At 33.2% G+C, this 72,089-nt stretch overlaps 1 protein-coding gene across 1 annotated transcript; it reads right to left on the bottom strand.

The window, feature by feature from the left end:
- Positions 1 to 13,387: 13,387 nt before the first annotated feature.
- Positions 13,388 to 67,883, bottom strand: LOC119609512. The gene is made up of 3 exons (XM_037964337.1): positions 67,696 to 67,883; positions 32,059 to 32,339; positions 13,388 to 13,440 (listed from the first exon to the last, which is right to left on the bottom strand). Exons 1-3 carry the CDS (start codon positions 67,752 to 67,754, stop codon positions 13,388 to 13,390), a joined length of 393 nt encoding a protein of 130 aa, XP_037820265.1. The 5' UTR covers positions 67,755 to 67,883.
- Between the last annotated feature and the right edge of the window lie 4,206 nt (positions 67,884 to 72,089).

The following is a 72,089-nucleotide window of genomic DNA, read 5'->3' as shown; positions in this document are numbered from 1 at the left end:
ATAATTATGAGCTCTAAAGACACAATGCAATGGCCGCTATATGAGGTTATAGAATAATAGACCAATTTCAACAAATTTTAACACGCATGGTACTGGACCCAAAAGAAAAATCAAATTATCTTAAAAATTACGACCTATATTTGGTTAATGACTTCATTAACAAAAGTATATAATTCACGCTCCAATACAGTAGTGCATGGTATAAACAGTGCAAGTTTAAAATTCATTATAAAAGTTGCATAATAATAGCATTATCCATTGAATAAAACTACACAAATTTGACTTTAAAACCCTGTGACATATACATATAGAGAAACAAGGAAGTTATTGATTTTTGATATGAAAATGACATATATTTTCCACTGTGGTGTGTAGTGATATTAATGGAAACATGTTATGCAATCGGCCACTCGCAATGACATCCCTATGTTAAATTCAACATTAAGTAACATTCCTAGTGGGTTGAAAATTCACTATTGGTAGTTTTTAGTGGCTGTTGATATCGCCGTTGTCGAAATAGGTTGTCATAATTTCATCCTTTATATGGAAGGATAACATTTTAAAATTATATTTCCGTTTTTAGATTAAGTTGGACTTAATTTGATGCCCATTGACACAAGAATATAAATATGTAATTAAGTAAAGTAAAAAAATGTTTATCCTTGAAAGTTTAGAGTCCTTTAAAAGGGAAAAGGGATCTGAGAATTGAAAACTTAGTATATAGTTTTTTGTCGACGATCTCTACTTATACTCGATTTGGTTTGGTTCAAGTCCAAAAGTAGTGTCCAATATTTTACTCACATTGATGTCCTTATTTATAAAGAAATTAATTTTTTCATTTTAGAGTAATAATTAGGGTATGCAAACGATTAATCGTCCATCGGTTAATCAACGAAATTAACTCAATTCTAAAAAAGCTAAATACTTAATTGACCTGGGACGGCGCTAAGCTGGGACTGGCAAAGAAAAGCGAGCTTCCGGTGCTCTTAAAGTCAACTGTCTACATAAAAGGATGGAGCAGTAAACTGGCTAATGAACGTATACTGGAAATTCTTGGTGGTCAAAATGCTGAGCTGCCCGTGGAAAAATGTGTCGTCTTTTACAGGAAAGAAGAACCTGAGGGAACTTTATTTGTAATAGGTATCGACCAGAAATCTATGGCTAGTCTTGCCAAGAACAAAGGTAGGTCTTACTTCGCCTCTAAATCTGTCATATTCAAAATTGGGAAGATGCCCATTGGAAGGGCTGTTACAACAAGCCTCGAAAAGGACACTAAAATACCTAAGATCACAGCATCAGTAGCAACTACTGATAACGTTAAGGAGTCAAATCCTAAAAGCGACGATGATACCACTAACTCGCCAAAAGAAGGTGCAGCCGCCCTTTCCAAAATTGGGGAGGCGCCGATTGAAAGGGATGTCAAAACCGGCCCCGATAAGGACACTAAAACACCTAAGACGGTACCCAAAGCATCTTTAGCAAGTACTGGTAATTTTGAGGAGTCAAATCCTAAAAGCGAGGAGGAAATCACTCACTCGCCAGAAGACAGAACAGCAGTGCTGTCCGAAATTGGGAAAGTGTCGATTAAAAAGACTGCTCTTCCTATGCCTGATAAGGAGTACCGCAGTGCCATCAATGGTACCCACTGCATCAATAGCCACTTCATGTTACCCGGAGGAGTCAAATCCAACGAGCGGGGATGCGATCACTAACTCACTGGAAGAAATGGATGACAATGATTGAGGTTATCCAAATAAACCTCCATCGGAGCGAGAGGCTACAACGCTCTGATGGCTAACATTAACACGGGTAAGTTACATATAGCTTTAATCCAGGAACCTTGGACGATTCGCAACAAGGTTTCTGGATTAAATCACGTAAATTTCCAACTTTTCTACGCTGATACAGGGTCTCGACCGAGAACATGTATCTAATGTCACAAGAAGTTAAGTTTTCTCCTCTCAACAGGATTATCCACATCGGATGCAACGGTGCTGAAGCAAGGTCGTGGCAACATATACCTTGCATCTGTTTACCTGTCTTTCGATTCTCCGACACTACCACCAACGCCGGAGCTGATGAAACTGGTCGAAGAGGCACAAAGGCAAAATAAGAAAATTGTAATAGGTTGTGATGCAAACTCCCACCATGTATCTTGGGGTAGTATAAACACCAATCGTAGGGATTTCCTTAATACTAAAGACTTGATCACATCGAACTTAGGTAATAAAGCTACCTTCGTCAATAGAATCAGAGAAGAAGTATTAGATATAACTATATGTTCAGAAGAGCTTATAAACAAAATTCAGGATTGGAGAGTTTCGGACGAGCACTCCTTTTCTGACCATCGGTACATAAGATTCAAAATACTACGCCACCAAAGGCGATAAAGTTTCGGAATAAGTCTAAAACTAATTGGACAATGTTCGGTTCCTTACTAAAGAACCGTTTATGTCAGGACAGTTCTCAATGTCGAAATAAAGAGGACATAGACGCCAAATGCTCACAAGTGCCTTGGTTGAATCGTTCGAGGACAGCTGGCCTCTGCGAGAGCGAAGATCTGCCCAGGAGAAACCCTGGGTAACCGGGGAGATCCGGAACCTTGGTAAGACTCTTCGCAAACTATTTAACCGGGAACGGCGTAAAAACATCGCAGTATACTGGGATGAGTGTCGTAGTAAACTTGGTGAATATAAGAAAATTGTTCGTAAAGCCAAACGAGACTCCTGGAAACTTTTCTGTGAACAGGTAGACAGCGTAAATGACGTATCGAAGATAAAAAATTCCTATCCAAAACTCATGTCCAACCGGAATGTAAGGTCGATGATACGGGCAGGAGGCTGGAGGATATGGAGGAGACAATGAAACTCCTAATGGACTCCCATTTTCCACCCGGTATATCGAATAACATAGATGAACCGATATTGGAGGAAGGGGAGGCTAACACGGGAATTGTAATTACATCCGATATGGTCAAAGGGGCAATCAAGAGCTTCGCTCCCTATAAAGCTGCAGGGCCGGATAGCATTTTTCCGGCACTCTTACAGATGGAGGCGGGACTGGCTTCCGTACATCTGTCTAAGATATTCACTGCATGCTTGAAACTTAAAAGCAGTATACCCGACAAAGACCTAAAATTTAAGCAGCATGCTTATGTAAAGGGACGATCGGTGGAAACCGCTTTAAACGAAGTTTTCCACTACATAGATGAATCCTTTGATAGCAAAGTGTATACACTGGCATTGACATCGATACTCTTATCCAATCCCTAGACCAGTTTTATGTTGACCAGGTGCTCCGTAACTGGATCAACCACATGCTAAGGAACAGATGGATAAGCTGCCAGATGTACGATATAACTATCAGAAAAAAGTATTTCGCTGTATACCACAGGGTGGCATTTTGTCACCTTTACTCTGGGTTACCACGATTAATAGCCTCCTAAAGACCCTAACTGAGAAAGGACTTAGACCTGTCTGCTATGCAGACGATGTCGTAATACTTTTAAAGGGAAAGGGTCGAAATTACTTGTGTAGAAGAGCTGAGGAGGATCTGAATACGGCCTTGAGCTGGGTTCAACCGAGAGGCCTAAATGTTAACCCGGCAAAAACGGAAATCTGTCTTTTCACAAGAAAGACAAAAATTTCTACGTATACTGAACCTTGCTTCCTGAGCAAGAAGATACCTGTGACAGACAATGTTAAGTACTTAGGTGTATTCCTCGACCGGAATCAAACTAATACAGGGAGTTCAGCGTACATGCTGCTTGGGTATAAGTGGTGCCATGTGTACTACTTCAACCAAGGCTCTGGAAACGTTGGTAGATATTCCACCCATTGAAACATATTTAAGATATGAGGCAGCGCTTACAGCCGAACGGCTCTTTACTTTAGGCGAACTGGCCAAAAGCGGTTATAAGACACGTCATCAATGTATACTGGACACATTGGAAGGTTATACACAATCATCGGACGTGCCTGATCGTATACCAGACACAGAATATGTCGAAAACTTTGAAACGCTGATCCCAGATAGAATGTCTTGGTCAAGCGGAACAATAGAGCAAATACCATTAGGAATCCGTTGTTACACGGATGGCTCTAAATTGGGGGACAAAGTGGGGCTGGGTTTCTATATTGAAGACCCAGAAACAGAAATATACCACCGTTTACCAAATCATAACACAAGCTTCCAGGCAGAAGTACGAGCAATAACGGAATGCGTAAATTGGATTAGAATAAATATGGCGCCCACAGCGCTTAATATATTTACCGACAGCCAGAAGGCAATTTGTGCGATATCAGGTGATAGAGTTAAATCTAAGACCGTATTGGATTGTAAGAAAGCTTTAACTGAATACTCTCCCAGAGGTAAGGTTCACATCATATGGGTACCAGCCCACTCGGGAGTAGTCGGTAACGAAAGGGCGAATGTAATAGCTTTAAAGGGAAGGGAGCTCGAGGCAGTTAACCTGACAAACGCAAAACCATTCGACGAAACAAAAGCTGATCTAAAAATATGGGTGAGAAAATCCCATAAGGCCTCTTGGAATAATGAAACAGTGAGTAGAACCACGAAGATCCTATGGGGTGACCCTGATGAGAGCAAGACGAAAAATCTCCTCAAAATGAGCAAGTCTGAAGCTAGTATGATGGTACGTATTCTGAGTGGACACACAGGATTACGAGCACATCTCTGCAAAATTGGACGTGCGGATTCAGACGAATGTAGAGCATGTGGAGAGGACAGTGAAACTCTGGAGCACTTTCTTTGCCACTGCCAGGCATTCGTCGAAATTAGACGAAAGTGCGAATGTAATAGATCCAAGTATCTTGGAAGTGATGTTATTCCGGAAATAACATTCCTGACTAACACTGATTGCAAGATTCTTAGGAATTACTTTCAGGAAACTGAGTTTCTGAACACTGAAAAATAATTCTTTCAGTTCTTTTTTTTCCTTAATGATAAGGAGCGCACAACAGGCCCGATAGTGGCCTAGGTGTATTTCATCGGATTTGATGTAGTATACATCCTCCTATCAACCTACCTACCTACCTTATTGACCTGAAAATTCTGATGAAAAATAATAGAATGCAACAACAAATGCACCAAAATTTGTATTTTAATATTTTTTCTTGGTTTTCCCATTTTACACAATCTCTATTTTTGATTGGAAAACATAAATTTACTTTTTACCTGTTTTTTCGAATTTTATTTATGAACAAAAAACAAAATTCCTTAAAAAAAAGGTAGGCAAAAAACTTAGTTGATTCACTGTATACTTACAACATTTTTAAGAAAACGTTTCTATTTCTAGAAACTATTATTTTGTTCTAAGAAAACTGAAACAATTATACATTAAATGTTATGTAATGATTCCAAATGGTTACATTTGATTGGGAACAAGACTACCTTTAACTTCGGCTGTGCTCGTCGTATGGGTGGGTATGGTAAGTTCCCAAATATAAAATAAGGTATATATTGAAATCATAACCAAAGATTTTAACTTAAGTAGTCAAAAATAAAAAAACACGATATAATAGAGGAATAAAAAATAGTATTCGATGAGATGAATGACATGTAGCTAAAGTTAGAAGTAGCTACACTGATCTAAACCCTCCCTCCTTGCTGACAGATAATATATATATAGATTGTCAGCCCAATGAAAACTAAATACGGAATACCCTATTTACCTACCCCATATCTATTTCTTCACTTTTCGTAACAACGAATAACAAAATAAAAATGGCATGTTTCAATTCATTCCAAACAAACAAAAATAAGTATTTATTCAAAGGAGTTATCAATTAATTTAAATAAATAAAATTTAAAATGATAATAAAATTAAATTAAACGAATTAAATAATGTTAATTAAACATTAAGTTCCATATTTTTATACCCACCATCAAAAAAGATGGGGGGTATATTGATTTTGTCATTCCGTTTGTAACACATCGAAATATTGGTCATAGACCCATAAAAGCATATATATTCCAGGTTCTTATTAAATTCTAAGACGATCTAGCCATGTCTGTCCGTCCGTCTGTTGAAATCACAATAGGGCCCACACGAGAGGAGCTAGACAGTTCAAATTTTGCATAAATATTCTCTATTGTTTGGTATTGAAAATGGGCAATATCGGTCCACTTTTTCGGATAGCCCCCATATAAGGGGACATCCAAAAAACGGCTTTAGAAGTACGAGTATAGCGATGAAATTCGACATAAATAAGGATCGGAATTGAGGATCGGTCCATAATTGACCCTACCCCCATATAAGCTCCCCTTCAGAAAATTACTTTAACACTCATTACTGGCCCAAAAATGCGAGTATAGCGATGAAATTCGGTATAAGTAAGTTTCTTACAAACCAAAACCTCTCTACCAATTTTTTTTAGGATCGGCCCATAAATAATCCTACCCCCATATAAGCTTCCCTTCAGAAAATGACTTTAACACTGATTACTGGCCCAAAAATGCGAGTATAGCGATGAAATTCGGTATAAGTAAGTTTCTTACGAACCAAAACCTCTCTACCAATTTTTTTTATGATCGGCCCATAAATGACTGGCCCAAAAATGCGAGTATAGCGATGAAATTCGGTATAAGTAAGTTTCTTACGAACCAAAACCTCTCTACCAATTTTTTTTATGATCGGCCCTAGCCCCCATATAAAGTCCCCTTCAGAAAATTACTTTAACACTCATTACTGGCCTAAAAATTCGAGTATATTGTAAGTTTCTTACGAACTAAAACCTTTTAACCAATTTTTTTTAGGATCGGCCCATAAATGACCCTACCCCTCATATAAGTTTCCCTTCTGAAAATGACTTTAACACTCATTACTGGCCGAAAATGCGAGTATAGCGATGAAATTAGGTATAAGTAAGTTTCTTACAAACCAAACTCACTTTACCAATTTTTTTTTTAAGATCGGCCCATAAATGACCCTACCCCCCATATAAGGTCCCCTTCTGAAAATGACTTTAAAAATGAAAATGACTGGCTAAAAAATACGAATATAGCAATAAAATTTTACACAATTAAGTTCCTCTCGAAATCTGTTTACCAACTTTTACGTGGATAGGTCCATAATTGACCCTACTCCCCCTATTGGTTCCCCTTCAGGAAATGGCGCTCATTACTGGGTTAAAAATACAAGTAAAGCCATGAAATGCGACACACGTAAGTTTCTTATATTAGGTCCCCCTTTGCAAATGGCTATAAAGCTCATTACTAGCTTAAAACAAGTAAGAAATTATAGTCGGGCGTGGCCGACCATATGATACCCTACACCAGTTATGAATATTAAATATGATTTATTTTTCATAATAAAGCATTTATCTTCAATATTCCCTTGTTCCGATACATTTAAGCAATTTATGGATGAAAAACTAATTTTCTGAAAGAGGCTTTATATGGGGGCTAGGGGCAAATATGGACCAAGCCCGATAAAATTTTGTGAATATATTTATATTGACATAATATTTTATTGTGCTGAATTTCATCGCGATATTTGTGTTTATAAGTTAATTTGGGACATTCAAGTAATTTTCTGAAGGGGACTTTGTATGGGAGCTAGGGTCAAATGTGGCCCGATCTTTATGAAATTTGGCAGGGTCATCAAGACTTCTATAAAACTTAGTTGTGCCATACTTTATCGATATATCTGTATATTTAACATAATTATGAGCTCAGAAGCCCTTTTCGGGGGGTTCTGTTGTATGGGGGCTAGGTGAAATAATGGACCGATTTTAACCATTTTCAGGCTTCGTCCTTAGGTCAAATAAAACGTGCGTGCCAAATTTCATCCAATTATCTTGAAAATTGCGACCTGTACCTTGCGCACAAGGTTTACATGGACAGCCAGCCAGCCAGACGGACGGACGGACCAAAATCTCTACACCAAATTTAGGGAGGATCGGTGCATAGTTTATTCAGAAAATTACTAGTACAGCGATGAAAATCGACATAAAAAGTTTATACTTAGGAGCATAATTCTTCATTTCAAAAAAGAGCTCGGTCAATAATTGACTTAAGCCATATTCCAAATATCACCGTGACGTTTATACGGGACCATTCCTTTTACGACATACGGTTTGATGGTAGGTTTGTGAGATTCAGCATAGCCGAATATAACACATTTACTTGTTCTAATTAAATAAAGAACTGGTCACCCTAAAGAATTAAAGTAATCATTTAAACAACAACTAATATTTTACATCAAAATTTAACAAGATATTTTCAAAATTGGTAGATATTTATATCATCTATATGGTGTAAGGTGTATTAAATATAGTGTCAAATAAACGTAATATGAATAGTCAAATATAATGGTTTACAAATTAAATCTCAAAGATTAATTAATGTATATTCATATTACGTTAATTATACCCTACACCACCATAGTGGGGAGGGTATTATACGTTTGTGCTGATGTTTGTAACGCACAAAAATATTGGTCCTACACCCACCTTAAAGTATACCGATCGAATCAGAATCACTTTCTGAGCCGATTAAACCTTGTGCGCAAGGTACAGGTCGCAATTTTCAAGATATTTTGATGAAATTTTCAAGATATTTTGATGTCTTTTTCAGCCCAAGGACGAAGCCTATTGAAAATGGTTAAAATCGGTCCATTATTTCACCTAGCCCCCATACAACCGGGTCTTCGGATTTGCGGTTTTTAGATCACAACTACTATAAATATACTAGTATCTCTTCAGAAATCTGCACATCTGAGTTTTATATAAGCCTAAATAATACTGCCGATTTTTAGCCCCCATACAAACCCCCCTTCTGAAAATTACATAAACGTCCATAATTTACTAATAATCATTAGTACCGTAATAAAATTCAGCAGAACTAACTTCGATATAAAAATAAATAAAATATGAGAAAACAAGTATTTAACACTTTATATTATATATAATTATACCTGTATCGCTTAATACCATAAAAAGGATTAATTACCAATTATACCTGTGATGAAAAGGATTTCAACGCAAAAGGTACTTACATGAGGGTAAAATGGTACCAGAACTTAGTCTTTAATTAATATTCAAACAACGAGAAGGTTGTTTTTGCGGAAAAATGCTAATAGAACCATTCAATTCTCTCAAAGTCAAAGAGAATTGGCTCGTGACGAATTAAGTCGCCAAAATAGATGTGCATATCCATCTTACTCACGAAGAGAATTGGCTCGTGACGATTCCAGTCGCCAAAGTAGACGTGCAGATCCGTTTTATAGTCAAAGAGAACTGGTTCGTGACGATGTTAGCCGTCAAATTAGACGAGCTGATTTATTATACAGAGAAGCTGAACAAGTCCGCAATACAGCAGGGCATCGTATTAGACGCAGTAATCTCTATTATAGATTGCAATAACAAGTTCGTGATACAGCAAGTCATCAAACTAGACGGAGTGATCAGGAATATAGATTACAAGAACAAGCCCGTAATACAGCAGAGCATCAAATTAGACGCAGCGATCAATAATATAGGTTGCAAGAACAAGTCCGCAATACATCTGAGCATTAAACTAGACGCAGCGATCAGGAATACAGATTAGAAGAACAAACCCGCAATACAACTGAACATCATATTAGACGCAGTAATTTGGATTAAGTTCGTAACACTGAAAATCCTTGAAGAAGGCGAGATAACATACATATATTGCCACGTGTTGGAGCAAACAAGGAATACGTTACGGCACTCAAAACACCATGTCTCAAAGACTTAACGTCTATAGAAGAACGGCTGATAACACCTAGACTTCCTTTTATGATAATTGTAGCTCTCGGTTTCGAAAGACAAAGTGTAATAAGAGGTGCAGTATTTTCAATAATCAAAATAATTATAATTCTAGCACTGAGAACAATATTAACGAGTTTGATGTAGAAAATCTTAATACAGGTGGCCAAGAAACATTACTTAATAATATTCCAGTGGAAAATATACCACTACAAAGACTAGTAATGTCACCTGGTGAAGGACAGCGCCCACTTGATATGATAATGGATGAAGATTCGGAAGAACTCGCGTTCGTTACCACATATGGAGGGAAGAAAAGGACATAACCCGTCCATTTCCCCAAATACCATCCGTTATTCAGTTTATTGATAAATATATAAGAACAAATGGTAGCGATCCATGTGTTGCTCAATACATAGATTATCAAAAGCATAATCATAATCGGTATTGTACTGTAGAATATAGGGATGAAAGAATTTGCCGATATGGTATTCCATATCTGACTCTACAGATATCTATGTAACAAGTCTTTTAGACCATTACGTACAACGACCTGATGAGTTGGATTCTCTGTGTTTGGCAGATTTTGCAGCTTTTTATAAGTTTTCACGAACTGCAAGAAATATGCAAAATGAAGATACTTATAATGAGCACGAGGACCAGGAGGAAAACGAGTTATCGGGAAGATTTCTGAGATTAAAAGATAATAGCGGATTCATCAAAAAGAAAACGAAGCCAAATGTTATCAGATACAGACATTATAATGTAAATACTCACCAGGTTGTATTCGTTTAATAAAGCTACAACCTCTTATACCAGAAAATGAGTTGTTAACAATGGTCAGATCATTAAATAATAAGCAAAAGATTTATTTGACCCATTTGTTACATAACATAAAATTGGGACAGATATTTTACGAATTTGTAGGAGGTGGTGATGGAGTCGGTAAAAGTAGATTAATATCTGCAATATATCAGTCAGTTAATTACAGACAAAATTATATACCTGGTAATGACCCAAATGTGATAAAAGTCTTGCTTTGCGCCCCAACAGGAAAGGCAGCATTTGGCCTCCACCTATGCCAAATGCGGTAAAAGTAGATTAATATCTGCAATATATCAGTCAGTTAATTACAGACAAAATTATATACCTGGTAATGACCCAAATGTGATAAAAGTCTTGCTTTGCGCCCCAACAGGAAAGGCGGCATTTGGCATAGGTGGAGCTACACTTCACTCAATGTTTTCACTGCCCATAAATCAATATTCGGCAGACCTTAGACCACTAACTAACGATACAGCCAACACATTGTATTCGAAATTCTTGAACTTAAAGCTCCTAATCATAGATGAAATATCTATGGTAGGATCAAAAATGTAAAGGTATCTCGACACAAGGCTAAAACAAGTGTTTAAATCGACTGCACCGTTTGGAGGGATTTCTGTTTTAGTATTTGGAGATTTAAGGAAACTTCCCCCCGTAGGTGATAGTTGGATATTTTCCGCACCAACAAATGATCCGTATAGTGTATACGGATCTTCACTGTGGGACATGTTTAAATATTTTGAGCTCAACGAAATAATGCGCCAAAGAGAAGATCAAGCATTTGCAAGAGCTCTTAATAATATGGCATGCGGAAAAATGTCTGAAGAAGATATATCTCTTATGAAATCACGAGAAGTGCTTGAATCGCATGTTCCAGATGAAGCAATTCATTTACTATGTACAAATATTGAAGTTCATAACTGGAACACGATTAAACTTAATAGAATAGCTACAGAAGAGATAACATCATATGCCATTGATCAAGTGAAATCAGTGGGATTATCCCGAGAAAATAGGGATCGCATTTTGGAAAATGTCAAATGCTTTAAAACATCCGAGACTCAAGGACTTCGGTATGATTTAAAGCTAAAGACAACTGCAAAGTACATGATTACGGTTAATATCAACACTAGCGATGGCTTGGTTAATGGAGCAACTGGCCAACTTATGCAAATTGACTTTGATAATAATCGAAAACCATTAACATTGTGGATTAAATTTCCTGATGCTTCCATTGGTGTTTTACCTCGATCACAAAGGCGACATCCAACCGAAGCTCTGTGAACACCTATTGAATTGTTAGTACGGTCCTTCCAATATAAACGGAATGAAAATGTCAACATTGACCGTAGGCAGTTTTCAGCTGTACCAGCTGAAGGAATAACTATTCACAAGAGCCAAGGGGCAACATACTCAAGCGTAGCTGTTCATCTTAAATCAGGAATGAAACGTTCTGCTTTATATTTTGCGTGCAGTAGAGCAACAAGTGCAGCGGGACTTTACTTAATTGGAAAGTTCACAACTCATTTAACAAACCTGACTAATAATGACGTAGTGCAAGTGGAGATAAACAACCTTCAAAATAGTAAATAATTCATAACAAATTTTGATTTTCTGATGGATAGAAATTCAATAAATGTGACTTATCATAATGTTCAAAGCTTACATGCACATATTGAAGATGTTCGTGGTGATAAGTTAATGTTGGATTCAGATATCCTTTGTTTTGACGAGACATAGACTTTAAGCCATGAAAATTATGATATTCCTGGTTTTAGCATTTTACCAAGAATGCAAACGTGGAATTATCGTTTACGTGAAAAATTAATTTGCAAATTCTATACAATATTGCGATAGTAAACAAGCTCACATTGCAAATAAAACATTTGAATTTATTATATTTAAGTGCCAGGATATCAACACTACCGTTTTGAATAGAAAAAAAAACTACCCTGCTGGATCTGTAATTAGAGAGTTAAATGAGTTGTTTTCCCAAAGTAACTATTTTAATGAAAAATCCGTTTTTAATTGGAGATTTTAATATTTGCCGAAGAAATAGTTGCAGCGAGTTAGAAAGACAACTCAGGGATAAAGGCTTTAACTCTCTAAATTCGACGAGCACTACAAAAAGTGCAACACAAATTGATTAGTGTTTTTCAAATATAGACGAAAGCACGATTAGTGCTAAAACATATGAAACTATCCATAGTTACCATGACGCAATATGTGTTAGCATATTAAGGTAGATTATAAATAATATTTTCATGTTTTAAAAATTTTGAAAATAAATGTATATATTGACTTATGTAGATTTATAAATAAATAAATAAATACAAAATTTATTAAAATATGTAAAAATTTATTTATTAAATATGTAATTATTTTAAATAGTTGATCTATCTCAATTATTTTAAAGTAAGTAATAATTAATAGTTTTGTCCATAATAATTATATATGTATTTAATTAAAACGATATTTACGATCATGTTATAATATGGATGTGATATACAAAAGCAATTGATTTAATAGAAAATATAAACATATTTCGAATATATTTATGTATTTCAAATTGAATTTACTTTTCTTTCTAATAACTTAGAAACGACAAAGTTCAACAATTGCTTACTTATTTACAGACAACGAATATGTAAAATACCATATTTACTCTCCCTTGGAATAAGCCGTGGCGTGACGGGAGGGCTTAAGTACTTCTTAATTTTTGAAATAATAAATTAAAAACTTAGAACTAATTATTGTTTTTATGTTATATTGTATACATAGTAATTCTGGTTGATAAAACAAAAGAAAATTCAACTTACAATATTAGGTCCCTCGATGTCAGCTGGCGCCAGAAGACTTGAAACTATTCGAAGTGGGGATTAATAGGAATCAACCAATAGTTTATGAGACGGAGTTTTAGTTAAAGTTTGTTGGGTTTAAGTAATTTTGGTAAGAGTGTTTATATACATATGTATATATGAGCAATTATCAAGCTTTTTTAATTCCTTTGAAATTGAACTAAATTTTTAATAACTTTGGTAAGAGTAAAATGTCAAACAAAATTTTTACAAATTATATACACAAGACTTCCAGCCTAAAAATTACAAAATTGTAAAACTCTTGGTCTTCATTTCTAAACGTGATCGGTTTTCGAAGTTTAATTTTTTCACCTTCTTTTTATTTTTTTTTGTCCATAGCTTTAAACTTTTGGACACTATTCGTTATAGTACTAACTAAAGACACTTAGGAGATAAATTCTTTACAACCTTATGTGTAATATCACTTTACGTATTAGAACTTGGATGTTGAAATTTGTCACCAGGTTTTTTCCAATTTTGAATTTTTTACAGTTTTCTGACCGGACGTTGACGTCCCTTAATAAAATACCAAAAATTGGGACAACAGTGATTAGCTGATGTATTTATACACAGTATGGTATATATCTCGTTAATGTTCCCTGAATGGGAGATGGGTACAACAGCTACAAAAGTTGGAAAACTTGAACGTAAATTTTTTAATATATCAGTTTTTAGCGCGGCACATTAGCACTTATATAGGAAATAATTTGAATTATTGCGTAAATTGAGTTTTTTGTTATTTTGAAATATAAAATCGGAGCAGCATGCAAAAATTGTATGAACTTTTTAAAAATTTTGCAAAATTTCATTTTTTTATTTTTGCGATTTTATATATCAAACATCGACTTATACAATCATTTAATGAATAGACATGAAGATAATGATAAACACAATGGTTTGGGATCATAAATGTATTTAAAATGTCCTTGTACGCTACAAAGACGTCACTTTTATCTAAACACATTTTGCCAAGGCACATCATGGATGATGCTCAAAATTCGTCAAAATTATCACCATTTGCAAGTTTTCTTAATACTTTAATGTAAAACTGGGGCGCATCAAACAAGTTAAATAATTGTAGTTTTTGCGGGCCAAATAAAATGTACCTAGCATTAAAAAGCATCACTCTATAAATATTTAATTCCATTCCCTTATAAATCAAGCTCGTAAAATTCAGATATTAACAGTTTTTTTCTTAAATTTTACTAATTCGCGATTTTTCAAAAACTATAAGCAACAAGTTAAAAAATTACTGAAATGAGATTTCTTACTGTGTATTTTTAAAAATTTTGAAAATAAATCTTATGCTATGTATTTAATGCGCTAAATTTGAATTATTTTTACAATTATGTGCAATTTTTTTCAAACATTACATATATAAATACTATTTTTAAGAATTTTTTAAATATTTAAGTGAAAACCGCTATAGCTATTGCGCCCCTCGATCAAAATGATTAACGCGAACGGATTCATCACGTATTGGGGTCTGTTTATATGCACACAAAATATTTTGAATGTGCCATCAAAAAATTTTTTTGATTTTTTTTAACTCTAAAATTAAAAAACTTTGATAATTGCTCATATGGTTATATGTAACAAGTATGTATGGTGTCTTTATGAAATAGGTTTTAAATTTTAGATTAACTCGAAAGTTTTACATTAATTTCCATGTAACCAATTTTTTTAACGAAAATTTTTCAAAAATAGTTATAGATTTAAGATAAAAAAATCATTTAAAAATTAATAAAAAAAAATTACGAAAGTTTCAAAGATTTCTAAATGATAAAATATAAATTTCGGACAAAACTTCTGATATATGAAAGTTTTTATAACATTATTTTAACAGTTCAGGCAATTGATTCCATAATAAAACGCACAACCGAATCTCTATCTGGCCATCCCAATATTTAGAATAGGAGGATTTGTCGGTCCTCCTATTATCTTTCCAGAGAATAATAATAAGTAATTTCAATGTCTTTATGTAACTCTTTGATAGAATTTTGATCATCTTCGGGTTGCACTTTAATAAATTCCAATATTGCGTAATATGTTATTTTAAACAATGCTTCTCCTCCCAAATTAAGAAACAACTAACAGAAAAGAATTTTCTTTTGGAACAACAGCTCAACCATCAGAATGCACTACTGGCTACAAAATTAATATATGTAATTTACAAATTCCTAAACATAAAAATTCATTAATTCCTGTATTACATGAAAACGACAATATTACTCTTACCAATTATCCTATTCAATTATGGTATTCTTCTCGTAAACAAATTCCTTGCAGTCAAATAGAAAAAAATCTTCCTTGTTGAATAACAAAATTTTAAACAAAAATGTTTCTTTTTATACCCACCATCGAAAATTTTGTCATTCCGTTTGTAACACATCGAAATATTGGTCATAGACCCTCAAAAGTATATATATTCTGGGTCCTTATTAAATTCTAAGACAATCTAGCCATGTCTATCCGTCCGTCTGTCTGTCTGTTGAAAGCACGATGCGTCCGAACGAAACGAGCTAGACGATTGAAATTTTCCACAAATATTCTCTATAGGTAAGGTTTGTTTGGATAGCCCCCATACAAGTGGACCTCCGAAAAACAGCTTTAACGCTCATTACTGGCTTAAAAATACGACTATAGTGATAAAATTTAACACACGTAAGTTTCATATGATCAAAAAACTCCCTACCTAATTTTATGTTGATCGGTCCATAATTGACCTTTCCCTTCAAAAAATGAGTTTAACGCTCATTACTGGCTTAAAATATATTTCATAATACTAGTATAATTATGAAATTTGACTTAAGTAAGTCTCTTATGATCCGAAACTTCTCTACCAAATTTTATGTATATCGGTCCATAATTGACCTTACCTCCCATATAAGGTCCCCTTCAGAAAATTACTTTAACGCCCATTACTGGCTTAAAAACAAGAGTATAGTGAAGAAATTCAACAGAAATAAATTTCATATGATCCAAAATCTCCCTATGAAATTTTATGAGGATCGATTCATAATTTACCCTACCCCCCATATAAGGTCCCCTTCGGAAAAAGACTTTAACGCTCTCTACTGGCTTAAAAATACGAGTATAGTGAAGAAATTCGACACACATAAGTTTCAATGAAACCAAAACCTCTCTATCAAACTTTATGTAGATCGGTCCATAATTTACCCTACCCCCCATATAAGGACCCCTTCAAAAAATTACTTAGACGATCATTACTAGCTTAAAAATTCGAGTAAAGCGATGGAATTCGACCGCTCATTACTGGCTTACTGGATCGGTCCATAGTTGACCCTATTCCCATATAAGGTACTCTTAAAAAAATTTGTTCAACGCTCATTACTGGCTTAAAAAAACTAGTATAACTATGAAATTTGACATAAGTAAGCGTCTTATGATCCAAAACCTACCAAATTGTATGAGGATCGGTCCATATTTGACCCTAACCCCCCTTAAAAGTCCCCTTCGGAAAATGACTATAACGCTCATTACTGGCTTAAAAATACGAGTATAGTGATGAAATTCGACACACATAAGTTTCAATGAAGTCAAAATCTCTCTATCAAACTTTATATGGATCGGCCATAATTTACCCTACCTCCAATATAAGATCCCCTTCAAAAAATGAGTTTAACGACTGGCTTAAAAATACGAGTAGAGCGATGAAATTCGACCCAAGTAATTCCTTGCGAACAAAAATCTCTTAACCAAATTTTATGTTGATCGGTCCATAATTGACATTACTGGCTTACGAGTATTGATGACTTAAAAATACGTGAACAGTTATGAAATTTGATACAAAAAACATTTATAGGAACGTAAATCTTCCTACCGAATTTCATGCGGAAATTGTCGGGAAGTGATATTCTATGTAAAGATGTTTTATATAAACCAAAATTGGTCTAAAAAATTTATGAAAAACGGTCAATAATTAACCCTATCTCTCATATAACGTCATCTTCAGTTAATTTGATGAGTAATGTCACCCTGTTGTTTATAGGGGAGCATTCCTTTTAAGGCATAAGGTTTGATGGTGGGTATATGAGATTCAGCACAGCCGAATATAACACTCTCATGTGTTCTTGCTATCTTTTCCTTACAATTGTATTCGTTTAAATAAATTATTTTCCAAGTTTCACTATTTTCCCAATAAACATAATCAAGGCCTATTAGATTTGAATTTAAAGTATTTTCAATACAATATTATGTCAACTACACACTTGAACCAAAAGTCAGTAAAAATATTCGTAAAATATATTAACTACAAATAATCGCCATCACAGTTATAAACCAAATAAGAATTATATTAATTCATTTTAGTACATTTCAAAGCTGGTTTTATTGTTGTGTTCCATATGCTGACATAAAAATAAAACTCAAACAAAAACATTTATTGAATCAGTAAAAATATTTACTAAAAATTAAATTTATTTCAATAAGGTGTTTGTTAGAAATTATTTTCCTTCTGTGTGAACATCAAACAAATTCGTTATAAACCCAAATAAAAATACTTATAAAAATCGAAATTAAATTTAAGCAAATGTTTGTTAAGAAAAAAATTGTGCCTATTTTTTCCTGTGTAGTTTATTGGAACGTATGAATTCTGTGCCCCGTTTCTGTAATTCTCGCATCGAGAAAATCTGTCGAAAAATTCATAATCATCTTGTGTAAAACAGGGTGAATACAAGAAATTTAAAAATTTCTTATTAAATTTTAATGAGTACAGTTTAAAAATAATCAGAGTCACACTGTTAAAAACTGGAAGACTGGAATAAGTTGAACAAGTCTCAAAAACTTAAATTTAATTAATAATATTTGAAAAAAAATCATTAAAAATTTACATAAATTGAACTCAAAGATGTTGAAAATTATAATTTAGTTTGTTATAGAAAAAAAATATTGTAAAAAAGCCATAATATTCTTTATCAATATTATGTCTTTTTACAATATTTTTCCAGTTTCCTTCTTGTTATTTATTTTTATTTATTCGGTTAACCGAATAATTTTGAATTATCCGATTATTATCCGGCTAACATAAAACCTCAAATAATTATTTGTCGAATAAACCGAATAATACAAAAACCCAAATAATTGAATACTCTACACAGAGGAAAAAATAAATATACACGCCTGTGCCTGTGTGCTGTAACTTGATCGAAAAGCTTTCGCATCGAGTAGACATAAAACAAAAAATTCCATCGTTTCTCGATTTGTGAGTAAAAAGTGTTTCTGTAACTTAAAGTGAAAAGAGTTAACATGAATCAGGTTTTTATTGGAAATTTCCAATAAACATCTGTCAAAAACATAAAAATAAACAGATAAAAACAAAAATTGGCAAACAAATTTATAAACAAAGATTAAATAAACAAAAATATTGAAATTAAATTAAAAATATTTAAAAAATTATCCCACTAAATTGTCCCCTGCTAAATTCTAGGTTTATGCCCACGTACTTTTCCAGCTTTAGCTTCCGTATATTAGAAATTATTTCTATTTTCTAAAAATTAGTTAACAATATTAATTTAAATCTTAATTTATTATAAAAACAACATTATTTTTTCTTTATTTCTTACAATATATGTTTAAATTAAACTTTTTTTCTTAAAATTTTACTTTCCGCACCGTTTTAAAATGTGAGCTTTTTGGCAGTTCATGTGAGAAACTTCTCACAAAATTTTCTTACAGAAAGACTTTTACTCACAAATTTCAAAAAACTTAAATGACTAGTTCTCACAAATATAAATTACAGAAACACTTGCATGTGAGAAATGATATTTGGTTTCAATTCACAGTGATTTTTCTTCAATTTCACTTTTTCATGCAAGAAATTTCTCGATGTGAGAGTTACAGAACACAGGCACTGATATCAAATTAACACCAAATTTTTCAATGACATCCATTGTCAAGTATACTCTGTGTAGTAATAATATAAGTTTTGTTGCGGCCTAAATAATCAAGCTATAGAAACAGGTAGGTAGGTTGATAGGAGGATGTATATTACATCAAATCCGAAGAAATACACCTAGGCCACTATCGGGCCTGTTGTGCGCTCTTTATCATTAAGGAAAAAAAAAGAACTGAAAAAATTATTTTTCAGTGTTCAGAAACTCAGTTTCCTGAACTTAATTCCTAAGAATCTTGCAATCGGTGTTAGTCAGGAATGTTATTTCCGGAATAACATCACTTCCAAGATACTTGGATCTAACTTCGACGAATGCCTGGCAGTGGCAAAGAAAGTGCTCCAGAGTTTCACTGTCCTCTCCACATGCCCTACATTCGTCTGAATTCGCACGTCCAATTTTGCATAGATGTGCTCATAATCCTGTGTGTCCACTCAGAATACGTACCATCATACTAACTTCAGACTTGCTAATTTTGAGAAGATTTCTCGTCTTGTTCTCATCAGGGTCACCCATAGGATCTTCGTGGTTCTACCCACTGTTTCATTATTCCAAGAGGCCTTATGGGATTCTCTCACCCATATTTTTAGTTCAGCTTTTGTTGCGTCGAATGGTTTCGCGTTTGTCAGGTTAACTGCCTCGAGCTCCCTACCCTTTAAAGCTATTACATTCGCCCTTTCGTTATCGTCTACTCGCGAGTGGGCTGGTACCCATATGATGTGAACCTTATCTCTGGGAGAGTATTCAGTTAAAGCTTTCTTACAATCCAATACGGTCTTAGATTTAATTCTATCACCTGATATCGCACAAATTGCCTTCTGGCTGTCGGTAAATATATTAAGCCCTGTGGGCGCCATATTTATTCTAATCCATATTTATTCTAATTCCGTTATTGCTCGTACTTCTGCCTGGAAGCTTGTGTTATGATTAGGTAAACGGTGGTATATTTCTGTTTCTGGGTCTTCAATATAGAACCCCAGACCCACTTTGTCCCCTAATTTAGAGCCATCCGTGTAGCAACGGATTCCGACTGGTATTTGCTCTAATGTTCCGCTTGACCAAGACATTCTATCTGGGATTAGCGTTTCAAAGTTTCCGACATATTCAGTGTCTGGTATGCGATCAGGCACGTCCGATGAATGTGTATAACCTTCCAATGTGTCCAGTATACATTGATGACGTGTCCTATAACCGCTTTTGGCCAGTTCGCCTAAAGTAAAGAGCCGTTCGGCTGTAAGCGCCGCCTCATATCTTAAATATGTTTCAATGGGAGGAATATCTATCAACGTTTCCAGAGCCTTGGTTGAAGTATTACACATGGCACCACTTATACCCAAGCAGCATGTACGCTGAACTCCCTGTAGTAGTTTGATATTGCACTTTTTGTCTAAAGCTGTCCACCAGATTATTGAAGCATAAGCTAGAATTGGCCTAATTACACTTTTATAAAGCCAATTTGTCATAGTAGGACTAAGACCCCATTTCATGCTTATAGTTCTCCTACATATTGCCCAGCACCGATGTGCCTTGTTGATCCTATCCTCTATGTGGTGTCTTCATTTTAATTTCCGGTCGAGGATTACACCTAAGTACTTAACTTTGTCTGTCACCGGTATCTTCTTGCCCAGGAAGCAAGGTTCAGTATATGTAGAAATTTTTGTCTTTCTTGTGAAAAGACAGATTTCCGTTTTTGCCGGGTTAACACTGAGGCCTCTCGGTTGAGCCCAGCTCAGGGCCGTATTCAGAGCCTCTTCAGCTATTCTACATAAGTAATTTGGATCATTTCCCTTTAAAAGCATTACGACATCGTCTGCATAGCAGACAGGTCTAAGTCCTCTCTCAGTTAGGGTCCTTAGGAGGCTACTAATCGTGGTAACCCAGAGTAAAGGTGACAAAATGCCACCCTGCGGCACACCGCGAAACACCTCTTTCCCGATAGTTATATCGTACATCTCGCAGCTTATCCATCTGTTCCTTAGCATGTGGTTGATCCAGTTACGGAGCACCCGGTCAACACAAAACTGGTCTAGGGATTGGATACGAGTATCAGTGAAGGCGCCTTCGATGTCAATGCATACCGCCAATGTATACAGGTTGCTATCAAAGGATGCACCTATGTAGTGGACAACTTCGTTTAAAGCGGTTTCCACCGATCGTCCCTTTACATAAGCATGCTGCTTAAATATTAGGTATTTGTCGGGTATACTGCTTTTCACCATACTATCAACTATCCGTTCCAAGGTTTTAAGTAGGAAGGACGTAAGACTTATCGGTCGATAAGACTTAAGTGTCGAATAGCTAGGTTTCCCTGGTTTAGGTATAAATATTACCCTTGCATCCTGCCATTTAATGGGGGTATATGTAAATTTCAAGCATGCAGTAAATATCTGAGACAGATGTACGGAAACCAGTCCCGCCTCCATCTGTAAGAGTGACGGGAAAATGCTATCCGGCCCTGCAGCTTTAAAGGGAGCGAAGCTCTTGATTGCCCCTTTAACCACATCAGATGTTATTACAATTTCCGTGTTAACCTCCCCTTCCTCCAATAACGGTTCATCTATGTTATTCGATATACTGGGTGGAAAATGAGAGTCCATTAGGAGTTTCATTGTCTCCTCCATATCGTCCAGCCTCCTGCCCGTATCATCGACTATATATTCTGGTTGGACATGAGTTTTGGATAGAAATTATTTTATCTTCGATACGTCATTTACGCTGTCTACCTGTTCACAGAAAAGTTTCCAGGAGTCTCGTTTGGCGAACGATTCAACCAAGGCACTTGTGAGCATTTCTACTTTGACGTCTATGTCCTCTTTATTTCGAAATTGAAAAGTGTTCTGACATAAACGTTTCTTTAGTAAGGAACCAAACATTGTCCAATTAGTTTTAGACTTATTCCGAAACTTTATCGGCTTTGGTGGCGGCCGTAGTATTTTCAATCTTATGTACCGTCCGAGACTCTCCAATCCTGAATTTCTTTTATAAGCTCTTCTGAACATATAGTTATATCTAGTACTTCTTCTCTGATTCTATTGACGAAGGTAGCTTTATTACCTAAGTTCGATGTAATCAAGTCTTTAGTATTAAGAAAATCCATAAGGGCTTGTCCCCTGCGATTGGTGTTTGTACTACCCCAAGCTACATGGTGGGAGTTGGCATCACAACCTATTACAATTTTCTTCTTTAGCCTTTGTGCCTCTTCGACCAGTTTCATCAGCTCCGACGTTAGTGTCGGAGAATCGAAAGGCATGTGTTGCCACGACCTTGCTTCAGTACCGTTGCATCCGAAGTGGATAATCCTGTTGAGAGGAGAAAACATAAATTCTTGTGACATAAGATATATGTTCTCGGTCGAGACCCTGTATCAGCGTAGAAAAGTTGGAAATTTACGTGATTTAATCCAGAAACCTTGTTGCGAATCGTCCAAGGTTCCTGGATTAAAGCTATATGTATCTTACCTGTGTTAATTTTAGCCATCATAGCGTTGGTAGCCGTCTCGCTCCGATGGAGGTTTATTTGGATAACCTCAATCATTGTCATCCATTTAAACTGTCTTCCAGCAAGCTAGTGATCACATCCCCGCTCGTTGGATTTGACTCCTCCGGGTAACCTGAAGTGGCTATTGATGCAGTGGGTACCATTGATGGCACTGCGGTATCCTTATCATGCATAGGAAGAGCAGTATTTATAATCGACACTTTCCCAATTTTGGACAGCACTGCTGTTCTGTCTTCTGGCGAGTGAGTGATTTCCTCCTCGCTTTTAGGATTTGAATCCTCAAAATTACCACTACTTGCTAATGATGCTTTGGGTACCGTCTTAGATGTTTTAGTGTCCTTATCGGGGTCGGTTTTGACGTCCTTTTCAATCGGCGCCTCCTCAATTTTGGAAAGGGCAGCTGCACCTTCTTTTGGCGAGTTAGTGGTATCTTCCTCGCTTTTAGGATTTGACTGCTTAACATTATCAGTAGTTGCTACTGATGCTGTGGTTTTAGGTATTTTAGTGTCCTTATCGAGGCTTGTTATAACAGCCCTTCCAATCGGCATCTTCCCAATTTTGAATATGACAGCTTTAGAGGCGAAGTAAGTCCTAACTTTATTCTTGGCAAGACTAGCCATAAATTTCTGCTCGATACCTATTACAAATAAAGTTCCCTCAGGTTCTTCTTTCCTGTAAAAGACGTCCCATTTTTCCACGGCCAGCTCAGCATTTTGACCACCAAGAATTTCCAGTATACGTTCATTAGCCAGTTTACTGCCCCATCCTTTTATGTAGACAGTGGACTTTGAGAGCACCGGAAACTCGCTCTTCTTTGCCGGTCCCAGCTTCGCGCCGTCACAGGGAGGGGGGATACTTTACACCAAGTTCTTTAGGGTGCTCACACATTGGTGAGATGCCAACCTCATCAACTTCACGCCCATTCTGAACTCGCAGCTCACGCTCTCTTTTGAAGCGATTGCGTGGTCCACTATCTTATTGTTCACCAGATCTTCTACCTTACTCTGTTGGTCTATTGGAATTTTGCCTGTCGGATTACCGGCATCGTAAACTGCATAGCAGTGTCTTCGTCCCGGTGTCTTCTTTTGGCAACTTTGGCGTAAGATGGCGGCTCTTTTCCTTTTCCACTGTCTAGCCTATCTTTCCTCGCTTTCGGGGCTTCTTTTGAGATACCCTTACCTTCGAGGTTGATTTCACCGACGTGGTCGTCTTCGGGATATCTATCTTGGCGTTGTCACCCTTACTCAACCTCTGACTTGAGGTTCCTTTGAGTGAAGTGTGGCTTGGCTTCGACTGCGTATTAGAAGACGGGGAGCTCTTTTTCTTCTTAGGTTTATTCTCAGTTGTCAACTCTTCGGGAGACCTGATCCTCTTTGCCTCAGATCTTGTGAGAGGGTCCGATTTTTCCTTTGGAGTGCCGTTGGATTGACTAACTATGATTTCCTGAAGCATCTTTTTTAGCTTCCTCCTCTGTGCTCCAGATAGTCTTTTCTTAGTTAGTTTAGCTATGCTATCACTCACCAGTTTCACCATTTGCCCTACTTCATCCTTTTTGGGATTTGCTATAATGGTGTTGTTATTATCTTCTGAGGATTCAGAGTATGAACCCTCACCTATATTTAAAGGATGAGGTAGCTTAGAGCTCTCTCCGAGTACATCCTTCTTTTTCACACCTATGTTTTTGCTAATGGCATGCTGTACACTTGACGCATTGTCCGCCACGGAGGCCAAGGTACCCACCTCCGTAGTAGTATGTTGCTCACGATTGCAGGATGACGACGACACGTGACTCGCGAGTGGATCAACACTTGCCGCCGGTACTGGGGAATAAAATATTCCCAGGTGGTGGACAGTCTGCCCTCCCTCAGCTTGAGTCAAACTAAAACTGGGGGAGGACAGATGGTCCATCACCACCCCCTATCCGCCACCCGGGGACGCTCTCGGTTGGAAAAACGGGAAAACCCTCCCGAGAGCTATAGAAACAAATTTTAACTATGTTTAACGCCATGAGATTCTTGTGAAATAATCTAAATATATCTAAATAAAAATAAAACAAGTAAGAAAGCATAGTAGGGCTTGACCGACCATATGATACCCTGCACAAGATATGAATATTAAATGTGATTTATTTTTCATAATAATTCATTGTTCCGATACATTTATGGATGAAAAACTAATTTTCTGAAAGAGGCTTTATATGGGGGGCTAGCGGCAAATATGGACCAAGCCCGATAAAATTTTGTGAATATACAGTGGTGGAAAAAATAATAAAAACGACTTTTTATAGTGGTGAAAACTAAATTTTCTCAAAAAGTACCCGTTACAATTTACTTAGCTCTACTTTCCTATGATAAATGGAGTTTGTAAGTTTTTTTGCTCCATCGTATTTTATTGGTATTTAAAAAATTTGGCATTGGAAAAAAATAATAGAAACGATTCACAGTATTACACTGGGGACAAAAGCTGAGATTTCTTAAACTGCGTTTTGTATTTATTTTTAAAAATTTGTATTGTAAATGATATTCCCAATATCAAAATATACTGTTTCCTCGGTTCTTTATGTTAACGTGTGTATTTTTCAACGCCTGGTTGACCTGGAGCTCTGACGGCTGAATTGGAGCCACGACTTTCAAATTTTCTTTAATAAAAAGTTAAAACAGTGAAAGAAATTGCTTAACATTGCTAAATTACTTAAAAATTAGTTCTTGAAAAGATTTCTAGCCGAAGAAGTTTTGAATTTTATTTTACCTGTCCATCAAGATACTTTGATATTAAAGCCCCTTTTTAACCACTAAGAACGGGTTGAATTGCCAAAATGTGAAGTATTGCTCAAAATCGGGGCCAAAAATCGGTGGATTGTCCTTATCTATAAGTGGGTTCAAAACTTTTTCTTCTCGAAATCTTCTCAAAAACTATTTTTTTAGATAATTTAACCATGAGAAGAGATTTTTTTCACTATCTGAAATTCTTTTTTAAGAAAACTTGAAAGTAGGGCCTCTGATTCAGCTTTCAGGATCCATATAGTCAATCAAGCTTCGAAAAATCAAATGTTAACATAAAAATTAAAGTAAAATAGTATACTTTTATATTAAGAATTTCATTTATAATTAAAATTTTTAAAAATAAGTACTAAACGTAGTTTAAGATACAAACATCAAATTCTAACGGGTACCTTTTGAGAAAATTTAGTTTTCACCCCAAAATAAAGTGGTTTCTATTATTTTTTCCACTACTGTATTTATATAATATTTATTTGTGCTGAATTTCATTGCAATATTTGAGTTTATAAGTTAATTTTGGACATTAAAGTAATTTTCTGAAGGGGACTTTGTATGGGAGCTAGGGTCAAATGATGCCCGATCTTTATGAAATTTGGCAGAAGACCGAAAAGGGCTTCGTCCTTGGGCCAAAAAAAGCGTGTGTACCAAGCCGATTGGTATACTTTAAGGTGGGTATAGGACGAATATTTTTGTATGTTACAAACCCAATTTACCCTCCCCACTAAAGTGGTGTAGGGTATAATTAATCGGGCATGGACGCTGAAGATAAGTTTAATTCTTTTAATGATAAAAAATACCAAAAAATACAATTATTTGTTAATCAAAACAAAATTAAAATTATAAATTTACAAGTGATTTTATATTTGTTCTTTATTTATAATTTTCTTGTATCTGCTTTATTCAGTTTTACATTAAAAGAACATATCAGTTCTCGTGAAGAGACCAGGCTCAGTTTAAACGGTAGAAATGCCTGCATATTTCTCAGCGGATAGCGTATGCAAAGCGGTAAATGAAACAAAGTACTTAGATAATACCACGGTATACTTAACAAGGTATCAGCACTTGAGAGCAACCGCACGATTGTCAAATTTTTTTATATGGAGTTTGACAAACGTGCGGTTAAAGCCTGTATACAAGTCTATGTATAAAAAATTGTAAACAATGATGGCTAGTGATGTCACCTTGTATTCAGTACACCCTGAGTATGACGTTCTAAGCGCGCAATCTAAGTACTTAGAGTACCAATATATGTTACATGCACTCTAATTATAACATAGATTACGATTTAAGCAGAGAGTTAGCTGCCTTTTTAATGTTGTTTTTTGGTTTATTTCTTTAAAAAACAATAATAATACCGTTTATCCAAACATGGTTTGGACCTTAACAACTTTCGTCAAAAGCTCATATTGATTACACAAGCATTTTATCTATATTTATATTAAATATTGAATTTAAACATTTATCTCTCTTGAAACCATTGTATTTATTTAAGGTTATTTATTTGAATTATAATTGTACTTAGCTTTAGTGTAAACATTTTAGTACTCGTTCTTTTTATAATTTGTCAAAATAACCTTTACTACAAAAAGTCATTTTATGTCAATAGAATTTAGGCTGTTAGCTGTGAATAACAAAATGATTTTTAAATTCTATTCTTTTGTAACCATCAAACGGTGAGCTTGAAAATACTTATCTCAACCCAAAATTTGTATCTAAATAAAAACTGAATTCCTTTTACTGATTGAATTTGTATTCCCTTTTTTATTTTCTCTATTTAATACTCCTAATTATAATTGCATTGGAGCAATTATAATTGACCTCAACTCTTTTCTAGATAAACAAAGTTGAACAAATCTTTAATGTCTCTCATCTGCAAATAGCGAGCAGATAAATAAATTATTAATAAAAGTAGTTAAACTCCAAAAGGTCTGCTTTTATTCACCGTTTTTTCTTTTATACATATACATGTTTAAAGTTGATCTTTTATAAGTGAAGTTGTGTTTTGTTAAAAAAGTTATTTATAAAAAAGTTATATTATAAAAATTTAAAATAATTACGGAGATCTAAATGGCAAGAACGGATTTGAAAATTAAGTAAATTCACTAAATACATTCTAGTTTTATAACTGACAATTTCCTCTTGTTTGTGTACAAAAGCTGTAAAGGAAAATGGCCGAAAAATTCATAAGAAAATTAAAATTTATTTTATTTATTTTCATTAAAATTGAACTCCACACATTATGTAAGTGAAATTTTACTTTGCACTAATGATATTGTGGCTTACATCCTAAGCGAGAGCACATAGATGAGGCAGCCTAGGTCACTTTTATGTGAAATCTAAGTGGAAGAATAAGTGAAAGTATCACCACTGTCTGCCCAAAACCTTTAAAATCTTAAGATATAGGTAAAAACGTGTTTTCGTATATTAACTTATAAGTCAGAAACTTATTTGAATCTCTCGGATTTAGAAAGTAGAAGCTTAGGGCTTTATAAAGATATATACGATGGGAATACGAATGCGCACACATATTTCAGCTAACATATTTTTGCACCGTTTTCCAAGTTTGCGAATGTTTTTAAAAACTATTTTATATAAGAATTGTACAATTAATTAATGTATTAGAAAACTATATCTGTTCTTGATAGAACGCAAAAATCCGTTAACAATTGACTGTTATTGATCTTTTCCTTAATACAAAGTTGTTGAAAAACTGATTTTCTTAAAGAAGCTATAAGTATATGGGGAATCGGGTTAAATATGGGCAATAAAATCGAACCTAAATCTAAGACATAAAGATCCTAATTAATTAATGTTTATCAGTTTCACATGTGTCAAATATTTTAAACAAATGCAGACAATCACTTTTAAAACTGGAAGCATTATATTTTTAACATAAATATTTCAAAATATATTTTTTTATATAAATTGCTTAAGCAGTAAATGTTTTGTCTCAATTATAGCATTTCTTTAGATTTACCCCCATTTTCACCAAGTTCGGTTATAATTTAACTAATACTTTAACTATCAGTTAGCACATTTTCTTTTTCACCAAATTCAGTTATATATTACCTAACAAATTTAACTTAAAAATTTTAGTTAAATTTAACTGAAAACAATTAAGAAAGTAAAGTCGGGCGTGCCCGATCATATGATACCCTACACCAGTTATGAATGTTAAATGTGATTTTGTTTTAATAATAAAGCATTTATCATGAATATTACCTTGATTCCGATTTATTTATTTATTTACAAAGTTTATGAACATAATTTATTATGTATGTATATAAAAAAACAAAAGGTACTAACAACAAAGGTTTTCGACCTAATTCTGATTCCGATTTATCTAAGCAATTTATTGAAGAAAAACTTATTTTCTAAAAGAGGCAAATGTGGACCGATCCCGATAAAATGGGCTGGATAGATTTGTATTTATATAATTTTTGTCTGTGCTAAATTTAATTGCAATGACAGTGTTAATAAATGTCACATTCTGAAGGGGGCTTTGTATGGGGCCTAGGGTCAAATGAAGTCCGATCATTTCGAAATTCGGCAGGGTCGTCAAGGCTTGTAAAAAACTTAGTTGTGCGAACCTTCATCAAGATACATTTATGTTATATATAATTATGAGCTCAAAAGCCCTTTTCGGGGGTTCAGTTGTATGGGGCTAGGTGAAATAATGGACCGATTTCAACAAAACAAACGTATAGTCCAAATTTCATCAAATTACTTTCAAGAAGTGTATATTATATTAACTAAACTAGATAAAATCAATAAAAATATTTCTAAGAAATGTGCCCTCTTCGTTTAAAAAATAAATTAAATGCAATATGTTCTAAATGGGACATGTTGACAATGATTTCATAGACCACTCTCACAAGATGATATTAAAAAATTACGATACCATTAATGAGATTTTGTGGTAGCCACTATGATGCTGAAAGCGGAAAACATGGGTAAGTTCAAAAATATTACGAATGAAAAAGTCTAGAAAGTTACTCCTTGACATCCTTTACACATACAGAAGTAAAAATAAATGCTGAGTTCTACTCTTGTGAAGGTAATTTTAACCCTAAACAAAGACTGATAAAATCCACAACTTAACATCAGCATTGGATCGATATCGATCGAAATCTGCTTTTACAGGAGAACTGTCTGTGTGACATTAATCATCGTATCCATATTATGCAACTCTGTATGCATCAATCAATTTTGGAAATTCAAAACATTTATTGGCTTTACTGACAGTTTTTGGGTAAAAACAGAAACAAACACGGCAGTTAATCAATGGAGAAAATGCAATACCATATACAGGACATTGCAAAAAATAACCGCTTTGCAAAATATCGCCAAAATCTCGGTCTGCATAACATATGTTTTCCATTCCATACTGAAGAAGATAAATTGTTCGGCTTTGATTGCGTTTAACAAGTGCCCGACCAAATTTTATTTAGCTAAAGGCCAAAAATATTATTTTTACATTTTATGCTTCATGAAAACAATGAATAACGACTAATTTGTTTTACCGGTTAACCGGGTTTTCATTATAAATAACAAAATATATTTTTATTTAAAAAAATTAAGGTTTTTGTTTAAATTTGGCCCGAAGGTTGATAGCGAATACTAATTACGTTTTCTTTAGAAATAAAATCTAAAAATTCAAATTTTAACCTTTTCAAATTTGTAAATAAAATCCCAGGAAAATTTTAAACGATAATATTTTGGGAAAAAAATCAAATCTAGGAATTATTGGATTAATAGATGAATATTTGACAATATTCCAATTAGCCTGCACTACTTTTAGTCAAATTGGAAATGCCAGTCTGTCATCCAAATGATAGCCTATATCATTAGATATGCCTTTTTCATAGTTTCTTGGTTAAATATAATCCCATAAAGTAATTAATTATGTAAATGCAAAATATATACGTCGGCGTTAAAATAAGCCAATTATCATAGAAATTAATCAATATTTGCAAATATTTAACAAAAATTGCAATAAAAATAAGAAAATGTGCAATAGTGTCGCAAAATATTCGGTATTCGGATACTTTTAATAATAATTAAAAATTACACCGTGATACAATTTTACATTTTTGTATGGGATTTGAACGAGACCATATTCACATGATACTAGAGGTCATTTAAAGTGAAACTGCGTTTTCAGTTTTTCATTTCGTGATTTTTTACTTTTTAAAGGACTTTAAAGTTGTAAGGATATTAAAATTTATTAAAATATATTTACTGAATAATTTTCATCAATATTTGTTAGATTTTTATGGGTGACTCTTTTTCCTCCCGAACATAGTATATTTGACCTATTAATTTTCCTTTTTACTGCCATCAATACCGTTTTACTAACCTTTTCACCATATATCTACAGAATTTAGAACAAATTAGAATTTTTTATAGTATGTATATAAAATTTGTTTCTTTGAAAATTGGAAATATTTTTCTTAGTGCTTTTTTCCGAGAAATACGAGCTTTTCTTCAATTTGATGCATTTTGAAATTTAAAAGTTGACAACGCTGTGAAGTATTTTCTTGAAAAACTTTCAAAGAACAGATTTGGCATAGTTGAAAGTAAGTCATTAATGTGCCATCTATTGATTTTGAAATTTTTCACTTTCTTCATACCAAAATAAAATAGATCGTAATTTCAAAATTAATTTGGCTCAAAGAAGAATTTTAAACCTAATAAATTTATTATCATAAAACAATCAGCAGTTCTCTAAACACTACCTTATAACACCATGTAACAATTTTGAAAAAGCTTTCACACATAGAAAAGTTGATATGCATGTAAAACTGGAGTCAATTTAGAGCAATTCTGCATACTCCGATTTTTATAATCAGCTCTTATATCATTATAAAGTTTAAAGGACTTATAATTTCAAACGAATATTTTAAATATTTATATGTACTAATATTAGTATTAAATGAAAGCTGGGAATCTGGAGATACTATCTATATTATTTATTGAACTCATTTAGACAAAAAATCGAAAAATAAATTAAATTTAAAAATGGTCTCATTTTGAAAACAAAAATGTTTAACTATTTTTTTGGAACAAATTTTCTTTAAACTTCCATTTCTTTTTTAATCCTGATGTATTTAAATAAATAACATTATTTTGAAGCAGAAATTCTCAGCTTCATTTGATATTAATACCAAATTTTTTATATAAATTTGGAATTCCATCTTTTGAAATCGTATATCCTTTAAACTTTAAGGTCCTTTTACATGGGCATAAGAGCTGATTATGAAAAACTGAATACACAGGGTTAATACTAATGGTCCACAGTTTCTTGTACATATGTATAGATTTTTTCATGTGTAAAAATGACTGCTGCACGGTGTAACTAATAAATATAATTATCCTTGGTGTCAATCTTAGAACCAATCAAACGTTCATTTCAGCTGGAAATTTTACTTACATCTAAAAACATCGTATACTAAAGAATAGACCTTTCTCATGTCGTGTTCATTCGTAAAAATTACATTTTCGGGTGGTTTTTTTAGAAGCTGGGCTGCTTTGCATATATTATCTAAAGTCCAACATACATTTACTTTCTTATTGCTTTTTATACGAATTCTTCCACATTTTTTTAATTCACTAGCTGTACAGTTAGAAGGACTAGTTGCTGGCGAAAATCTTTGAATATGAGTTGAATCAAAAACTGGTTTCTCCTTTTGCCGAATTACATCTTCATAATTCCTAAAAAATATAAAAACAATCTTTTTAATAGGAGCATTTCAAGGTGATAGATATAATAAATACAATAAATTGATTGCAAATATTTCCATAAAAGCCCCCTTCAGACGAGCACACAAGTAATATGATCTGCAGGGGTGTTTAATGTGACGATTTTACGTCATTTTGACGATTTTGTTTGTAACGATTTTCGATACAAAAGTCCCCCTATTTTCACGATATTTTCAATATTTAATGAAAAAAGTAATATTTATAGTATTAGTTCATCTCTCATTTATTTCGACCGCTTTTGGTTCACATAAAACATCGAATTTCAGTTCCCGACACTTTCCGCATGAAATATGATAGGAAGTGTCCAAATTAGCATTAAGAATGGAATTATATTGAATTTATTGTAGTTGAATTTTTATACCCTACACCACTTTAGTGGAGAGGGTATATTGGATTTGTGCTGATGTTTGTAACGCACAATAATATTGGTCCTATACCCACCTTAAAGTATACCAATCGGCTTAGAATCATTTTCTGAGTCGATATAGCTATGTCCGTCCGTCTGTCCGTCCGTCCGTCCGTCCGTCCGTCCATGTAAACCTTGTAATCAAACTACAGGTCGCAATTTTGAAAATAATCCAATGAAATTTGGCACATGATCTTCTATTGTCCCAGGAACGAAGCCTATTGAAAATGGTTAATATCGGTCCATTATTTCACCTAACCCCCATACAAATGAACCCCCGAATAGGGCTTGTAAACCTTGTAATCAAACTACAGGTCGCAATTTTGAAGATAATTCAATGAAATTTGGCAGATGATCTTCTATAGTACCGGAGACGAAGCCTACTGAAAATGGTTAATATCGGTCCATTTTCTCACCTAGCCCCCATACAACTGAACCCCCGAATAGGGCTTGTAAACCTTTTAATCAAACTACAGGTCGCAATTTTAAAGATAATTCAATGAAACTTGGCAGATGATCTTCTATGGTACCGGAGACGAAGCCTACTGAAAATGGTTAACATCGGTCCATTATTTCACCTAGACCCCATACAACTGAACCCGGCAAATAGGGATTTTAAATTATAATTATGTTTAATATACTCGCATCTCGACAAAAAGCTGCAAAACCAAGTTCTGTACTAGCCTTGATGACTCTCAATTTATAATCATAGGGTCTCATTTGACCATAGCCCCTATACAATCCCCCTTCAAAATTTGACTTAAATGTCCACAATTTTATTAAACAATAAATGGCTTAAGTATAATTCAAGGCAAGGTGCAATTCAGCTTAAGTGCTTTATTATGAAAACAAAATCACATTTCATTTCGGTAACAGGTGTAGGGTATTATATGGTCGGCCTCGCCCGACTATAATTCTTACTTGTTTTTATATTATTATTATTATTATTAGGTATTATTTTTATTATTATTATTAGGAGGAGGAGGAGGAGGAGGGGAGGAGGAGGAGGAGGAGGAGGAGGAGGGAGGAGGAGAGGGAGGAGGAGGAGGAGGAGGAGGAGGAGGAGGAGGAGGAGGAGGAGGAGGAGGAGGAGGAGGGGAGGAGGAGGAGAGGAGGATGAGGAGGGGACGGGGAGGAGGAGGAGGAGAGGAGGAGAGGAGGAGGAGGATGAGGAGAGGAGGATGAGGAGGGAGGAGGAGGAGCAGGAGGAGGAGGAGGGGGGGAGGAGGAGAGGAGGAGGATAGGAGGAGGAGGAGGAGGAGGAGGAGGAGGGAGGAGGAGGGGGAGGAGGATGAGGAGGAGGAGGAGGAGGATGAGGAAGGAAGGATGAGGAGTAGGAGTAGATTGAGGAGGAGGAGGCGGAGGATTATGAGGAGAGATGATAAGGAGGAGGAGGAGTATTAGAGGAGTATGAATGATTATGGATATGAGGAGGATGAGGAGTAGGAGGGGAGTATTATTATGATTAGGAGTAGGATTAGTATATGATATATTAGTATTATTATTAGTATTATTAGGAGGATTAGGATTATGATTATTATAGTAGTATATTATTTATATTATGATTATTATGTATGTATTATTGACTATTATATTATTATTATTATTATTATTATTAGTATTATTATTATTATTATTATTATTATTATTATTATTATTATTATTATATTATTATTATATTGTTACTATTATTGTTATTATTATTATTATGTCATTATATTATCTATTTGAAGTTATATAACATGAATTATTAGTTTGTAAGCATTTCCCTCTTTTATTCTATTTGAGTAGAAACCCAAATTTTAATTTATTTTACTCTTAAAAAAGAAAAAATTCTAACGTAAAAATCTGTGCAAGTGTGTGTGTGTAAAAAAAAATTATGTTTTAAAATTCAAATTTTTGCCAATAAATTCGAAAGAAAAAAGAATTCCGAAAAAAATTAAAAATTTTTGCCAATAAATTCCAAAAAAAAAATTTACCAATAAATTTAAAAGGGAAAAATCTCTTAATAAATTAAAATTTTTGCCAATAAATAAATGAAAAGAAAAATTTCTCAAATTTGTTTAATTGTGCCAATAAACAACCACTAAAAAATAATTATTCTCTTAAAATTGCAAATTCAAAAGAAAATATCCCTTATTACTCTTAAAAAAAAATTACCAGTGAAATTTCTATTAAAAATTTAATAAATTCTGGAAAAGAGTGTTAAAAGTTCCAAAAAATTGTGACGTCAGATTTATTTCCAATATCGACAAACTTACTGTGTGATACAAAAAGCATAAAGAGTGAAAAATTACATTGCAATAATAAGAAACAAAACCAAAAAATCAAAGAGTGTAAATGTGACAAAAAACCACCACCATCGATTATCAATAAATATTAAGCAACAATAACAAACATACATTACAGTTAGCGGTGATATTCCCACTCTATTTATTGTTCTCAATAAATTGAAAGAAAAAACACACAATGGGCCCGACGTAAAAAATATTGCTAAAATATCAAATAATAATAAATATTCAACAAATATTTTTTTTGTGCATCTACATCAAGTGAACATCAAAATTATTAAAAATTTATGTCACTGAGCATAATTGCTGTAGGAAAATAATTATTGGAAAATTGAATGTTGTTTCTGAGAATAAATTTTGTGTGGTTTATTTGTTATTTCAAGGAGACAATTTCTCTCTTTATGCATGTATAAATGATCACAGTGGTCACAGTGAAACAAAATAAATAAAATTTTTCTGATAATTAAAAAAAATAAATAAAATCTGATAATATTAAAAGATAATAATTTTTGCACTTCTTCATATAAATCATTTTTTGGGTGCTTGCAATTTGTGATAAACGGAAAAATTTTGCTTATAGAAATTAAATCGAATTAAAAATAAATTTTTGATTTTTTTTTTTTTTTTTTTTGGAATGCAAATTTTCGCTTAATTAAAATTTTCACTTGGCAATTGGCGACAAATTTAAAATAAAAAATAATCACAGTTCTAAAAATAAAATAAAAATTTAATAAAATAAATTTTCGATAAAAAAATTTTTTTTTGCTCTCGTTATTCCACTGTGAATAAAGGTTACAGTGACGCTTGTTAATAAATGGAAAATTCGATACAGTGGTTTCAGTGGAACATTTTATTGGCAAAAACAAATTATTTTTATTTTTAAATTTAGTTTAGCAATCTCTTGCTTTAAAATCAAACTGCACAGTGATTAAAACTAAAAATAGTAAAAAATCTAAATAAAATCATTTTAAATCAAAAAATTATTAGCAATCGCTTGCTTTAAAGTAGTATTAAATAAAATTTAAATTTTACGAAAATTTGCGGCAATTGATAAAGAAAAATTTCTTTGATTTTAAATTAAATCAAGAAATAATTAATAATCACGTATTAAAAAAAAGAAACAATAATTTGAGAAGATTATCGAGTCCTACGATAATCAATCAAATTTAAAAAAAAGAACGATTTTAGCAAATTAGTAACAAAATTACTAATATTTATGAAAATTATTTCCCTTTTACTAACATTACAACATTTAAACTATTTGAATATAACATTTTTTACGCTTAACATTTGAGAAAATTATCGGACTAGACGATAATTAATCAAAACTATAAAAAACTTTGGAAAAATTTTTAACTTACTGCTTAAAGAATTTTGCTCACCCATCAATTTTGCTTGTATCTATTTAAAAATTAATCCAAATTACAAATGATTTCTCTATTTTCGGTCCAAATTACAAAGGATCTTTCCATTTTTATCCAAATTACAAAGGATCTCTTTATTTCAATCCAAATTTCTCTCTATTTTCTGTCCAAATTACAAAGGATCTCCTAATTTCTATCCAAATTACTCTCTCAATCCAAATTACAAAGGATTTCGCTCTTACTCAATCCGAATTACGAAGGATTTATCTCTCTAAATCCAAATTACAAAGGATTTATCTCTATCAATCCAAAATACAAAGTATTTCGCTCTTACTAAGTCCAAATTACAAAGGATTTATCGCACTCAATCCAAATTACAAAGGATTTATCTCACTCAATCCAAATTAAAAAGGATTTCCCAACTTTAGTCCAAATTTTACTATTTATCAATCCGAATTACAAAGGATTCTTCTTTAATCTCTTTCCAATTACAAAGAATTTCTCTAAAAGTTAATTTAAAACTACAAAGCTTCTCAATCCCTTTATATAAAAACAAATTAAAATGACTTCTCTAAATACACGATTTGCATTTGATGCCAACAACTTAATTTCATTTTGTAAAAAATGCGATAGCTAAGATATTTTAAGCCAATCTAAGGCACTTTTAGATTTAAAACTGAAAGATTTAGACACTCGCTGGAGTAAAGTAGAAAAGTCGTATAAAGATCTAATGCTTTCCGATCAAAGTGAAGAAGTTAAAACTACAGCTCAAGAGCAATACGATTCATGTGTTGACATGTATTATTTAACCGTTTCCAAACTTCTTGATGTGATAAAAACATCAAGTGATAGTATTGCTCGCACTAGCATAGATTCAGCCCCATTAAACACATCTAATGATCGGTTAAGTACAGGTCTTAAATTACCCCCTTGCGATACTCAAATATTTTCAGGAGGCTATGAGGACTGGCCGCCATTTCGTGATATGTTCACGGCAGTCTACATCAACCATCCAAGGCTAACTCTCGCAGAAAAACTTTATCATCTTAGAAATAAAACGACCGGTTCAGCTGGAGCAATAGTAAAAAGGTTCCCTTTAACCGACAATAATTGTCCTCTAGCTTGCCAAGCACTTAATTTGTGATATGAAAATGTTAGAGTTTTAGTCGACAATCAGATCCGTAACCTTTTCAATATCCCAGTAACTAGCGTAGAAGATAATGAGTCCCTACAAAGAATTCATAGCTCAGTAACTGACTGTTTAGCTATGCTTGACACAATGGGTATTTCAGTTGAAGGCTGGGATCCCATTTTAGTCAATTTAGCATATTCTAAGTTACCCCACGAAACATTAACTCAATGGGAACAATCATTAAACGCCAGTAGAGAGTTACCAACCTGGTCTCAATTAAGTGATTTTCTACTTAAACGATCTGAAGTCGTAGAAAAAATTTCCACTATCAAAGTGAACAAATCTGCGTTCCTTAATCAAAATGATACTCATTCACAAGTTCAAATGTATTCATCCCAAGAAAAACTTAATTACAAATGTAAAATATGCGAGGAAGATCACAATTTGAGAACTTGTTCGCAATTTCGTAAGCTTTCAATTCAAGAAAGAGTTGATTTCATTTTCAAAAATAAGTTTTGTAACACTTGTTTGTCACAATCTCACACGAAAAAGAATTGTACAAGCAAAAATTCTTGTTTAAATTGTGGTAAAAAACACCACACATTACTTCACATGCGTTCTTTTAATCCTCCTCGAAATAGCTCAAATCAAACATGTCTGAACAAAAATGATCAAAACACGAAATTCTAGATACGTTGAGTTTAATGAATCTGAAAGGGGTCCAACAACCTCAAATGCTCACAAAACTTTTCAAGTTAATTCGAATTATGCCATGAGTGATACTAAAGTCTTGTTACGAACTGCAATGGTTCAAATAGAAAGCAAAGGGGAATTATCCTCGATTAGAGCTCTCATTGACCCAGGTTCTGAGAAGACCTTTATATCTGAAAAGGTTCGAAATCGTTTAAATATCCCATATAGAAATTTATATTGCGAAATAATAGGAGTTGGCGGTCAAACTCAAGTTTCAGAAAAGGAATGTGATTTAGTTTTGGTCTCGCACAAATCCAATTTTCGTTTACCCGTAACTGCTATCGTTTTACCTAAAGTCACGAATAAGATTCCCTCGGTTTCCTTTGAACTCCCTAACCAAATTGAGCTTTCTGGTATTGACTTAGCTGATCCAAATTTTAATATATCTTCCTCGATCGATTTAATCCTCGTAAATGACAGTGTGCGTTATATAAATCTTGATGGCACTATACGAGATGTGTGTGGCTCTTCTTCTGCATATAGAACGGTTTTCGGATGGGTGCTAAGTGGCCCAGTGACGACTCAGCCAATATACTCGTTTTCAACATGCGTTGGTTCCACTGAAAAGAAATTCCATCAACCCGACCAGCTTCTTCAGAGGATAAATATTGTGAAAAATTTTATTAACAAACCATGGTTTCTTGGCCCATCCAGATTTATCGCTCTTAGTCAATATGTTCGGATGGAACAGATGGTGGAAAAAGATCCCGCGTTAAGCCCTCAATATAATGACGTTCTCACTGAGTATATAACCCTCTATCATATGAAAGAAACAACTTCTCGTGAGTACTTTTCGGAAAATAAATGTAACTCCTTCTATCTCCCTCACCATGCAGTCGTAAGACCAGAAAGCAAATCTACGAAGGTTAGGGTTGTTTTCAATGCTTCCCGCAAAACTAAGTTAGGGTTTTCATTAAACGACTTTCTTCATACTGGCCCCACACTTCAAGCTAATCTGATGACAGTGATATTAAATTGGCGTTTTTACAAATTTGTTTTCAGAGGTGACATACAAAAATTGTATCGTCAGATATTAGTCAATCCCCAAGACATACCGTTTCAGAGAATACTCTTCCAAAAATCCCCCCGGGTGGCCATCAAAGATTACCATTTAAAGACTGGTACATTTGGTATAAATTGTGCACCATTTTTAGCCATTAGGACATTAATCCAGTTAGCGTCTGATTCCGAAGATAAGTTTCCCAAAGCAGCTGATATATTACATAGAGAAACTTATGTAGACGACATTCTAACTGGTGGTCATTCTCTCGAAGAGGTTATAAAATCCCAGAAAGAGATGGTGCAAACTCTAGAATCAGCTGGTTTCTTATTAAAGAAATTAACCTCCAATAACTCTCGTTTGTTAGCTTCTTTTCCCAAAGAAGATCTTTATGATTCTGATTTTCTCAAATTTCAGGATTCCAGTGCGACAAAAACTCTCGGCATTCGCTGGAACGCACTGACTGATTCCTTCACATATACTTTTGAATCTATTCCGCAAGAAACAAAAATAACCAAACGCAAAATCGTATCTTCAGTAGCCAAATTGTTTGATCCAGCTGGCTGGATATCACCCGCCATGGATGACTTTGTAAGTACAGATTCTCTCCGAATCTGGAATGAAATCATAAGCGATCTCTCGCATATAAATGAAATCCAAATCCCTCGTTGGATTCAGTTCACTCCCGTTGATACTATTCAAATTCACGGATTCTGTGATGCCTCCAAATTGGCGTATTGTGCAGCAGTATATATTCGAATACAAACCTCTTCTCCTGTCGTTTTTTTCGCATTTGCTAGTTTCCAAAAGTAAGGTTGCACCATTAGCATCTACAACTTTACCTCGGTTAGAACTTTCGGGCGCAGTCATGCTAGCTAAATTAGTACAATATACGATATCTTCCCTTAATATGGAAAATCACGAAATCATTTTATGGTGTGACTCATCGATTGTTTTAGGATGGCTAGCTAAGCCACCTTTGACCTGGAAAGAAGTCTATGTTTCTAATCGGGTAAGCCAAATCCATAAACTATTGCCAAATGCAAAATGGTGCCATGTTCGAACTCATTACAATCCCGTTGATCTAGGTTCCAGAGGATGTAGACCACAGGACTTAATCAACAACCAACTTGATTAAGTCCTGTTGAACACCACGAAATCTCCCGAAATTTCTATTCTTAAACAAACAGAAACCCAAAGCTTAACTGTTCCCATCAGTAGCATTCAAACAGCAGTCTCTTCCGTAGACATTCTTAAAAGGTTCTCCTCCCACACGAGATCGTTAAGAGTTCTTGCATACGTTTTTCGATATATTCGGCGTTTTAAACCTTCGTTTGCTAATCAAACCAACAACTTAGCTAATCACAGTTCTGAACTCAGTCAGCAAGAAGTCAATGATTAATCATGTTAGCTCAGAAAGAATTCTACCGGCTCTCTGAGAATCACCCAATTCCAAAAGACAGCTCTTTATTTACATTAAATCCATTTCTAGATTCCAATGGTCGCCTAGCCAATTCTTTTTTACCTTACAATGAGCGTTTCCCAAACATTCTACCCCGAAAATCGCACTTTTGTAAACTATATTTATCCCATTTGCACGAGATTTTAGCCCGAATTTTATATCACTCGTCTCAAACTCAAAGTTAAAAAACTCATAAGATATTGCAAACCTTGTATAATTCATAAGAAACAACCGAGCTCTCAAATTATGGCGGCTTTACCTACCGACCGCTGTACCCTGTTCTTCCCATTCAACATAACCGGAGTAGATTTTGCCGGTCCGTTTGAGCTTAAAAGTTCCAATTTACGAAGATCATCGATCATCAAAGGATATTCATGCGTATTTGTATGTTTTGCTACAAAAGCGGTCCATTTAGAGCCCTGTTCCAGCCTTTCTGCAGCTGCGTTCCAAGCAACATTCGCCCGATTTGTTGGTCGACATGGTCTACCACACAAACTAGTCTCGAACAATGGTAGAAATTTTGTCGGTTCGAATCGAGCTTTACGCAAGGAATTTACTACTTTTATAAACTCCGTTTCTCAAGAAATTGATCAAAAATACATAACTCATGGGGTTGAGTGGTCTTTCATTCCACCCCAGGCTCCCCACATGGGAGGACTTTGGAAAGCGGCGGTCAAAAGCTTTAAATTCCATCTAAAGCGTGTTGCAGGAGCCCATCGGTTCACATTTGAAGAGTTTACAACGATATTAGCTCGTATTGAGGGGGTATTGAATTCTAGGCCCATATCCGCTCTCTCTGAAGACCCAGCTGATTTTACCGCGTTGACCCCAGGACACTTTCTCCGTAGCGGTCCAATTATGGCTTTACCAGATCCAAACTATCAAAATCTTTCCCTAACAAATCGATGGGAAAAACTAAAAGCGATTAACCAAAAACTTGCGGTCGAATGGAAGCAAGAATACTTAAAACACACATCGGCAGAGCGTAAAATTTTCTTTCCACACTAACACTACTTCACTTTGTGTTTTTGCATTCCATGCACTGAAAGAAAAGTTTGTAAATTTTTTTAGTGTTTTTGGTGTAGTGACTTCACTACTTTACAGTGTACTGTATTATAAATAACAAAAAAACATAAAAATTTCTGGATTTTTTATGAATAGGATTAAAAAAATTTTAACACGACCTATTATTTTTGAACATTGCTCTTGGAAATGTATTTATTTGCAATTTTAGATACAAAATGAATCTTAATATATACTCCATGTAAATAAAAGTAAAGAAATAATTTAAGATTTTAAAAAATGAAACAAATAATGGAACGTTAGGCGTATAAAAATATCCTCCAAGAACTTTTGCGCTCATATACAGTGCTACAAATGTCAATTAATTGAAAATATTTAAAGGATAATGTTGTAAATAGGCTTGTATATCAAGAATTAACATAGTAGCGGATATTACATTTGTTTAGGAGTTTATGTCGTTGATTCACCTTTATTAAAATTCTTATTATTTTTTACAATTACTCAGAAAAAAATTCTTCAAATATATTTTTTTATGTATTTAATGAAAATTTTTCTTGAGATATTTTAAAATTAAAATAAATATTAAATATCAAACATTCTCTTATGCAAAAATAACTTTCGGCAAACAAGAACTTATCTTTGTGTTTAACAACACAGATTTCTCTATGTGTAACTCCATCAAAAAACTTCCAAGCTCTCATTCTCTTAGTTTGGAAGTTACGTACGTGTGTTGGAAAATAAACCAGAGAGCTCAATTGAGAGCTCGCTGCGCTTGTATGACTTAAAATCACTCCATAAGAGATATAAATGGAAGTTTTCCACGCCTAATCTAAAAATAGGAGATTTTGTAGTGGTAATTGACGATCTTCTACCACCATGTGAATGACGTTTAGGCAGAATAGAAAAAATACACTGCGGTTGCGATAATTATGTTCGAGTAGTTGATCATCACTCGTCCCATCACTAAATTATGCTATCTGTCATATAATAACGTTCAACGACTAATTCCTTACTAACATTTTTTATCCCACATTCCTATATCCTATCATAATCGTTTTTTCCCATTTCCATTCCCATTACTTCTTAAATCAACATTACTCATACGTTTTCTCCTTACAGCATGCGAGATCAATCACCAAGAGACCCGACAGTGCACCAGTGCCGACTCTGTGGCCGTTACCACGCGCTACGGTTCTGCCGGCATTTTTGGCGATGGAGTTACCAGAACGTTTTATGGTGGCCCAGCGGTATGAATACTGCCTCAACTGTTTGGCCAGAACGCACAACGTTTACAGTTGCGATAGCCCCGATACCTGCATGTATTGCGGTCTGCTACACCACACGCTCCTTCACCCAAGCCGTCATCCCCGAGTCACTGCACCAGAAAGCAGTGTCCAATAGACTGGGCGAACGTCGACTGGTCCGTCCAAGCCACAGGGACTACCGCCATCGTGCAAACCCTCATCGCCGTCGACCTATCAATCCTCAGCGTCACCGTACCACCAGTACACATCATCAACGTCATCGCACCATCATCACCCACCGTCGCCGTCCCACAAACAACACCATCAGAACCAGCCAACGCCATCAAGTTACCAGCCCCAGCACTCAGCCAAGGCGCACCAACACTCGTCGCTCCTACAACAACAACACGTCACCCACAATGCCCAACCTGGTTATCTCGGAGACCATTCGCTCCCTAGCAGCCGTACTATGCGTTTCCCACACAAACAACTAATTGCCCAAGTACAATGAGGGGCGCCATGTCCAAATTAGCATTAAGAATGGAATTATATTGAATTTATTGTGGTTGAATTATTATTATTATTATTATTATTATTATTATTATTATTATTATTATTATTATTATTATTATTATTATTATTATTATTATTATTATTATTATTTCATTATATTATCTATTTGAAATTATATAACATGAATTATTAGTTTGTAAGCTTTTCCCTTTTTTATTCTATTTGAATTTAAATACTTTTGTAAACCGTAGTTTATAAACATAGTTAACTTATTTACAAAACTAAACTGTATTTAGTTTATTTACGTTGTGTGAAAATAGCCTTCAAGGCATTTAAAAAAGTAATAAACTTTCACTTCTTCCTAAACCAGCCAAACTTGAGCATCATTTTTACTTAAATAAAATCCCTTTTATTTTCCCAAAAAACTAATCCCTTGTGTTTTTTCTCTTTTATTCCCACACGCTAAAACTACACTTTACTACACTCATTCCTTGAAAAATTATAAAGTCCTTAAAATGCATTAATCCTTTCCGAGGATTAATATATTCAGGAAGATTTACGTTCCTATAAAAGTTTGTTAGGTTTTGGCTTATAACTTACTTATGTCAAATTTCATCTCTATACTCGAACTTTTAAGCCAGTAAAGATCTGGAGGGACCTTATATTGAGGGTAGATCAGTTATGAACCGATCCACATAAAATTTGCTATATTCGATTTTTGAGCCAGTATTGAGTTAATTATTGACCGATCGACATAAAATTTGTTAGAAAGATTTTGGCTCACATGGAGCTTATGTGTGTGAAATTTCATTGCTATACTCGTATTTCTAATTTTCACCAGCTACGTTATTTCAACCCCAGTTAGATAACGTTATTTTTCTGTACTGAAAAGATAACGATACGTCTGAAAGACGAATGCTAGTTTATAGCCTTGAAAGGATAACGCCGAAAATAATATTGATAATTTTTTTGTTGAATTCACTTATTGGTCCATTTGTCATAATATAAACGTATCTTTAAACAGAAAATAATAATAAAAACAAAATTAAGAATAAAAATCTATTAGCCTTAAGAAAATATGACATCTTAAAGCGTATTTTGTAAAGGGCCGAACTGAAGGTCCTAAAAACTAAAATAAATATTTTTTTGTGCTTTGTTTAGATAATAATATCTGTATAAACGTATATAAATCAAAAAAATATATATTCGATTGGTATTATATGCAGGATTTACAAACTAAATTTTTGTAGTCGGCACACACAGGTGTACCACGTTTGACACATACCATTTTGGGCATACGTAGAATTTTGATGGGCAGAAACCAACTTATAGAGTGAGAATGCCTATTAGAGCACGAATTCCTTTTAAATTTGTAGTTATTATATCATTTGACCGATTTATGGAAATTTCGGCACTGGTCCAATTTCCGAAATTATTTCGGTAGTAAAAGAATATAGAAGCATGAAATTGGGTCCTACACTGATTTACATTTCCGGGTTGGTCCTCTTGCCATTAGAAATTTAAGAAATTCGATCAGTACTTGATGTAGTTCTGCAGTGCTTACTTTTACTTCTTATAGTGGTTCGTAATACCGAAATAAACCGGCAATCGAAAGAAGTTATAAAATGATCAGACTCTTAAGGAATTTCTAAATCGGTGGTATATTCCCATCAGGCTCAAGCCATTTTAAAGCTAATTTAAACGAAAATATTTTTGTTAACATAATTTGTTGAAGTTTTAAAATTTTATAATATTATTTGTTTTTCGTTTTGACATTTTCTTTTGTTTAATATATAAAAAAGCTAAATATTTTGTAAAATTAGTGTTGGAAAATGTGCTTTAAGTAATTTTAACTAGTTTTTGTTAAAGTTTTCAACAAAAACTAGTTGAAAGTAGTTTTTAATTTGTATGGAAAATCCAAAGAAATTTTAGTAGTTTTTCAATCAAAAATCAAATAAAGCCAAAATTAGTTTTTAGTTGGTGTAAATGGCATATAAAATTCAATCAAAACAAAGTTGGTTTTTATACAAAAGTTCCATTAAAGATAACGATACGTCTCTTATATTGTGATTATTTTTGTTTATTTCTCAAAAAGAAAATAAGTTATTTCACAAAAACAACCACCAACAACATGCTGCTTCTAATGACTTAGATAATTGAGCGTGAAAAACAGGAAAAGCATACGTCTCGCAGACGTACCTTATCTAACTATGTTTAAATATCAGCTGATATCGACACTACATAACAGTGTTGGTAAATGTTTATAGTTAAAAAACTGTGTCAGAATTTTTTATTATTTATGTATTTCTTACGTGTTTTTCTATGCGTTTTTATATAAAACTTAAAAAATTAACGGAATACAGAACATTAAATGAAATACAGAACATTTTCACTTTTTTTATCAAAGAAAAATTTATACAGATATATAAAAATACAGTACTGTTTTATATAATACAGAACGTCTGGTCACCGTAGTAATATCAGGTTTCCGAGTAATTTTATATACTTAGGTCTTTATTCATAAACATTTATCAAAGGTTTAAAAAAAAATTCTCATATAACATTTTTTCTATAAACATTTGCTAAATGTTTATGAATAAGACCTTTAACATTCAGAAAGCTTATTTTTAATTTTTTTGTAATAAAAAATATTTAAATTATGTACTGGTAATATTGCGATCTATGTTTTGTTCTTTTACAAAAATAGCGCAGGTATATACATACATACATACTTGCATACATACATATACATACATACATACATACATACATACATACATACATACATACATTACATACATACATACATACATACATACATACATACATACATACATACATACATACATACATACATACATACATACATACATACATACATACATACATACATACATACATACATACATACATACATACATACATACATACATACATACATACATACATACATACATACATACATACATCTTAATTCTTTACTATCTAGTTATGATAATATTGATATTTATAAAATGTTTAATATGGAATATGTGCTTCCAAAATAAGGTTATGTTTCCATTTCGGATTTTTGGGCCTAAGTTTTTTCGGATTGTATAAACACTCAGTTATTTATACATTATCTCTTTTTATACTCACCAATATTGGGGTATACTGATTTTGTCAATTCGTTTGTAACTCATCGTAGACGTAGACTCACAAAGTTCATACATATACTATATATATTCTGGATCCTTAAATATTCTAAGACAATCTAGTCACAACGAACATCTGTCTGTTGGAAGCACTCTATAGTGTAAACGGGAATAGCAAAGGGGCTGAAATTTATTCTGAAATGTCCTTACAGAATAAAGTTTAAACTCTTATAAATATGTTAATTATATAGCAATCGTGATCAAATAATACACAAGCTTAGAAGTAGTCCGAAATCACATTTAAAATATGGCGAAAAGTTGAAAAAGTTAGTTTAACCTTTATAACTGTCTTAAATTTTGCACAATTCGGTACATAATAAAGGTACTCTTTGGAAAATCACCCTAATGGTCATATTATATCGATATATGATTATATAGCACTGCGTTAATCCAATAAATGAGTTAATCGTAATAATGAATTCCGAAAGAATTGATACACAATCATCTTCTTAAAAGGAGGACTTCTAATTCACTTTAAGTTTATTAGATATGTTTTTAAATAATAATTATTTTTTGAACAAAAAATAAAAATCAAGAAATTATTTTTGGGAAAAAAATTAGCTTGAAAAATAAGTATTACATTTTAAGTTTTATAATAAAACTTATAACAGTTACTGTCTTTGCTTTTAACATAAAGTAGCCCACAAGCTACAAACTCAAGATTTTTAATTTAACTGATCAGATCTCAAAATGTAAAACAAGAAGAAAGGTTTTTGTGGACTTGATAGAAAGAATAGAATGGTCACAATAACACCTAATATAGAAATTTGATAGAGATTACCGGTATGTTGCCTGTAGTATATTTATTTTATGTAAAATAAAATTTAAGCGGACACCGCCCACACCAGCCCTATCCAAACTTGGTCAATTTAGTATAAAAAAAATCTGATTCGATTTTAGTATTTAATATATTATTTTAAAGATAAAATTCAGTAGAATATGCAAATTTTAATATTTCTTAAAGCAAAAGAGATAACACACGTATTTTTATCTTCTCAAGGAATAGTTATATTTAAAATTTCTGCTCATTCCGATCATTTAACACCCGAGGTAATCAACTTTGAGGGGCTACCCACTAGCCCAAATTCCACCCTCGATCACATAAAACTGTCAATCAACTCGGATTTCGTTTACAGAACAGATAGGATTATAAAGAGAGTTATTTATGAGCGTTAAAGTCATTTTCCTAAGGGGACCCTAAATGGGGTTAGGGTCAATTATAGATCGATTATCATAAAATATTACAGAGAGATTTTAGTTCATTTAAACATGATTATGTTGAATTTTGTTGCTATATTGAAGTAACAAATTATGAGGGGACTTCATGGATGGTAGGCTCAATTATGTGCCAATCCTCATAAGCTTTGACAAAATCATTTCGGCTTCAAAAAGCTTGTTTATGTCGAATTTCATCGCTATATATGCTTTTGTAAACCAGTTACTAGCAATATAGTCATTTTCTGAATAGGGCCAAATATGGGAGCTAGGTGAAATCTTTGGTCGATAGTGCCCATTTTCAAAGCTAAACAAACTGCGTCAACTTAAATAGTTTGCCAAATTTCAGCTCTATATTGTTTCGTTTCGACTCTATCGTGTTTTCAACAGACAGACGGACGGACATGGCTGGATAGTCTTAGAATTTAATAAGGACCAATATTTTGATGTGATACCGAATGACAAAATCAATATACCCCCATCTTTTTGATAGTTGGAATAAATAAAAATATATATTTACATAGTTGGTTTATTACTAGTGATCAAAATTTTTATTTTTATTTTGTATATTTTAAAAGGAGAATAAAAGCAAACAGCATTTAGTACAATTGTTTGCAAAAAATAACCAAAACGAAAAATAATTCAAAATGGCAACACTGGTTGCAATACTTTATATATATTACTTTTGTCATTCTTTGGTGCGCACTCTACAGGTCCCAATATTTGAGATAATTGAAATTTGGAACGTGCACTTTTTTTAGTGCAAGGACGAACGCTATTGAAAATGGTTGAAATAGGTCCATTATTTTTTATAAATTTTATAAATTTTATAGCCCGCATACAACCGGACCTACCGATTTGGGCCATTCCCCGACAGCCGGTTTTACGTACCGGAATGACCCGAATTATTCGGCCAATGGCTGTCAACCCCCGCAACAACAATACAATTTTCTGCTGCGGAGTAACATCTTCCGGCATTGCTGCTCCGCATCCTTTTGGTCCGTGCCGGAATTGAATTAAATCCCGAACCATGGTTTTGCACAGTTTGCCAGAACCTACAGCACCCTATGTCCATCCAAATAAGGTGCAACTCATGTTTGGGCTGGTGTCATCTCAGGAACTGCTCCGGACTTAACCATCATCGAGGGTGGTCGGAAAATTTCGTCGCCCCATGCTGCTTACAACAACGGCGAGATTCATCAGCGTCATCGACAACATCATCATCTTCCTACGCTACCCCTCCGCCCTCTACCCTGAAATCACAACAACAGCAGCAACAACAGTTACCGTCGCTGCTAACACCTTCGATTGCACTCCGGAGACCTGGGATGATATCAATATTGCAGTTCAACTGCAATGGCCTCCAAAACAAAATTTCCGAGATAACCCGAAATATGCAGAACAACAACATCGTGGTCGCGGTCGCTGCAAAGTTGTAACGGATACAACATTCTCCGAAAAGACCGCACCAGATGTAACGGTGGGGGGATTGCTTTCTTCATTTATAACACTGTGCAGTATAGAGCTCTTTCTCTCGATTCTAACTCCAGAGACCAATATCTTGAAGTTCAAGGTATTGCAGTTAGATCGGGAGAAACCGACTTACAGCTATAATGTCTCTATTCCGTCTGTAGCCAGCTATCCAGCAGGCTACCGTCCCAACATCAGGACTTTGTTAGACGGCGATATGCATCTTATCCTAGGGGACTTCAACGCCCACCATCAGCTCTGGCACTCTTGTCTAGGGGAAGACCAGAGAGGTGCGGTGCTGGCAGAACAGATTGACGAGTCCACCTTCTGCACCCTGAATGATGATGCCCCCACACGGATTGTGGGTACCTGCGCTAGCTCGCCCGACATCACCACAGCAGCTTCTGGTTTGATCAACGACGCAACATGGCGGGCCGTAGTTTTTCTGGGATCAGACCATTTATCCATATTCGTTTGTCGGGATCGACCTAACGATTTTATCGTGAGGCGCTTCTCCTCCCACAGCTTTCCAGCCACCTAACAGCATCTCGTCACCAGCATTACTTCCGCAAAATGCACAGCATTAACCGCCATTGCCACTCAGATCTAACAAGGCTTAAATCAGCAGAGGCCCTGTGAATAGCTCTTGATCTGTCGAAGGCCTTCGACACTGTCAGCCACGCCATACCGAGAATATTCTGTAATCCACAATGGCCAACAACACGAAGAGATAGATCGTAAATTATCTGAGTGGTCGTCAGTCGTTCGTGGAGTTTAGAGACAGAGGCTCCAAACCCCGTAGAGTTAAACAAGGCGTACCTCAAGGTGGAGTACTATCGCCACTTTTGTTTAACTTCTAGCTCTCTAAACTCCCCACACCTCCACAAGGCGTGGAAGTGATTTCATATGCAGACGATTGTATAATCATGGCGACGGGCCACAACATTGATAAATTATGCGTTCTGGTGAATGGTTATCTCCACGAAATACATCAGTTCTTCACTGCGCGTAACCTGCAATTATCACCAGCGAAGTCGTCAACAACACTTTTTACCAACTGGACGAAGGAAGTAAACCTAAACCTTGGCATCGTGATCGATGGAGTCCAAATTCCGACCGTGCACCAACCAAAAATATTGGGGGTCACATTTGATAGCCTCTTTACTTCCTCAGCTCACGAAACCAAATATGTGCAGGATCCACTGGATCAGTCCTCGTATTCGGCAGCTTTGAACGACATTCATAGAGACGCCATAAATTTCGCGGTCGCAGGATTCCGGATGAATGTCGTACTTGGAGGTCGCCCATAGCAGACGCGGAAGAAAACCTGCCGCGGAAAACAAGAGTAGTTCTGGCACAACTAAGATCGGGATGGAGCAACAGGCTCAATGCCTACTTGTCACGTAGAGACCGTGCAGTCCCCAACGAATGTCCTGCGACAGCCACCATATATTCAACTGCTCAGCCAACCCTACTTCATTTTTAGGCCTGGACATTGATGAAGAACCCCCCAACTAGATTACTGTATAGTTTAAGCTGTTGCAACAAAAACAGCCGATTTGGGCCTTTTAGCTCATAACTACGTCAAATATACTACTATCTTTTGATATAATTATAAATAACACTGTCGATTTTCTTGATTGTCTCACAGGAAAACTGGTAGTTTAAACTATAGTACATTGTCATTATATTGTTTAAAATAATCATATTGTGGTTTCAAGTAATCATATTGCAGTTTCAAGTAGCCATATTATGGTTTCATATAATCATATAATGGTTTAAAGTAATCATATTATTGTTTTAAATGAACCTATTATTGTTTTCATATTATGGTTTCAAGTAATCATATGACTTCAAGTAACCATATTATGGTTACATATTAAACATAATATGGCTAATCTAATGTGTTCGGCGTAAATTGTAATTATTTTTTTAGTTTTCTTTTAAACAAATACAAAACTTCCAAGCACTGGAAGTTTTGATATTATTTTTTATTATCAATTTTTTATGTACAATATTTTATGTATTTTATATTTCTTTTAAATTTTATAATGTTGCCTACGATTATAATTTTTGGATATTATTTATTTTTCACAATTGTTTTAACACTTCGTTAGTTCAACATTTAATTTAATTCGATCTAGTACATATAAACCACAGAACTTATATGAAAATGGCGATACCAAAATATTTTTAATAGTAAACGTATTTTTTGTTTGTAAAAGTAATTATTATTCAGAGAATCATTCAAATTTATAATTGCCATAAACATATAAATGTTTACAGTAACTAAAATATTGATGAAATTCAAAAAGATAACAATTGTTTGGTTACCACTGCAAAATATTGTTACAAAAAACATAAAATAGTTGTCCTAACCATGCCGAACCATGTTTTTTCTCTGCGTGTCTAATATATTCCCAGCAAAAAAAGAACATCCAAAGATGCGAAAAAGAAGTAGAATTTACTTCATGGAGGTACTGAAAAAGACAGAAGTGATGGTTTTATCACAGGCTTGTCATAGGAGAGATGTCCTCTTTATTTGATTCCAAATTCACTACTTCTGAAGTACTTCTCAAGAAGTAATTTTTATGTTCTCTTTATTGGAAGTTATTTGGATGCGAAATTGTATATTAACATTAATAAGGGAAATAGGCACATTTAATACAAAAGATTAAAAATTAAATTTTTTAACTCATAAAAATATAAGAACAACAAAAATATATTATCAGCATTGAAAAAATTGTTTTATTTTCGCTTCTTCGGAAGTCATGAAACATAACTTCCACAGAAGGTAAAAAAAATCTCTTAGTGCTACTTTAGAAGTGGTGATAAATGTTCTTCTTTTGGAAGTACTTCGTTTTATTTTTGCTGGGATTACTATCTATCACTTTCTGATTCGATAAAGCTATGTCCGTCTTTGTGACCGTGTAAACGGTCAGCTACAGCTCGCAATTTTCAATTTCAGATACCATTATCTGGATCCAATGACGAATGCTGTTGAAAATGAGTGAGACTATGTAAGATTTAACACAAATGCTTTATTATTGAAAATTAATCGCATTTAATATTCCCATTTTATTCCCATGTATTCATGTGGATGTCAAAGTTGTCCATACCAAATTAGGACTCTAGCTCTTGAAGTTTCTGAGATATGCGTCTTTTAATACTTATTTTACTTGAAATTTAGAAGTAAAATGGAAGACATTGTGAAAATTTCAGGAAAATCGGTCCATCCGTTTAGATTCATACATACATACATACATACATACATACATACATACATACATACATACATACATACATACATACATACATACATACATACATACATACATACATACATACATACATACTACATACATACATACATACATACATACATACATACATACATACATACATACATACATACATACATACATACATACATACATACATACATACATACATACATACATACATACATACATACATACATACATACATACATACATACATACATACATACATACATACATACATACATACATACATACATACATACATACATACATACATACATACATACATACATACATACATACATACATACATACATACATACATACATACATACATACATACATACATACATACATACATACATACATACATACATACATACATACATACATACATACATACATACATACATACATACATACATACATACATACATACATACATACATACATACATACATACATACATACATACATACATACATACATACATACATACATACATACATACATACATACATACATACATACATACATACATACATACATACATACATACATACATACATACATACATACATACATACATACATACATAGATTAAATTCATCGTTTGTAGACTTCTGCGAAATTCGAAATATGAAAAAAATGTATTTTTCCTTTAAAAATATTTTATTTATTCGAATTGAAAATCGATGTAAGGATTAATATTTCTCAAAACACAACATTTACTACAATGGAAAAGAATTTTTTATTTTTTTTAAAGACATCGGAAAAAACGAACAGAAACATCATTTGTAGACTTATGTGACACAGTGTATGTATTTCATATACTGCAGATAGTATGTATGCCTACGAGCGCACTGATACACATCCATATCTACATTTGCGAACTATACCGCATTTGGAAGTATACATGAAAAAACTTTAATAGTTTTTAACATTGGCACATGGAAAAAAAGTCAATGCAACAAAACGTACTCTAAGACGACTTAACTTTCTTCCAATACAGATTAGCAATGTCAAAATTCCAGAACAGAGCCATGTGGGATATCTTGCTATCCGTCTCGATCGCCGTTCAACATGTAGCTACCATATTGCAGCTAAGGTTATGCAAATAAAAAAAACCAGCGCAATTGAACTGGTCAATTGGGCCATAGTCTGCTCTAGACTTAGATTACAAAGTATTTTTGTACAAGACTGTCATATAACTGATATGGCTACATAGCATACTGCTATGGGGATCAGCCTCTTATCTAACGTTGAAAAATTGCAATTGCAAATTTTGCATATCATTAGTTGTTTTCAAACTATAGTGCATTATTTTTTCATTGTACTAATATTTTCAAATCTTAATATGCATATAAGGCGACCAGATTTTGGATGACATAAAGAGTAAAACAATTAATTAAGTTAAAATGTTTTTAACATATTTTACAGAAAAAGATTATGACAATTTTTATGCATTTGTTTTTTTTTAAATATAAACAAACCAAATTTAAAGATTTTAAGAAAAAAATTTATTAAAGTGATTTGTTTTCTTATTAAAATGAGAAAATTACGTAATTAATGGTAAATGTGAAAGGTTAGGTTAGGTTGATCGGAGGATGTATAGTATATCAAATCCGAAGAAATACACCTAAGCCACTATCGCGACAGTTGTGAGCTCCTTTTCATGAAAAATATTGTTCACTGAGTACATGATTTTTCAATGTTCAGAAACTCAGTTTCCTGGACGTAATTCCTAAGAATTTTCCAATCAGTATTAGTCAGGAATGTTATTTCCGGAGTAACATCTCATCCAAGATACTTGGATCTAACTTCGACTAATGCCTGACAGTGGCAAAGAAAGTGCTCCAGAGTTTCACTGTCCTCTCCACATGTTCTCTCTTTCTCTTCGCACGGCCAAATTTGTATAGATGTGCTCGTAATCCTGTGTGTCCACTCAGAATACGCACTATCATACTAACTTCAGACTTGCTCATTTTGAGGAGATTTCACGTCTTGTTCTCATCAGGGTCACCCCATAGGATCTTTGTGGCTCTACCCACCGTTTCATTATTCCAAGAGGCCTTATGAGATTCTCTCACCCATATTTTTAATTCAGCATTTATTGCGTCGAATGGTTTTGCGTTTGTCAGGTTAGCACCTCGAGCTCCCTTCCCTTTAAAGCTATTACATTCGCCCTATCGTGGTCGACTACTCCCGAGTGGCCTGGTACCCATACCTCTGCGAGAGTATCCAGTTAAAGCTTTCTTACAATCCAATACAGTCTTACATTTAATTCTATCACCTAATATCGCCCTAATTGCCTAAACCTTGGCATCGTGATCGATGGAGTCCAAATTCCGACCGTGCACCAACCAAAAATATTGGGGGTCACATTTGATAGCCTCTTTACTTCCTCAGCTCACGAAACCAAATATGTGCAGGATCCACTGGATCAGTCCTCGTATTCGGCAGCTTTGAACGACATTCATAGAGACGCCATAAATTTCGCGGTCGCAGGATTCCGCATGAATGTCGTACTTGGAGGTCGCCCATAGCAGACGCGGAAGAAAACCTGCCGCGGAAAACAAGAGTAGTTCTGGCACAACTAAGATCGGGATGGAGCAACAGGCTCAATGCCTACTTGTCACGTATAGACCGTGCAGTCTCCAACGAATGTCCTGCGACAGCCACCATATATTCAACTGCTCAGCCAACCCTACTTCATTCTGTCCAATGGATTTATGGATGCATCCAGTTGAAGTAGCCGAATTTTTAGGCCTGGACATTGATGAAGAACCCCCCAACTAGATTACTGTATAGTTTTAGCTGTTGCAACAAAAACAGCCGATTTGGGCCTTTTAGCTCATAACTACGTCAAATATACTACTATCTTTTGATATAATTATAAATAACACTGTCGATTTTCTTGATTGTCTCACAGGAAAACTGGTAGTTTAAACTATAGTGCATTGTCATTATATTGTTTAAAATAATCATATTGTGGTTTCAAGTAATCATATTGCAGTTTCAAGTAGCCATATTATGGTTTCATATAATCATATAATGGTTTAAAGTAATCATATTATTGTTTTAAATGAACCTATTATTGTTTTCATATTATGGTTTCAAGTAATCATATGACTTCAAGTAACCATATTATGGTTACATATTAAACATAATATGGCTAATCTAATGTGTTCGGCGTAAATTGTAATTATTTTTTTTAGTTTTCTTTTAAACAAATACAAAACTTCCAAGCACTGGAAGTTTTGATATTATTTTTTTATTATCAATTTTTTATGTACAATATTTTATGTATTTTATATTTCTTTTAAATTTTATAATGTTGCCTACGATTATAATTTTTGGATATTATTTATTTTTCACAATTGTTTTAACACTTCGTTAGTTCAACATTTAATTTAATTCGATCTAGTACAGATAAACCACAGAACTTATATGAAAATGGCGATACCAAAATATTTTTAATAGTAAACGTATTTTTTGTTTGTAAAAGTAATTATTATTCAGAGAATCATTCAAATTTATAATTGCCATAAACATATAAATGTTTACAGTAACTAAAATATTGATGAAATTCAAAAAGATAACAATTGTTTGGTTACCACTACAAAATATTGTTACAAAAAACATAAAATAGTTGTCCTAACCATGCCGAACCATGTTTTTTCTCTGCGTGTCTAATATATTCCCAGCAAAAAAAGAACATCCAAAGATGCGAAAAAGAAGTAGAATTTACTTCATGGAGGTACTGAAAAAGACAGAAGTGATGGTTTTACCACAAGCTTGTCATAGGAGAGATGTCCTCTTTATTTGATTCCAAATTCACTACTTCTGAAGTACTTCTCAAGAAGTAATTTTTATGTTCTCTTTATTGGAAGTTATTTGGATGCGAAATTGTATATTAACATTAATAAGGGAAATAGGCACATTTAATACAAAAGATTAAAAATTAAATTTTTTAACTCATAAAAATATAAGAACAACAAAAATATATTATCAGCATTGAAAAATTGTTTTATTTTCGCTTCTTCGGAAGTCATGAAACATAACTTCCACAGAAGGTAAAAAAATCTCTTAGTGCTACTTTAGAAGTGGTGATAAATGTTCTTCTTTTGGAAGTACTTCGTTTTATTTTTGCTGGGATTACTATCTATCACTTTCTGATTCGATTAAGCTATGTCCGTCTTTGTGACCGTGTAAACGGTCAGCTACAGCTCGCAATTTTCAATTTCAGATACCATTATCTGGATCCAATGACGAATGCTGTTGAAAATGAGTGAGACTATGTAAGATTTAACACAAATGCTTTATTATTGAAAATTAATCGCATTTAATATTCCCATTTTATTCCCATGTATTCATGTGGATGTCAAAGTTGTCCATACCAAATTAGGACTCTAGCTCTTGAAGTTTCTGAGATATGCGTCTTTTAATACTTATTTTACTTGAAATTTAGAAGTAAAATGGAAGACATTGTGAAAATTTCAGGAAAATCGGTCCATCCGTTTAGATTCATACATACATACATACATACATACATACATACATACATACATACATACATACATACGTACATACATACAAACATGCATACATACATACATAATACATACATACATACATACATACAGACATACATACATACATACATACATACATACATACATACATACATACATACATACATACATACATACACTATACATACATACATACATACATACATACATACATACATACATACATACATACATACATACATACATACATACATACATACATACATACATACATACATACATACATACATACATACATACATACATACATACATACATACATACATACATACATACATACATACATACATACATACATACATACATACATACATACATACATACATACATACATACATACATACATACATACATACATACATACATACATACATACATACATACATACATACATACATACATACATACATACATACATACATACATACATACATACATACATACATACATACATACATACATACATACATACATACATACATACCTACATACATACATACATACATACATACATACATACATACATACATACATACATACATACATACATACATACATACATACATACATACATACATACATACATACATACATACATACATACATACATACATACATACATACATACATACATACATACATACATACATACATACATACATACATACATACATACATACATACATACATACATACATACATACATACATACATACATCCATACATACATACTACATACATACATACATACATATACATACATCATACATACATACATACATACATACATACATACATACATACATCATACATACATACATACATACATACACATACATACTACATACATACATACTACTACATACATACATACATACCTACATACATACTCATACATACATACATACATACATACATACATACATCACATACATACATACATCATACTACATCCTACATACACATACATACATACATACATACATACATACATACATACATACATACATACATACATACATACATACATACATACATACTACATACATACATACATACAACATACATACATACATACATACATACATACATACATACATACATACATACATACATACATACATACATACATACATACATACATACATAGATTAAATTCATCGTTTGTAGACTTCTGCGAAATTCGAAATATGAAAAAAATTGATTTTTCCTTTAAAAATATTTTATTTATTGCAATTGAAAATCGATGTAAGGATTAATATTTCTCAAAACACAACATTTACCACAATGGAAAAGAATTTTTTATTTTTTTTAAAGACATCGGAAAAAACGAACAGAAACATCATTTGTAGACTTATGTGACACAGTCTATGTATTTCATATACTGCAGATAGTATGTATGCCTACGAGCGCACTGATACACATCCATATCTACATTTGCGAACTATACCGCATTTGGAAGTATACATGAAAAAACTTTAATAGTTTTTAACATTGGCACATGGAAAAAAAGTCAATGCAACAAAACGTACTCTAAGACGACTTAACTTTCTTCCAATACAGATTAACAATGTCAAAATTCCAGAACAGAGCCATGGGGAATATCTTGCTATCCGTCTCGATCGCCGTTCAACATTTAGCTACCATATTGAAGCTAAGGTTATGCAAATAAAAACAAGTAAGAAATTATAGTCGGGCGAGGCCGACCATATAATACCCTACACCTGTTACAAAAATGAAATGTGATTTTGTTTTCATAATAAAGCACTTAAGCTGAATTGCACCTTGCCTTGAATTATACTTAAGCCATTTATTGTTTAATAAAATTGTGGACATTTAAGTCAAATTTTGAAGGGGGATTTGTATAGGGGCTATGGTCAAATGAGACCCTATGATTATAAATTGAGAGTCATCAAGGCTAGTACAGAACTTGGTTTTGCAGCTTTTTGTCGAGATGCGAGTATATTAAACATAATTATAAATTTAAAATCCCTATTTGCCGGGTTCAGTTGTATGGGGTCTAGGTGAAATAATGGACCGATGTTAACCATTTTCAGTAGGCTTCGTCTCCGGTACCATAGAAGATCATCTGCCAAGTTTCATTGAATTATCTTTAAAATTGCGACCTGTAGTTTGATTAAAAGGTTTACAAGCCCTATTCGGGGGTTCAGTTGTATGGGGGCTAGGTGAGAAAATGGACCGATATTAACCATTTTCAGTAGGCTTCGTCTCCGGTACTATAGAAGATCATCTGCCAAATTTCATTGAATTATCTTCAAAATTGCGACCTGTAGTTTGATTACAAGGTTTACAAGCCCTATTCGGGGGTTCATTTGTATGGGGGCTAGGTGAAATAATGGACCGATATTAACCATTTTCAATAGGCTTCGTTCCTGGGACAATAGAAGATCATGTGCCAAATTTCATTGGATTATCTTCAAAATTGCGACCTGTAGTTTGATTACAAGGTTTACATGGACGGACAGACGGACGGACAGACGGACGGACAGACGGACGGACATAGCTAAATCGACTCAGAAAATGATTCTAAGCCGATTGGTATACTTTAAGGTGGGTATAGGACCAATATTATTGTGCGTTACAAACATCAGCACAAATCCAATATACCCTCCCCACTAAAGTGGTGTAGGGTATAAAAAACCAGCGCAATTGAACTGGTCAATTGGGCCATAGTCTGCTCTAGACTTAGATTACAAAGTATTTTTGTACAAGACTGTCATATAACTGATATGGCTACATAGCATACTGCTATGGGCATCAGCCTCCTTATCTAACGTTGAAAAATTGCAATTGCAAATTTTGCATATCATTAGTTGTTTTCAAACTATAGTGCATTATTTTTTCATTGCACTAATATTTTCAAATCTTAATATGCATATAAGGCGACCAGATTTTGGATGACATAAAGAGTAAAACAATTAATTAAGTTAAAATGTTTTTAACATATTTTACAGAAAAAGATTATGACAATTTTTATGCATTTGTTTTTTTTAAATATAAACAAACCAAATTTAAAGATTTAAAAAAAAAAATTTATTAAAGTGATTTGTTTTCTTATTAAAATGAGAAAATTACGTAATTAATGGTAAATGTGAAAGGTTAGGTTAGGTTGATCGGAGGATGTATAGTATATCAAATCCGAAGAAATACACCTAAGCCACTATCGCGACAGTTGTGAGCTCCTTTTCATGAAAAATATTGTTCACTGAGTACATGATTTTTCAATGTTCAGAAACTCAGTTTCCTGGACGTAATTCCTAAGAATTTTCCAATCAGTGTTAGTCAGGAATGTTATTTCCGGAGTAACATCTCATCCAAGATACTTGGATCTAACTTCGACTAATGCCTGACAGTGGCAAAGAAAGTGCTCCAGAGTTTCACTGTCCTCTCCACATGTTCTCTCTTTCTCTTCGCACGGCCAAATTTGTATAGATGTGCTCGTAATCCTGTGTGTCCACTCAGAATACGCACTATCATACTAACTTCAGACTTGCTCATTTTGAGGAGATTTCTCGTCTTGTTCTCATCAGGGTCACCCCATAGGATCTTTGTGGCTCTACCCACCGTTTCATTATTCCAAGAGGCCTTATGAGATTCTCTCACCCATATTTTTAATTCAGCTTTTATTGCGTCGAATGGTTTTGCGTTTGTCAGGTTAGCACCTCGAGCTCCCTTCCCTTTAAAGCTATTACATTCGCCCTATCGTGGTCGACTACTCCCGAGTGGCCTGGTACCCATACCTCTGGGAGAGTATCCAGTTAAAGCTTTCTTACAATCCAATACAGTCTTACATTTAATTCTATCACCTAATATCGCCCTAATTGCCTTCTGGCTGTCGGTAAATATATTAAGGGCTATGGGCTCTATATTTATTCTAACCCAATTTGCACATTTCGTTATTGCTCGAACTTCTGCCTGGAAGCTTGTGTTATGATTAGGTAAACGGTGGTATATTTCTGTTTCTGGGTCTCCAAGTCCACCAGATTATTGAAGCATAAGCTAGAATTGGTCTAGTTACACTTTTATAAAGCCAATTTGTGATAGTAGGACTAAGACCCCATTTCATGCCTACATATCGCCCAGCACCGATGTGCCTTGTTGATCCTATCCTCCATGTGGTGTCTCCATTCTAATTTCCAGTCGAGGATTACACCTAAGTACTTAACTTTGACTGTTACTGGTATCTTCTTGCCCAGGAAGCAAGGTTCAGTATACGCAGATATTTTTGTCTTTCTTGTGCATAGACATATTTCCGTTTTTGCCGGGTTAACAGAGCCTCCTCAGCTCTTCTACACAAGTAATTTGGATCCTTTCCCTTTAACTATTACGACATCGTCTGCATAGCAGACAGGTCTAAGTCCTTTCTCGGTTAGGGTCCTTAGGAGGCTATTAATAGTGGTAACCCAGAGTAAAGGTGACAAAATGCCATTCTGTGATATATCGCGAAATATCTTTCCTGGTAATTATATCGTACATCTCGCTACCTATCCATCTATTCCTTAGCATGTAGTTTATTAAAAACCAGAGCACCTGGCCAACATAAAACTGGTCTAGGGATTAGATAATAGTATCAGTGTGCACGTTATTGAAGGCGCTTTCGATGTCAATGCATATCGCCAGTGTATACAGTTTACTATCGAAGGATTCACCTATGTAGTGGACAACTTCGTCCCTTTACATAAGCATGCTGCTTTAATTTAAGGTCTGGTATACTATCCGTAGGCTATCCGTTCCAAGGTTTTAAGTAGGAAGGACGTAAATATTACCTTTGCATTGTGCCATTTAATGGGGGTATATGTTAATTTAAAGCATGCAGTGAATATATGAGGCAGATTTACGGAAACCAGTCCCGCTTCATGTGAAAACTTCTGAACATTTTGAAGTAATTTTGTTGGTAACCAATTCCAGTTCTCTATGTATTTTGAAAATTTTTTTCTTGATTTTACTTATTTTTATTGTAATTTTTGATTAATTATTGCAATTATTATATAATTTGCATATTATTTAATATACACATCGTCACCTGAAACGCAAACGGCCCTAACTAACCAAAAATTCAAAATCGATTTTATTGTTGATTCTAATGTATAGCATCAAAATAAATGTCCACACCAAAAATTGGAATCCTCCGACCATAATTATCGATCTTATTGACAAAAAACAAAAGGCCCTATCTACAAAAACATTTAAATATTAAAGATAAAAAGTCCAATTTATCCATTTTTATATATGTACATACATACGCCATTGTCAACTATCATAACAAATGATAGGTTTGACTATTAAACAATTTGTTTATTTATTACAAATAAATCACGTTGATAGAAACAAACTTTTCAATTTTAATAGTTTTTTGCTACATATACACTATGAAAAAGGAAAATAAAATGATTTTGGCCATCATTTGTTCAAATCAACTTATTTTGGCTTAAAGCAGGGTTAGCATACAATAAAAATCTTATTTTTGTATAAACCAAAGAACGATATGATAGCGAACACGGTATTACCTTGTAAGGGCGATTATGATATATTTCATTATTTAAAACGATATTATTATAATATCGTTTTATATTATTTTGTTTCAAATAAAAAAATTAAGAAAATACAAACCAAAGAATAATAAGAAGTTGGACTATGACATTGTTTTACAACAATAACATTTCCTTCTCTTCACAGACGTGTTCTGTGTAAATTCAACACACTTGTGAGAACTCAATTCTCTCACAATACTTCAAAACATTTTCGCGAAAATACCGGAATAATAGGACTTGAACGACGTTTTTTCACAAACACATAACTATTTTTAAATTTTTTACACAATTTTATCGCATTTAACAATCCGAAATATTTTTATTTTTCACAAACTAAAAAAATATTTTTTTTAATTTTTTTGACAATTAATTTTTGTGTGTTGAAATTAAAATTGACAAAACAAAGTTGTATATTTTGGTATTGAAAATGAAAAAATTATTTAAAATAAACTTATTTTTTTGCAAAAAAAAGAGATTTTAAGTCCGAAAAATATATTTATTAAATGTTTACTGATATGATGTGGGCAAAATAAATTAAAAAATCTGCGAATGTAGAAATTTAAATGTTATTTATTTTTCCTAAAATTTTTATGTACGATTTTATGCAAGTATGTATGTTTGGAAAGTGTGGTGAAAGTGGTTGGAGCTCCAATACTAATACAAAAGTTCTACCAATACATACTTAGAGTTAGGTAACGAATGACAACTCCTTTGCGTACCAACTGACAAGCCCCGATTTCTTTATATTCTTTGATACAAACATTTGAAAAAAACATCAAAGATAAAAATAATTAAACAACATAAAGAAACTAAAAAGAATATTAAAATAAAATCAACTAAATTATTGATAAATAATCAAAATAAATACGCGAATTTCGTTCGATATTTCAGTTTTGTGGTAAGTTGACATGTATGCAATTTTGAAAAGTTTCAGGTAATTGCAAGAAAATGCATAATATGATGAAAAATATGATTTCTTTAAAATATATACATACTAGATTTTTGTACCCGGCGTTGCCCGGGGTTTCATAACATTATACTTTAGTATTCTCCCGTCAGAGTAAACTAAAAAATTTGCTAATTTTTTCATGTTTCAAAAAATGCTGAAGGTCTCCTTATGAAGAAACTCCTTACAATTTCTGTGATCTTATAAAGCTATAAAGGAAATTTCATTGAATTTGAACAATATTTACAAAAGGTACTAACACAGTAGCAAAAATACTACCCATACCCTTTTTCTCCATTGAATTATTCAAATGTATGTATTTTGTTTAATATATTTTGTATTTCAGAAATCGATGTTGTAGAACATTTATTAAGAAAATTACGTCAGATAGGAACCTTTCCCTCTTTAATGATGTTTTGTAAAAACATTTTTGAAAAACACATTTTTTGACCGATTACGGAAAAATATTAATAAAAAATATATACATATTTCTCAAATTTCGTGAAAGTACAAAAAATGTAGCAAAGGAACACATAATTAGCCTGTTTTCCCTATAGGGGTGGACTTTCTAATACACATATTTCTGAAACTAAAAACTCATCGTCTAAAATATTTATACTTTAGAACAATAAAAAATCGGACTTAAAACATAGAAGTACAAATTTTTCCTGTTTTTTTTTGCTTTTTCTCCTATTTCGAAAAGTAACTTTGCTACATAATAATAATATTTCAGACACTTTAAAAGCTTAATCAGAAATGTTTTTGCTTGAGTATAGACAATAATTAGTATTTACTAGAGCCCTGCATGAGTAACTCTATTTGCTACACACAATGAGTGACTCATTGCTTTGCACTCAACTCATTGTTTGTTTAGAACAGTGTTGCTCAAACACATACTACCATAGATTACCATTGTTTTATTTGTGTTGGTAACGCAGCAGAGAACAGAATTCAATTCAAAATAAAAGTATACTAATAAAATGACTATAAACTATAAAGTATATACTAACTTCAAATATTTATTATGGATTTTGACAGCCAGCGTATATCAAAGTCTATATATAAAAAACTATCAACTGTTCTCTCATGTTCTCCTACATTAATTCGGCTTTCTCAAAACTTTGTTGTTGTATTTCTGTGTGTATTTTAAAAACGTCACGTACAGACCTTGCTTCGACAAGTGCTGATCAGCAACTGATTTGATTTTGTTTTTCAAGTTGAGAGCAAGCCAACTGATATTGCTCATTATAAAAAGAAGAAGAATTAAACCTATAGTGTATGTGTATCAACTTAGCGTCAGCAGAATTTTTTTATCCTATCACGCGTGCTATGTAATGGCAATCTTGCGCTCCTCTGGTTTAGAATAGTATTTACAAAGTTTTGTTATACTCAAACGTTGTGAGTACTATCAAGTGAATGTGCAACTACATTCAAATCGAGCGAGTAAACAATTTGTTTATGTTAAAACAATACAAAATAGATTGTTTGAATCGAATGAATCGATTCAAACTTTTTCTTGAATAAATGGTGAAAATTTTGAATGCTGTTAAAACTAGTTCCTGTGGCCCGAATTCGCTGAAATTTGGTAGTCTTGAGTACAATTGATGACAAGATAATATTATGTTCGAATATTCGAAATTAAGTTCGAAAATTCGAAGTTATGTTCGAAAAATTTTTTATGCTTTTTAATTATTCTTTGAGTCCAAAAAACTAAAAAAAAAATTTTCGAAAATTCGAACTCATGTTCGAAAAAAATTTAAAGCTGATAAAACCAGTTTCCGTGGACCAAATTGGCTGAAATTTGGCAGTGTTAAGTACAGTTGATGACGCTACTATATTATCTTCGACTATTCGAAATTAAGTTCGAAAATTCGAAGTAATATTCAAAAAATCTGTTAATTTGTCGAACTTAAAAATTGTTTTGCTTTCACTCGATTCACTCACTGTATACTACTTGAATTGAATCACACAAACACTCTCATTACTTGTTTCGTTTGAATTGAGTATTGACTAACATTCCTTATTTTCAAATATACTATTCATTTCATTCATAAAACAATGAGTGAGTCAAACACAGTGTTTGAAAAAAATCAAATGTTTTAATTTATTATTTAAGTCACTCATGCAGGGCTCTAGTATTTACTCCCAAAAGTACGAATTTTGTCCCTTTTTCATCCACATACCACTTGTTGATCCTTCTTATCCAAGTTTTGGAAAACAATATAGCCTATCACACCATACACCTACTTATATATCTAACTATGTTTCGAATTTAACGAAATTCGTTCCAGCCGTTAAAGTGTAATTAAAAACATTATGCGCACGCTACAAGTCGCAATTTGTAAGATTTTGATGAAATTTGGCACATACTCTTGCAAGGACGAATCCTATTTACAATAGTTAAAATGGGACCATTATTTCGCATATCCCCCATACCATCGCACCCCTGAATATAGCTTTTGAGGTCATAAATATGTTAAATGTTCTTGTATCACACCAAAAAAGCAAAACTTAATTTTATATAAGTTTTAATGACACTGCTGATTTTCGTAATGATCGGCCCTCATTTGATCATATCTCCCATATAAAGTGCCCTTAAACACAGATATTACGGCTATATTCTACATAAATAAATTTAATGTAGATGTAAATCACTTTACCAAAATTTATAAGAATAATTAAAATATTTCTGAATTAAGGTAAAAATTAATTTAAATGCTTTATTATTAAAAAAGTAATCAACATTCGTAACATAATCACTGGTGTAGGGCATCATATGGTCGGCCATGCCCAACTATAAATTTTTACTTGTTTATTTATTTATTTGTTTTATTTATTCATTAAAGTAGTTTGAATTTTGTGATTTCTAAATATATGTACATATGTCTGAGACTATCAAAATCATAGTTTATAATATTTTAGCTTTAGAATAGAAAAAAATCATCCTTAAAGCACAAAAGTACTAATTTTGTCAGATTTTCGCCATCTGGCCCATTTTTCTGTCCCCTTCCGGTCCAATTTTCGCAACGGCACTTTGCTAATATATATTTCTAACAAATTAAGTAGTTTAATCGAAAATGCTTTTGATTGACGAACAAACAAATAAACAAACAATTAGGAAATTAGGATTAATATTTAAAATTTTAAATATATAAGTAGAAATTACTTTTGTTTTTTCATTTAAAAAAATAATAATTTTACCGCGTTTCGTATTTCGTCGTCCCTTTCTGATTTTTTTCCCCAATACATATTTCTGACACTTTAAAAGCTAAATCAAACGTATTTAGCTTTAGAACAGACAAAAATCACTTTTTAAGGACATAACAGTTATTTTGCCCATTTTTCATCATTTCCCTCCTTTTTTACCCGTTTTGGTCAAAATTTCGCCACGGAACTTTGCTAATAAAAATTTCTTACACTTTAGATAGCTAAATCGAAAACAATTTCGCGTCAGAATATACAAACATCAGTTTTCAAGCACAAAAGTACCGATTTTCCCAGTTTTTCGCCCTTTTCCCAATTTTCGGTACCTATAACAAATTTGTCAATGATTTCCACCAAATTTGATTAAAATAAGACTATATATTTTATTATTTTGTATCAATTTTTGAATTTTCAATTAAGTAGAAACACTACGGTATACATTAATATTGGAAACAAATATTAGAGCTACTTGAAGTCGTAGTCTGATTTCAATAAAATTTAGTGGAAATATTTTTCTGATTAGTGGACATAATCTATAGAGAGTATGTCCACATACAAAACATATTTTTGTGACCATTGACTGCCAATATCTCGCTTAACACACACGATATTTATGGTGACTTTTAACGCCTTATGAATAATATAACTACGTATACTCACTTGCCACTTTCCAGAGCCTCGTTTACATTTTTTTGTACTTCCAGTAACATATAATACATTTTATCCTGCCATTCGATATCACTTGGTAAATATATTTGAGCAAAATGTTCTTGATCTGCAATTAATTCATTAAATATTTGCGGATATACAGAAAATATATCAGCCAAACTTAAAAAAAATAAATTATTTGACATGATTTTTAAATAAGTATTTGAACGTTTTAAAGTCGAAGAGAACTGACTGTTTTCTTAAGAGTAAGTTTTAACACTAAATTTATTGTAAGGTATACAGAAATAAAAATTATTGAATTTTGTAAACGTTCACTGAACTACCATTCGTGCTAAACGCCAATTCAATATTACAAATAAATAAAAAACGTCCAATTATTTGTCATGCAATCTGACTGATGTATTAGATATAAGTTATTGACTACTTATTGAAAAGAAATTTATACATACATACATAAGAATACATAAGTAGATGTAAGTGTTTAGTACACAGAGAATATATTTTTTGATATGTATATAATATTTAACACGGCATCATTCATTAAATTGAATCTACTAATATACAGTGGCGGCCATGAGGCTAGCACATTTTAAATCTGTTAAATGTGAAATCAAATATTTCCTATAGTTCTTAACTTTTTTAACTAATTATTTTTTATGCGTAACACATGTCCTTCGAGGATCACGACATAATATATTTTGTTCCACTACTTTGTTCAATATAGATTTTTTTCTTTTCAAAAATATCTGGACATAAATTTAGCCCAGAATAAAAAAATCATTAAAAAATTAAAAATAAAGCAAAGCAACCGGATAAAATTATCTAATTTCACTTAAAATTTTATATTATGTAGAATAGTTGCACATTTTGATAATATAATACTAGAAATTTCATGACATAAATTTTAATTTTCAGCCCATAAATTAACAAAAATCTTAGAAATTTCTGTTTTTATTTGTTGACCCATACCATTTAATTTTTTTGCTCCATTTTATTTCATTTTATTTATCATTTCAATTGAATTGGGATCGAGAAATTCTATTGGGCACTGTAAACATGTCAATTCCGCCCGCTTCCAAGCAGCTCCTCTCTGTACTTTAACACATTTTGGGTCGTTGTAGACCAAAAAATGCCATTAAACTGAACTTTTGTCCCATAATTTTTTACTAATGTATTTAAGAGCATATTTGATAGTCATACTGATCCATTTGTGCATCTACTATGTGTATAGATCCACCAATACGCCCGAAAAACGCAACCGATTCGTCATATTTCATCCACTGTATTTTATGATTTTAAACGTAGACTTTGGATGTTGCTGCATGTTTGGAGTACAGCAAAAATACATTTTTCCATCAAATTTTATCCTATTAAATTTTAACTAGTATCCTCCAATCATGCAGATAAAGTTTAAGTGTTCCAGAGAAATCATATATCACAATGGGGGAAATTTGATGATATTCATTGCATTTTCTTGGCGTGCTGTTGGTCCTATATTGATATTGAATGCAGAAATGGATACGTATGTCTATCAAAATAAGCTCTTAAATACTTTAGTAAAAAAATCAGAGGACAAAGATTCAGTTAAATAGCGTATTTTTGGTAGATAACGACCGTAAATGTGCTGAAAGTGCTGAGATGAGCTGCTTGGAAGCGAGCGGGATTGACATGTTTGCAGTGTTCAGTATAATTTCCTGACATTAAAATTACTAGTAAACAAAATGCACATTTTCTCATATGCATATGTATACAATATTAAATTATAAACATATTTTATGCAAATAATATATTTAATTGCTTCCATTCAAAATATTTTTTGTATTTTTGCAAAAAATATTTAACCATACAAGCTATTGCAGCTTACAGACATATATAAAATTTTTTTATATGCAATATATTTCGCAGTAAATCGCTAACATATTTATAATATCCACATATATTTTAAATTGCTTGCCTATAATATCAAAATATTTTCCTACACAAATTTTTCGAAGTAAAAAATATTTAAGCCATGCAGGCAATCTAACTTGAAATGTGCGCAAGCAGAGAATATATGTGACAACGAAACAACTAAATAAAACGATATTCGCGACTATGAGGTTGTAATATTTTGAGTACAAAAACAAGTTAGATTGCTATATTCGGCTGAGCCGAATCTTAAATACCCTCCACCAGCTACTTTTACAATAATACTTTTTTAATTGATCAAATATTTGTAGAAATAAGTTTTCTCATGTCTTAAATAGAAAACGCCCAAGATTTAAACTGCTTAAATCAGTTCCAATTGCAAGATTTATTTAACATTACAAACGCCATTTTTTTTATATTTTTAAAGCGCCTTAAGATATGATTTAGCGATATTTAATAATTTGTGTAAAAGATTTAAGGAAGTTCAAATTTTCGGGCAGGACCTGTATATAAAAGCTATATTTCAACCAAATTTTGTATCTATATCGTAATTTAGTAATAAGAAATGTGTGTTTAACTGATTATCGGAAGGGAACCTTGTATGGGACCGATCGCACCCATATTATGAACCGATCGTGAAAAAATCTTAAAATATAATTTTTGTATACAAAACTAATATTTGTGCAAAATTTTGTATCAATAGCTTTATTTGATAATGAGTACTGTGCGTTTAAGAGATTTTCGTAAGAGGGCCTTGTATGGAAGCTATGACCAATTATGGTCCGATCGTAAAAAATTCCACTGTAACATTAATGTATATGAAGACAAAATTTTGGTTAAATTCTGTATCTATATCATTACTTGGTAATGAATATTGTACATACATTCAAGTGATTTTCTGGAGGAGACTTTGAATGGGAGCTATGACCAAATATGGACCGATCGTGAAAAAAAATGTATAGTGTGATTCATGTATATAAGAGCAATACTTGTGCTAAATGTTCGATATCAATATTTAGTAATGAGTTATGTGCGTTTAAGTGATTTTCGGAAGGGAACCTTGTATAGGAGCTATGACCAACTATGAACCGATCGTGAACAAATTTTGAAATAATATTTCTGTGCACAAAAATAGTATTTATGACAAAATTTTTATGGATTTCACTATTTGGTAATGAGTTGTGTGCCTTTAAGTGTTTTTCTGAAGGGGACCTTGTATGGGAGCTATGACCAATTATTAACCGATCGGAAAAAAATTATAGCAATATTTCTGTATATAAGAGCAATACTTGTACCAACTTTTATATGGATATCTTAATTTAGTAATGAGTTATGTGTGTTTAAGTGATTTTCGGGAGGGGACCTTGTATGGGAGCTATGTCCAATTATGGACCGATCCAGAAAATTTTTTCTCTAAATGAATTCTATTAACATAGAGTTTTACTTTGTAAAATTTTGTGAAGATGTCAACATTCTGACGGAAGTTATTAACAATAAACTTATTTTCCGGGAAATTGTATTTTTGTATGGGAGGTATAAGAAATTGTGGACCGAAACAGGAATAAAGCTCTCGTGTAAAAACGAAAGTATGATGATTTTCATTGAATTATATTGCATAGTTTTCGAGAAAATTACATCAGAATGTGTAAAAATGCTTACTTTTCGGAGTTGTTTTAAATTTTGATTCATAACTTTTCCCGATGTGAACCGATTCGTTTTCAATACCAAACTGCCTGGGACAAAAGGGAATATTCTGCCCAAATTTCAATAATTTATTTTACTTCGTTTTTACGTGAGCGTGTTTTACACAGACAGACGGACCAAGAATATATATACTTTGTTGGGTCTCAGATGAATATTTCTTGGTGTTACACACGGAATGACAAACTTACATATATGTATATACCCTCTATCGCCACTCATGGTGGTGGAGGGTATAATTAAATATTATTTAATATAGGAAATTATTTATGGTATACAATTTTACATTTTATGTTGGAATTGAAAGATTATTAAATGTGAGGAATGTATGAAAAATGTATATAAAAGTATAATAGTTGTGTTTTGTTGCTATCAAAGAGTGTTAACGCTTAAAGTAAGTAACAAAACGTACATTACCTGACTTGGCATCACTCCACAGAAGAAATCTGCTAAATCTTGAAATTATTTACAATTTCTTGAAAAGGTTTTTTTATTTGGTAATTTTTATTGATTTAAATTTTATTTTAAAATATTTTTTTATTGTTTGACATAAACAGATTAATATTTGTATTTTTATTTTTGAATTGGTAGCACTTTTATCGACGTTAAAATTAACTTGTATAATTTTATACGTTAACTCCTAACGTTTATAAATTTTAAATTTATATGAAATTGCCTTTGAACGTTAACAACAAAACACAACTAATGTATATTAAATTATTGTTTAATTTTTATGTGGAGCATTAAAATGTATTTATTTGTATTGATTGTAAAAG

This window comes from Lucilia sericata, unplaced genomic scaffold (genome assembly GCF_015586225.1).
Source record: "Lucilia sericata isolate MDLA Ls3-8-SP2 unplaced genomic scaffold, ASM1558622v1 Contig000024F_arrow, whole genome shotgun sequence".
Taxonomy (NCBI): Eukaryota; Metazoa; Arthropoda; class Insecta; order Diptera; family Calliphoridae; genus Lucilia; species Lucilia sericata.
Note: the sequence above shows the minus strand (reverse complement) of the source record. Positions and strands in the feature narration are given on the sequence as shown.

What these genes read in the sequence shown, in the direction of transcription:
- LOC119609512 (XM_037964337.1), bottom strand. Translation starts at nt 67,754, where the DNA reads ATGTATTATATGTTACTGGAAGTACAAAAAAATGTAAACGAGGCTCTG. An exon ending in GAGGCTCTGGAAAGTGGCAA is followed by an intron (nt 32,340 to 67,695) that starts GTGAGTATACGT and finishes TATATTTTTTAG; the next exon opens with GAATTATGAAGATGTAATTC. An exon ending in AGTATACGATGTTTTTAGAT is followed by an intron (nt 13,441 to 32,058) that starts GTAAGTAAAATT and finishes CACTTCGAATAG; the next exon opens with TTTCAAGTCTTCTGGCGCCA.